General features: G+C 42.2%; 4 protein-coding genes across 4 annotated transcripts in view; 1 reads left to right on the top strand and 3 right to left on the bottom strand.

Moving 5' to 3' along the window:
- The window catches only part of LOC142960613 (solute carrier family 26 member 9-like), a 14,366-nt gene extending 8,897 nt beyond the window's left edge, over positions 1–5,469 (bottom strand). The window contains exons 1-18 of the mRNA XM_076102542.1: positions 5,345–5,469; positions 4,984–5,123; positions 4,712–4,822; positions 4,382–4,557; positions 4,114–4,278; positions 3,868–4,020; positions 3,634–3,716; positions 3,380–3,527; positions 3,182–3,295; positions 2,503–2,580; positions 2,304–2,399; positions 2,103–2,209; positions 1,931–2,000; positions 1,748–1,840; positions 1,499–1,639; positions 1,151–1,390; positions 616–670; positions 120–256 (exon numbers count right to left, since the gene is read on the bottom strand). Coding sequence (XP_075958657.1) covers positions 120–256; positions 616–670; positions 1,151–1,390; positions 1,499–1,639; positions 1,748–1,840; positions 1,931–2,000; positions 2,103–2,209; positions 2,304–2,399; positions 2,503–2,580; positions 3,182–3,295; positions 3,380–3,527; positions 3,634–3,716; positions 3,868–4,020; positions 4,114–4,278; positions 4,382–4,557; positions 4,712–4,822; positions 4,984–5,123; positions 5,345–5,469 — 2,232 coding nt within the window. The remainder of the gene's footprint in view (positions 1–119; positions 257–615; positions 671–1,150; positions 1,391–1,498; positions 1,640–1,747; positions 1,841–1,930; positions 2,001–2,102; positions 2,210–2,303; positions 2,400–2,502; positions 2,581–3,181; positions 3,296–3,379; positions 3,528–3,633; positions 3,717–3,867; positions 4,021–4,113; positions 4,279–4,381; positions 4,558–4,711; positions 4,823–4,983; positions 5,124–5,344) is intronic.
- A 1,096-nt stretch (positions 5,470–6,565) lies between these two features.
- On the bottom strand, positions 6,566–9,086 carry slc48a1a (solute carrier family 48 member 1a). Its single transcript, XM_076097655.1, has 3 exons — positions 8,643–9,086; positions 8,017–8,184; positions 6,566–7,903 (listed from the first exon to the last, which is right to left on the bottom strand). The coding sequence occupies exons 1-3, from the start codon at positions 8,770–8,772 to the stop codon at positions 7,767–7,769; spliced, it is 435 nt and encodes a 144-aa protein (XP_075953770.1). The 5' UTR covers positions 8,773–9,086; the 3' UTR covers positions 6,566–7,766.
- Positions 9,087–14,426: 5,340 nt separating this feature from the next.
- On the top strand, positions 14,427–32,387 carry rapgef3 (Rap guanine nucleotide exchange factor (GEF) 3). Its single transcript, XM_076097643.1, is given in 27 exon segments — positions 14,427–14,588; positions 18,153–18,197; positions 22,269–22,375; positions 22,463–22,584; positions 23,175–23,352; positions 23,516–23,600; positions 23,993–24,053; positions 24,397–24,473; positions 24,596–24,742; positions 24,875–24,978; positions 26,215–26,303; positions 26,870–26,948; positions 27,211–27,361; positions 27,469–27,551; positions 27,666–27,696; positions 27,845–27,920; positions 28,124–28,261; positions 28,444–28,541; positions 28,715–28,840; positions 29,092–29,273; positions 29,637–29,727; positions 29,816–29,866; positions 29,993–30,080; positions 30,174–30,238; positions 30,353–30,407; positions 30,563–30,634; positions 30,874–32,387. Coding segments are annotated over 27 exon segments (2,682 nt in total). The 3' UTR covers positions 30,993–32,387.
- Positions 32,272–67,919, bottom strand: itga5 (integrin, alpha 5 (fibronectin receptor, alpha polypeptide)). The gene is made up of 30 exons (XM_076097630.1): positions 67,402–67,919; positions 58,482–58,612; positions 54,362–54,462; positions 53,728–53,851; positions 53,520–53,581; positions 53,382–53,427; positions 53,153–53,278; positions 53,006–53,050; positions 52,711–52,754; positions 52,412–52,468; positions 51,775–51,827; positions 51,391–51,599; positions 50,484–50,675; positions 50,351–50,396; positions 49,797–49,910; positions 48,411–48,466; positions 47,622–47,779; positions 46,871–47,008; positions 44,089–44,156; positions 42,305–42,455; positions 42,071–42,163; positions 40,578–40,657; positions 40,378–40,458; positions 40,170–40,275; positions 39,633–39,791; positions 38,902–39,012; positions 36,378–36,491; positions 35,626–35,727; positions 35,393–35,515; positions 32,272–35,286 (listed from the first exon to the last, which is right to left on the bottom strand). The coding sequence occupies exons 1-30, from the start codon at positions 67,602–67,604 to the stop codon at positions 35,203–35,205; spliced, it is 3,177 nt and encodes a 1,058-aa protein (XP_075953745.1). The 5' UTR covers positions 67,605–67,919; the 3' UTR covers positions 32,272–35,202.
- Between the last annotated feature and the right edge of the window lie 3,434 nt (positions 67,920–71,353).

Raw genomic sequence — 71,353 nt, 5'->3', positions numbered from 1 at the left:
TACTCTTCTTAATCCCTCCCTATATCCCTAACCTTAAAACCTTTGACCAGCAGGTGTTTGTATGTGATGTTATGAAAAGGATTTGTATGATAAGGTTATTTTATACAGTGGGGGCCTACCTTTGGGGAGACTAGCCTCTCTCCAGAGGTCTGCTGAGCAAACACAACAGCATCGTGGACAGAGAGGAAGAGATTACTGCGGCCAATATTGCCGGCATCAAAAGCTCCTCCGACCTCCAGTTCTTCATACACCTGGGCTGCAGGCGGCAAGACAACAAACATCACTCAAGGACTTAAAGTAGAGCGAAACAAGTGATTTCAACACAACACTCAAGTTGTATTTAAAGAGAAAATTAAATGGCTGTTTTATTTGCCAAGAGAAGAGCATTGACTGATGCTTAAATGTGATAAATCACAACGAATAACTGCTGTATCTTTATCTAATGGAAGTCCCTTGCTTCCTATGACAAGTGTTTTAGACATTAAATCTCTGACTTACGATTGTACACTCATTTCGTCCTTCACAGACCTTATAGACGTAATGCTCAATGAATGGCTAGGGTTCTGTTTCCATGCCAGCGGGTGTGAAATGCACAGAAGTCATCAGAGATTTTACCTTGAACATTAGCCAGGTAGAGTTTAATGTCCAGCATCGCGTAGCTCGAGTTCATCTGTGTGGCAAATAGAGAAAAGAAGACCGTTAAGAGGCATAATGGAATATACTATTGTATACACCCATACCTAAACATTCTCTCATAAAAAGGTTCAGTAAGGGACGGCAGGGTTCAATCTCACAAATCAAAGAACCTTCTGTGACAAAAAGGTTCAATATTAGATTTGTAGAGAAAATATAAGCTTTCATGTTTCAGGGGTTCTTTGACTTGCAGAGAGACTTGGAGAGGAGAACAACAGCACTGTGTCAAGGTATACTGCAGTGGAAACTATTCTTTCATCTAAAAGAACCTTTTCATGGTTGTAAAGAACCATTAAAGGTATTTTAATTATTCTTTTATGAACCTTGTGAAAATGCTTTATATTGAACCCTTTAGCGGTGCCATACTGTACACTGAATGTACAAAAATATTACTCAAAAGGTTCAATATAGAACCAATTGTTTTAAGTGAATTTGGTATTGCAAACAAGCATATAACCTTTATCAATACGTTGATGCCCATTAGGTCTATGAAGCAGACCCCTGCCAAGTCGAGGATGAGGGTGTGGAAGGGCATGGGCTGGGACTCCAGTGTGGGACTGGGTGGCTCTTCAGGCGCCTGCTCGCCCGGCTCAATGTCACTACCGCGGAAGTTGACATAGCTGGTGGGAGGCTCAGGTATGTTGGCAGTGCCATCGTTCATATCAAAGTCATTTTGCAGTTCAAACTGAGATACGGTCTAGATTGAGAGGAAATACATAGAGAAAGGTGTACAGAAGAGGTCATGAAAATACGAGCTGCTAGGTCAAACACGTGTGTGTCATGTATCATATATACTTGATCCCACCTGAGCCTTCATGTCAACCAAAGAGCTGGGTTTCCTCCTTCGTGTCTCATTGTCCTTCTTCTCTTCTTTCGCTTTCTCCTTCTGCTCTTTCTCTAAGAACTTCCGCCTGGCCAGGATAAGTTTGCCAGGGTCCAGCCCGGTCTAGACACAAACATGCCTGTGTAAACACCTATTAAGCCACATTAACACATTCACTCAAGCCTGCCTAGCCTTGCGTGACAGCAAAAGAGGTCGTGTTTTCAACTGTACCTTTTTGATGACCCTCTGGCGAAATATTTCAGCATTTGCAAAATAGAGAGGTGAGCAATAGTTCACTATTTTCACACCGGTTATTGAAATGACCTGTGGAGTTATTACAAAAAAGATTAGACACCATTATTCATTTATTATGTGTAACAACAATAAATACACACAAATATTTAGTTTTCATACCTTACTGTACACCTTCGGGTTTTTGTAGATATCCGTATCCATAATCTGGACCATTGCCGAACCATTACGACTACGGGGAACACATGATTAAAATGAGCATTAATAAACACGCTCTGCTCCATTGTCTTTTTTTGTAATTCTGGTTAAAAAAAAAAACAGAGCATTTACTCACAACTGTGTCTTGAATATCACTACCAGGATGGAAAAGCCCACTCCGATAGCAACTCCATAAGGCAAGCTGAGAAAGAATGTGGCCAAGAATGACACAACCCACACACACTGGAAGAGAAAGAACAACATTAAGAGAAAATATGGAGGGGAAAAAAAAGACATCACATTGTGCTGCAATATTGCATCCAAGGCTTTGACTTACGCAGTCCAGTTTGCTCTTCTGCCATAAGTAGTAGGGATCAGAGAGCTGTAGCAGAGTGTTCTTCAGGTTCACTGCAATCAAGGCTCCAAGCACAGACTGGCGAAACCAAGGTTGCATAGGTCACTAATGGATTTTTTTCTTACTTCTACTTAAATGTTTTGTCTAATTGTTCAAGTATCATAATCCTATGTCCACCTACTTTTGGAAGCGGTTTCAGGAAGGCCCCCAATGCAAGCATGGTAACCATTACGACCAGCATCACACAAAGACTGGCGAACTATGAGAGGGCAGCAACAGGGGTGCAGAAGTTAGCAGTTTGAGATATTATTTTCTTGTAGTCCATACTATTATTACTTGACAATAATTACAGTAAAATCGTGGCGGAAAGTAACTAAGTACATTTACTCAAGAACTGTACTTAAGTACAATTTTGAAGTGCGTGTACTTTGATATGGTACTTTATACTTCCACTGCACTACATTTTGGAGGTGAATATTATTACATTTTTTTGACAACTTTAGACTAATAATACAAAATATGATTAACAAATACGTTGATTTATGATTATGGATAAAGATAAGACCTGGCTGGTACCCAGCTGAACACATAGTAAAAATAAGCCCCATATTTACCAGCTTCAACACTAAAGTAATGTACATATTAATGCATCAATAATTAAAATCCAATAATATAATATATAATATTCTGAAATGGACCGTTCTGTATGATGAGTACTTGATGCTCGTACTTTTGTAGTTTTATTTTGAATGCAAGACTGTAAAGAGTATTTCTCCACTGTGGTGTTACTGCTTTTACTTAAAAAGATCAGAGCACTTCTTCCACCTCTGCAGCTACAGAAGTGGTAACGCAACACTCACCTGTGATGTTCCACCAGCATTGTCCACAGCCAGGGTTACAGACAGGGCACAGCAGATCACATGGATCTTAAAGAAGGACCCCAGGAAATTGCTGCAGCCTAGAGCCAACATTTCCTGCACAAGAATATGTATGTTGTGTTAATACAAATCTAATAAAATGCACATTTTGATCTAGTAAAAAATATGCAGTTTTTGTACCTGGTTGGGATCCACGTCGTAGCCATGCTTGGCTGCCAATGTCCTGCCCATGGCCAGGTTGATTACATACCCCACGATTGCCAGAGAGAAAGCTGTGCTCAACATGTCTTCCCACTGACTCACTGTTGGCAGGATTGGTGCTGGGAAACTAGAACATAGAGACAAGATATAAATCTAAATTGAACAGTAAAAAAATGAGTAATTTTAATTAATGAAGCAACCATTGATTCTAGGTATGCTGATGTGTGCTTTACCCCAAAGGAATTTCTCCCACTATGTCCATGTGATAGATCTCAGGAAGGTGCAGAGGGCCTGAGATGGCTGTGGCTACCACAACCTGTGTAGCACAGGGATAGGGATCAATCACCACTATCGTCCTTACATAGTATATTTGTCAAACATCTAGAAATAGCAGCTTCATGAAATTAAACAAAAAATAAAGAAGTGCACTTTTGTGTCCTCAGAGAAATGACAAACTATAAACTTACAATTATGATCTCCATAGGGATGGGGAAGGGAAGCGTGTGGCGGTAGCGTGCACTCAGCTCCTTCACCACAATAAGAACTATGCTGCTGACCAGAGCAAATACTAGCGATGCGATGTTGGTATCTCGAAGGCCACGTACAATATCTACGAGAGTCTATGAGAAATGAATAAAATGACATATTTTAATTACAATCAAACTACTAAAGTCTTCTGATGTTCTTTGGCCAAAATATGGGGGCTCACTGACATATATAACAGCCAGCGGACCACTATAAGCTGGCACTTGGATGCCAAAGATGTACTTGAGGACTGAGATGAGGATCTGCAGACCAGCAGCAGTCATGAAGCCTCTGACGAAGGATTCGGACAGATAGATGGCTACAAATCCAAACTGCATGAAGCCAAGGCCAATCTGCACAGACACAAGTAGTTTCCAATGTGTAACTTTTAGATTAAACTGTACTTCACCTGTCTTTCAAGCTTCACTTTGAAAGACCGATTTTAGTGCCGAGTACCTGTATGACTGCAGTGAGACAGGCCAGGGTTCCAGATATTCCCAGGCGAACCTCATTCATCAGGTCTGTGTCCACTATTGTAGCATTAAGAGTGGCATTGAAATGACTGAAGTCCGACTCTGGGGCCAGCCTTAGACACACGATCCCCACCATAATGCTGAGGACAGCAAACGTACCTATGGAAAGTAGTGTGTCACATCTATTTTCTTTGCTATACTGCAAACTGGAAAGTCAGGCTGAGCACAGCTGATCTGCACAGTGCGGTGCAGCCCTTGGCAACTTATCACTGTCCTTATAGGAAATCACTGGAGATAAATCACTCTGGTTTACCTGGGACCATCTGGTGAGCAGTGCCCATGAAGAAATACGGGATGAGGGGAAAGAAAGAGGAATAGAGACCGTTGACAGGAGGGAGGTTGGCCAGGAGGGCAAATGCCATGCCTGGAAAGAACAGAAACAGTTTTATAACACATAAATCATGACAACGTATAAAAAAATACAAATGATATGTTATATACCGGAGCCAACGATGCTGGAACTAGCTTCAGTCGGTGGGTATTACAGAGTACAGAGGCATCAGAGTGAGGAGAGCATCGACTGACCTTGGGGAACCTGAATGGTGCCAGCGCTGACCCCGCTGATGACATCACACAGCAGGTTTTCTTTCACTTTGTACTTGGGAAGCCAGCTCAGTACAGGCAGATGTCTGAACAACAAGCCCTTCAGTCTCAGCACAGAGCATCTGACAGAAACAAACAAGGGAAACTCTTTGAAGAGCTCACGTTTTCAGGTAGTTACTTTGAAAAAGTCCATAACACATGTCTAAACTTTATATTGAATCATAGCTACACGGCTCTCCACTGTTTGATCACAGACACAAAGCTTCTCAGAGTTCGAGTTTGTGTGACGGGAAGACCTGCAGTTCATGTTGACTGTGTGTGCGGAGAGATTGCAGTTCTGTACCTGAAGAGTTTCCTCACTTTCTCTCCAACAGGGAATCGTCGACTCTTCTTGTCAAACTCTCCGTCAAAGTCTGGGAGGTTATATGCCGGCCGGTCAATCACGTAACGTGGGCGGTCCCGTTGCATGGCTATAGCATATCGAAATGTATTAAGACCTTGGAAAACTCTGTCTTATACTATGTTCTCAAGGTGCAATTTAAGGAATTACGTTAGGAATTATACTTCACTAAAATTAGTCATTAATCAATCAAAGTAGCAACATCATCAATATTGTCTTTAACAGCACATGCTTTACACAGTTGAATTTTCACACGTAAACAAAAACAAAGTATGAGGTTTATATTTATACAGTTGTGGACACAAGGGCATCTTTAGGATTGCACTTCTGCGGTTTTACATTTGGGAAGCACATTTCAAGTCCAAGGCCTTAATCTAACCTTGAAGGGTGAAGGACTAGGCCACAGACTGCTAAAATATTAGCTCAACACTAGGTCAATAATAGCACACGCACAAGATCGCTCTATGAGTCTTACAGTCTGCCTGCTGTAGAAAAAAAAATGGATAACTCTACTGCATTCCATAACTTGAGAAAAACTACAAATACAAAATGATATCTGCACTTTCAAGCATTTTGGTCAAAAACTATAACTTTGCCTAAAATGAATTATGCTTTCTGTTCAAACGTGCTTGTTACATTGTAAAAATAAGTTTAGGGATGAGGGTTAAAGCTCAAGAAGAAATAACTGACTAAAGACAAGAATTGCAATGAGATTCCTCACCATTTAACAAAAAAAAGACACCTGTTGAGCATCCATTGCACATGAGCTTCAACTACTCAATCATCAAATATATTTGGTAAAAGGTTGTTCTGCTGAATCTCTGAGGTCCTCTTTTAAAGATGTGCAGCCTCTTATGAGGTCACTGATAAAGGAATCAAAATGACAGTAGCACATAATGAGCTGATCGCTCTGTATTAAGTTAGAGGTCTGAAAAGAAGACTGCACTGTACCTTATTGTTGAAGCACTACGTCTGCAGGCATTTGGTTCAGATGTGTGTATTGCCCAGTTGTTTGATACCTTATCAAGCTACGCTTAAGACCCTGCATACCTCCTGGGTGGAGCTTAGAGAATGAAAAGCTTCAGGAAATGCAACACCTTAAATTGTTGATTCGTTAGGTGCTGCTGTATCGGTGTGGTATAAAGCAAGGAGACGACAATGTAATTAACAATAAATGCACCTTTAATGGGTTGAGATTCTATTTACATGTAACATCCTCACATTCATCAACAAAAATACGTTTAATATGGTTTTATGGTAGAAGGTAGACATGAGCAACACACTTACAAAGCCTAGTTGTACAAAACATGCCAACTGTAAAATAATTACACACTAATTGTGTATTTAAACATTTAAAATGGTGAGACAGAGATGACTGTGTAAAACATAATTACTTCCATTGCATCAGGATCTGTGTGCAAAACAATGGCATCGATATCAAAGACTAAAGTGCAATATTTATCAAACTAATTTGGGTTTTCTCTTAAGAGGAATGTCATCATTCTCCAGTGGACTCTTGATAAAAAAAAGAAAAGCAAGTCTCCCCATGGTGGAACAAAAGATGAAAAAAACTAATTCCACAGGAAAGCCTTTTCTTCAGTTCTTCTAAAAGTAAATGTGGAATAAGAAGGGAGAAATAAAGTACATCAACTACCCTCTTTAAAACGCTTTAAATAATAGTAACTATTCATATCAGTGATTGAATAAAAAAAAGGTTTCTCAAATTGGGACATTGACGATAAAGGGAGCTAAGAGACTGCCTTTGCAGACACCAAGACAGTGACTGATGGGAGTATTCTGTTGTTCAAAGATAACTATGAAAAAGCTCATTTGAGTACAAACATTCAAGCACTCCAGCAAACACGGTCAACCTAGCAATTAGTAGAGTGGCTTCAGGTAGGAGGTTTCAGTTTTGGTTCTGAGGATTTTAGCTTTAAGAGTATTTTCACTTTCATTTTCACAGTTATTCATTAGATTAAAAGCCTGTCACGGTGGGGATTTCCTTATATGTATTAGCGGTTTTAAGATTCAACAACACAAAGATAAAATCTTAAAAACACAGCATGTCTCTCCATACAAAGCCGCAAGCAATGAACTCAAAAGCAGCTCCAGTCTTCAGAAGGTCAGACTACTAACAGGAATATAATATTTGGATCATCAAAAGTAGGACAACAGATGAAGATACAAATACAGAGCTTGTTAAGCAAGTAAAACAAGTGCAACTCCTTATGGTAAAAGTCAGGTGACTTATTAAATCTAGCCATGTCTGCGCTTCCTCCTCTTTGTTACAAAAGCTCTTTGACCAGCTCCTGCTGGCTGCCTATAACCTCTCAAAGTCCATCGCGGTCCATAAAATCAGTACTGACTAGAAGTCGCTGAGGATGCTGATGTCTGCAAACTCCTGGCGATATCTGTAGGAGTATAAGGCCAAGAGGAAGGACCATTTGAGAGTCAGGAAGCTCCACACACAGGAGAGATAAAGGCTCCTCGGGTCAGTAGGAGCTGCGGGACAGAAAAAGCCATGTGATGAATACTTGCATAAGGAAATCAATCCTATAATCCTTATTGCATACAAGTTACTCATTATAAACTAGGAACAGTAGAGAGAGCATTACATTGCATCTGTGTGATGGCGAGCGTTAGGAAGGTGATGAAGGCGGCCACTGCCAAGGCTGAGAAGAGCACACCAACAGCGATGAAGAACTTGAGGCCTTTGAGCCAAGTGCGCCAGAAGTCCTGCAGGTACATGATGTGTGTGACAAGAGACCAGAGCGCCAACACTCCTGTTGAAAGACAAGTTGAAACACACACACACTTGTATTGAGTGTAGGCCTATTTTAAGACAGGCTTATGTCAGAAAATATTGACAAATCCCCATCACGTGGAAACAAAATTGAAATTGTCAATAAAAGTCTCAAAAAGTCAATATCGGTCAGAGTATTGATGCAGAGGATGAGCTACAAATCTGGTCATATGCACAAGTGTGACATATGAGCTAGCTAACACACACAAAAACATCCATTTAAACAAATACTGACAGCAAATAATGTGTTACCGTGTCAGGGACTAGAGTAAATACAGCCAACACTTTGTTATTATGATTATGGTGATGTGCGACCGTGCAGGCCTTGCAAAAAGGATTAGGCAGCCTGAGTTAAATGCTCCAATGGTATGTGAATAAGACGATCACGGAGACATGTACCTTTACAATTAAGGCTAAAAGTTAGGTGTGTAAACATACCTGACAGGCCTCCCATGGCCGCCGTCCATGGCTGTTTGTATGCTATATTCCAGACCAAGAAAGCCGAAAGTCCAACCAGGGTACCAAAGGTAGAATATCCGATGCTAATGTAAATTCTGCTGACTCCCATTGTAAAAATCCAACTACTGCCACCCAAATCTTTGTAACAGGTGTGCGAGTTAAAGGCGTATTTTATCTAAATAGACTGGTTTTAAGCTACATCAACAGCTTACTGCCACATTATGTAATAGCATTGATACTAACGACAACATCAGATTCCCCTGGGCTGAGCGACCAGCGAGAACGACGCCTATCAGTGTTAGCTAGCTAGCTTTAGAAAAAGCTAAATAATAGTCGGTTCGTGTGGCTAGCACGACACACAAACTCCCGATGAGACAAGCTTTCAAGCTAAGAGGCAGGAAAAAAAAAAAGTAGCAACAGAAGTGTTTATGTGAGGTACATAGCAAAGATGCAAAGCTGTGACTGAGAAAACACGCTCACCGTGGATCCTCGTCTTTAGCTGATGCCGCAATTATATCGATAAAGACTCAATTTCATCGGTTTAACTGGTCTGTACGTATACTTCACTGTTAAACAACACTTGAAATACAGAATAGTTGTTTCTATGCGGAAAAAACGAGTTTGTTTGGGTGCCTTTTCAACAATTTGCCGAGAAGTCATCTATCACTTCAACATTAAAATATCTTTGCACTGAGGAAACCCCCAGCTCTCTAACACACCGCCCCTAGTGGAGCAAAGAAGAACTGCAATTTTAGACCTCTGATGCCAAACTGTTATGATCATTTGGTGACATGGTCTTTTGAGATGTACAGTGGGCAACTGGCAGCTCACTGAGAAGGCAATTTTTGTTTGATGCATTACAAATCTATACACAAACATGTTGCATAAGTTTATACAGTCAGGAAAAGAAATGAAAGCACTGTGTTGATCCTTACTGTCAGCTAGAAAGACAATAGTTCACAAAGAGGGGTGGAAGATGTAGTCTGATCCTCTAAAAGTAACAACACCAGACTCTGAAAACACTCCTTCATGCTGAAGTCCTGCATTAGAAATTGTACTTAAGTGTCAAAAGTAAAAGTATATTTAAAATGCTGAAAAATGACCCCTGTGAGCGTGTTTCTATTGTATTATTATTACTGGTGCACTTATGTATAATTCATATTTTTCTGTGGAAGTTGGTCGAGGTGGAGCTGATTTGAACTATTTTATATACTGTTGGGTAGTTAAATATATTTTATGTACAAAACCCATGATGAACTTATTATCGTGTTATATAAAGTTCATATGTTTTATACATTAAACAATCTTGGTCTGCATAGTAACTAGTGACCAAAGCTGTCAGATAAATGTAGTAAAAGGTACAGTATTTGCATTTGAGTCGTACTGCAGTAGAAGTATAGTGTAGCATAAAATGAAAATATTTAAGCAACATACAAGTACGTCAAACAGAACTTCAGCAAATGTCCTGTTACATTTAACCACTAAATATTAAACAAGATACACAGTTTGAAAAGCAAAAACAGTAAATACATCTAAAATATGCAGTGTTCTTGATAGAATTTAAATATAGCTGTGAAAATGAATGCAAATTAGGCCAAAGACTGTCAGGTTGCTTATATACTGATTATGTCTTCACATTCACACACACAGACTGTATTCAGCCCAAGCCCTGGGGCACTCTCTTCACGGCCAATCAGAAAGATGCAGGAAGCTAAGTCCAGCAACAATCCCCGCAACTCACATAAACAGCAATGACAGAAAAATCATCCTCAGACATTTGAAAAGAGCAAAGGCTGCAAGAGAAAGCAGAAAACACAAAAAGTGTGGAAGCTGAAGAACCTTATAAGAGCGTGCCAGTGGTGAGTATCTGAACACTTATCCAAATTATTATTGGTTAGTTTATGACATTTTATTTCATCAGATGGAGAATGGACATTAGATGGTACTCCATGCAAATGTAAGCGTGTCTGACAAAGTATTACTAAATGTCTGACAAGATTTTATGAGCAAATTTGATATATAGAGATAATTTTACTACTAATTGCTTCAAATTTCCAGACAAAGCAAGTCATTCATGCTCTGAATAATATGTTGAAGTTATTTGTTGCTTGTTAGCGTCTATGACTGAATTAATTCGGTACGCATCAACATGTGACTGCGCAGCATGAGGTAGATCTTTTAGAACGATGCTGACTAAGTGTTTTTGTCTGTTTTAATGTTTTCGCTCATGTCTGATTCACTTTCTGCCTCAGTCCTTATTTGACCTTGGGGTCAAACAAATAAAATATTTCACTCCCTGTCACTGCTAATAATTGGACAAGGGAGAGGAAGGAAAAGGCGTGCGCGCGTGTGTGTGTGTGTGTGTGTGTGTGTGTGTGTGTGTGCCACCAGACAAGCACAACAAAGACAGTTGGCAAAGTGAACATTCCTTGGGCGTAGATGTTGCAGGAAATCCCACTCCCATTCCCAGAGGATCTAAATAGAAACACATAAATAAATACAAAAAAAAGAGAGAGACAGAACCACTGACTTGTGGTTTACTTGTGTTATAAAATATAAGGGCATAAACATCCATCATTAAAACATACACGTATGTAGTTTTTTTAAAACAGACTTTCATTTGGTGGTTCCTATAAAAAAAGTCGATTGACTTTAGTTTAATCTAATAATGTTGTGCGTGTAAATTGACCTGAGGTTTACATGAATTTCCTCTCCACTTAGTGGAGTGATGTAGATTGCAGAGCATCTGTGTTCTCAATAGAGGGCAGCATTTGTTTTTAAAATGCATGTGAGGTGAATCTTTGAGCAATGCAAAGTGACTTGGGACCAGAGTGGCAGAAGAGTTTAAGGTGTCAGTAGTTTACATTTAATCTCTCCTGTGAGATGGAGCTTTTTGATTACCAATATTCCCATCCAGCATAGATTAGCTCTCTATAAAAGAGGCAGTTTGCTCCCATAGTGACGCTGAAGCCTTTTATTTTTGGTTCAAAACTACCATGAATCCCAGTCACATTTGTCTCAGTGATGTCTAGCTGTAAACACAACGCAGTCACTTTGTCAGATACTATCAAACAGCAATGTGCTCGTCCTTATCACCTAAACCATCGTGTTAACATTCCCTCAGGAGGTCATAAGAAGGAAAACTGGATTCCTTCATTTTGAACTGTCATACAAGTTTAGCCGGAACACAGGAAACATATCAACCGCACTTGAAACAGTATGTTCCATTTGGTTTAATGGCTCGCTTATTTTCAACACTGGCTTTTGGGACATCAGTGACTGGAGCATCCCCATGATCCATCACAGAGGTCACGGGGGTCTAAACTTGGCAAGAAGTTACTGTTTTCTTTCTGAGGGATTGTAGTAAATGTGTCTCGCAGTAGCTTCAAAGCATAGAGCAGGCAATCAATCAAGCTTCTGTTATGAAACTGATATAAAGGGGGTTTGTGATTCAAAGTGAATTGATCTCTCAAGGCTTCTGGCATTCACTCAACACACATGTTAATCAAGTAGAAGTCCAAGAAAGGAACAGTAATGCCAAACAGAACTGACTGCAGGAGCAACAGGTGCTGGACTTTAAATAATATTGCGCAAAGAAGAGAGTTCCTAAAATTGCCCTCCTTTCCAGCTGGAGGAACAACCCAAACCAAAGCACGGGAAGCAGGACAGAATTAGTGTTCTTGTCTGTGTGTGTGTGTGTGTCTTGTGGAAAGCCATGGCAGACTGACTCATTGAGGTCAGTACAGGAAGGGCGGCCCTGCACTGGAACAATAGAAGGGATTTAAACAAGTCTTACGTAACATTGCCAGGCTGCAGGACACGGTTACAAATGGAGGTGCACGGGTAATCAAAAAATAGAGGGTCCCCTTGTCCTTGTTTGACGGTCTGCAAATATACAGACATTTGCTTTGCTTTGACCAATTATCGACAAATAGGCACGACAGATGCATTCCCATGTTTCTTTCTTGTTTCTTAAAGAAAATAATTACCACCCTGCTTCTTGTTGATTTCCTACAGAGATACTGTTCAAGCCATCTCCTCTATGGAGAACTTGGTCGAATCCATCTGTTCCGCACCAAGACGATGTACACCGGTGGAAGTAAGTCATCTGCTTACATACCACAACACAAATAAAGTCAATAAAATATGATGGAACCACATGTGTCAGGTCTGAGCCATAAACACAGAGAGAGGTGATGATATAGCAACATGGCAAGATGCATTCACAGCTGAACGATACACCTGTTGAGACAATATGCATTATGAGTTTTATGAATCTATAAAAACAGTAATGGGTATGTAACAGTTTAACACCTGTGCAAAGGGCAGACACCTGTCATCAAACTGACAACTAGAACTGAGTGAGAGACATCAAGTGCTGCTCCACAAACTAAACGGGTTTCTGCCCTTGAAACAGTTTATCTGCAAGTCCATGTGCCGACAGACCCGCTTGAGCCAGACAGCCAGATAAGTGTGTGTGCAGAGTTCTGCAGCTCAAGTGTGCAGCCCTGAACTACTGCACTGATCAAACTACAACATAGTGCCTGAACATTATCACTCCTTTAATAACCTTGACCCGGTCTTGTGAATTTACAGTGCAGGTGAACTGCTGAGTGGGTGGTTTCATTACATCACAGAGATGTATAGTGCTGTGTTACATAGTGATGAGGCATTTTAAAGAAAAGGAAAATTAGCTTTTTTTTTAGCTATTAGTGTCTTTATAGAGAGTTTGTTCATCACTTTATCGTTACTCCAGTTCTGAGGTCTCTACCCTGGCTTCCTGTCAGTCAGAGAATTGATTTAAAGATACTGCTGTTGGTTTATATAAAGGCACTGAATGATTTAGTTATGATCGTCTGCTACATTATGAACCATCCAGATCTCTCAGGTCGTCTGGGGCAGGTCTGCTCACTGTCCCCCAGAGTCAAAACATGGAGAGCAGCGTTCACTTTTTATGCACCACATATCTGAGACAAACTCCAGGAAAACTGCAGGTCAGCTGCAACTCTCACTTATTTGAAATCAAAGCAGAAGCCTTTTCTGTTTTTTTGACACTGCACTTTTATTCTTGTACTTTATACCCGTCTTATTCTACTTTAGCTTTTTGCTGACTTCTTTTAAATTGTATTTGAATGTCCTTTTATAATGCGTTTGTCTCAATGCTTTTAATGTTCTATACAAAGCACTTTGAATTGCCTTGTTGCTGAAACGAGCAGTATAAATAAACTTGCCGTACAGGTTTTTGTCACCTTTTAACAATGCACCTGTGCCATCAGGGAAATATGTATACTGCAGTATGAGCCTGGTGAAACAGACCTTACAATTCCTGGCACGTTTTAAAATACCGGACAAATTGTACAGTGCGCACCAGCCCACATGCACACGGAGTGCATCGATGTCAAGTTAAATAATAAATCAAACGCCATTAATTAAGCGGTAAGAAATACCAGAGGAGGCCGTCTCTCTGATGACTCCGTATTAGTTCCTTGCCAAAGCCAAAGAGCGCGCACACACGCAACTCAGCAGTGCGCCTGTGCTGCGTGGGATGGCTGAAGAAGACTTCACACTCCGTCCCCACTGAGGCAGACACGTCTATTGAAGTAGCCGGGTCTGGGGTTTTTTCGGATGCAGGGACGACGTCCAGAATCCTGCCCGGATTTGTGTAGGACGAAATGCGGAGTCCTGAGCCGACACTGTCGCTGCGTTGTGTTGTCGGTGTACAGTAATGAGCGGAAGACGGGTCGATCTACTTTGCTGTGAATAATGTCTGGAGGTGCCAAGTCCGTGTGCAGATCTTCTGACTGGGGAAGTTGTTTGTCGGTTGTTTGGATCTGAGACAAGATGCATCTGTTTCGGAGTCACATTTACCAAGTATTCCCGGACCGCTCCTCAGTGGACACGCCGACCATACGAGGCATCAGCTGGGTATGCTGCTTTCATGTTTACTTTAGAGAAATAACTGCGGAGTAGTTCATGGATGACAGACGAGCATTAGTTTACTGAAAAGTGGCACAGAAAGATGCCCAGGAGATTAGAGAGTGGTGATAATAGTCCACCACTATTTTGATCATCTTCCTCATCATGTCTGTTGATTACTCTGTAAATGTCTGGAAGTAGTCACTGCTGGAGAAGCAGATTCTAAAAAGCTCATCATTTGTGGTACAAATTGGCGTATATAGACTGTCTGACACATGGTTTTATAGACTTAAAAAGTTATTTTTGTTTAACTGACAGCCACCTTCCAGCATAGGAGGACATTGCATCCATACATTTTGTGCTGAGACTCAAAGTGAGAGTTGCATGAGATGTGGAGAAAGAGATTGTTAGAGAGCAGGGGAAAGTTGTTTGTGAAAATGGGGTTTATTCAACCTCACTTCCTCTCACCAGGGTCCCCAAAATAGCAGCTGGCAGATATTTCAAGAATGGTTAGTTAACTGAAGCAGATCTCTCTATTGTTTTAGCAGATTGGGTGGTGGAATTCAGCAAGGCAACAAAGCAGCACAAAGTCTTTCTTTTCTTTTCTTTTATTAAACTCAGGTTATAAATAGAGTATTGTTTATTGTTCACCTTCACCTCAACATCCCCGCTAAGTTTACAGAGTAAGAATGCACAAAGGGGAGGTTTTGTCTCCAGGTCACAGGAAGACACAGAACAGTGGTGAGGCTCTAAATTTACTTGACTTTTAACCAACAATACGTCAAAGGCGATTGTAAATCTCAAAAGACTGCACTCTGAACTTCCTGCTGACCAGCCAAATATCAATGTAACATTTTTTATAAAGCATCTCAAAAGGTTAAACTACAATTAGACTTTACAATTATATTATAAATAACTGACATATGTGTTTTGGATCTGGCATGCCAGTTTGACAACCTGATTTTAATAATCCCTCAATGTAAAAAGCTACACATATTCTCACATGTTCAACTTGCACCAAGTGAGTTTGTGTTTACTCAGGTTATCTTACACATAAGTACTTCCACAAAGATGTCGTCGCCAGGCCAATAACAAGATTCACACAAAAGTGCAACGTTTAAGTTGACAGCAAACTGACAAACACCCTAATTACAAAATAATTGAATGCACCGACTTGATATGATCTATTCTCTGGGAACAATGTTTGTACTATACTGGCACAAAAGTAGTGGCATCTACCTCAATAACAACATTCTTTTATAATTGCATGTTACATATTAGGCTTGATATTAATTAAAGCTGCAGGGAGTAATATTTTTCCCAAAATGGTGACTAGTTCCTCTATTCATTTAGGCATGATATCAATAACAAGCACTATTTAACTTGCACTGATGCATTTGCCAATTCTTTATCTGAGCTAATGCAGAAAAATTCCTTCAGAGGCATAACTGAGTTCTATTTGCTGTCATTAGGAGATGCCAGGGCATCGTCTCCCTGTCCTCATTACTCTTTCATACCAGGGCTAAGACATGGAGGCAAAGAAGAACAAAATACCTCACATTCATAAAAGCTGTTAATGGCGTATGCCTGCGGACCTGGAAGAACACAGTTTTTCACACGTTTTTGTCTAGTCAGGGGGGGGCACGTGTCCTTATTGTTGGGTCATAACTGTTACAAATATGCTACGGTTTATGGAGTCACATTCAGTCAAATATACTTTAATTGACTGCTATGTCAAGCGATTATACCTGGCAAATTTTAAAATTGTGTGATTTTCTAGTTTTGCAGTAGTTGTTGCCATGTGTGCGATGTGTTACTTCGGCCTAAGCTGTAAAGTTATTTCCTCTTTGTGGCTTGCTTTTTTTATTTTTTTTATGATCCTTTTCTAGCCAACTTCTACCTGTATTCCAAAGGCAATTGCTTTCAATGAATTTAAGTGAGAGTCTTATGAAGAACTTTTACAAACCATTAAGATTGAATATTCTTATCCAGATCTGGTAGCTCGTGGGTATTTAGTGTCATGTCTGGACCCTCACAAAATTAAGGGAAACTGATTTTATAGGTATATTTCACTTTTGTCTCATCATTGGGTTGCATCATGTTGCAAGGACAAATATTTAGTTAATAGGATGGGTACCTCTGTAATACGTGAATTTCTTTCTATGTGCTGTATTGATTGCATTGTATGTTCAGCTTGCAAAATGTAAAATGTGTCAGGTTTGTATGCGCTGTCAATTTGGGTAACTGACGTTAGTCCAAGTTTACCACGTTGTCCTGCCGCTTTCATTTTTGTTAATCCTCTGAGAAAGATGCGTTAGATCTTGAAAAAGGCGTTTTGTCTGACAAGCTAACAGTTCACGTTAGCAGTTAAATTAGCCATTTTTTCCTGGAGAACCACTCCACGTTATATGCGATTATGTTTAACAGCGGTTCGGTTTATAACAATATCCCGTGGCTAGTGGTCACCGAGGTGTTAAATCATAACTTTATCTTTAATAAGCAGACTTTTTAAATTGTGCTCTAGAAGATAATCCAAATTGTTCATGTTACTTCTGCAGACTACTAGCAGATGACGACAGCAGGACTTGGCAAACCGCCAATCAAATTGCAGCGGGGCAACAGGCAATCAGCTACCCCTGGGACCAAATTTCTGCCATCTGCTTTAGTTGCCAACGACTTTGGGCATGCACAGTGGTTTTCCCACACTGGGGGCACTTGACATTGCGGTCAAGGGGTTATCTGGGCTATCCACCCATAGTGGTCTGTTTTGGTCTTTTATAGTTTATATAGGATAAGCTTACATTTAGTTGCTACCGAGATGGGTTTGCTTTTTGAAGGCATACATAGCAAATGGCACCCTTTTTACATTATGGTGAGTTCTATTTTGAACGCAGGTGTATCTCCAAGTTGGCAATCTGAATCACTCGCAAGGGCTTGTTCCCTCTATGGACTTCCAAACCCTCAGGCCCTGTAGTGCAACCCCACTGCCTGCACTATATATTTCTGTCGCTAAAATTAGGGCTGACCTGGCTTTTGTGCAGAGAGTAAGGTCTCCAAAAATAAGAAATTATTACATTTGTTTATATGTTTCAGCCACTGCTGTGCATTATCTCTAATGGTTGGGATATTCAAAAGCCTTTTAGAAAAAAATAAAAATAAAAAGGACAGTCCATAGTTAAAAGCAACCTTTTCACTTTACAAAACGCGTGGCAACAGGCTTTGTACTTTCCTTTGCTGATGTCTATGTACTCTTACCTCCCACTTCATCGCACACACTTGACACCCACCCACACCTCGTTGGAGGCGATGGTAACAAAGCGCAGGTTTGTGGTAATGTATTTGTGTTGACCTTCATCCCAATGAAAAGAAAATAATTATTCTTTCTATCTGGCCAGTCCAGCTTGGTTAATCTGTTTATTTGGTGAAACCACAACAAGATTATCATCAACGGCCAGTCCAGCTAGTTCCTGTGGAATGCCGTTCCAAAGCACGTTATCTGCTTTATTTCAGAGGCTTTGGATATGAAGAAATAGCTAAGAGGTGATAACGTCTCTCTCTTCCTGTTTCTCTTAGACTCCGCTGCCGGAGGCCATGAATTCAAAGGACACTATGAAGCAGGTGTGTATGCCAGAGATGGAGAGCTTTGGTACACTACCTCCCCACAGCAGAAATAAATCAATGTTCTCACTGATGTTTTAAACTCATGCTGAAGATGTGAAGGTATGCATGAAGCGTGATTTTAAATTTCAGCACTTAAACAAGCATGTATTGCCTCCTGCAACATAGCTGAAAATAGACCATTTTATTGAATATGACTGTTGCAAAGTGGATTGTCCTTGAGCTTTGGTCATCAGGGTTAATTATTATCTCGCATTTTATTGTCATGTGATGTCCATTGCAAGTTTTTATTCAATCCATAACAATTTCATGATGAGGTTTGTAAGCACACATCAGGCTCTCCATCTGCCACTCTGAAAATTAGCTGATCACCATATGTGACACTGGCTGGCACAGCCCTTAAATGTGACTAATCACCAGCCTGGAAGTCCCTCTCTCCTCGTGGCTCTACTGACCTCGGCTATCATCCAGAGTTGCAGTGCTTGCATCCTCTCAAACTGCTGAACCTGTTCTTTTGTTATAATATCCTGCATTACTACTCAAGCGAGTCTTAAAAAAACACATTCCTAGCAGGGCAGGCAGTCACAAGGAGTCTAAAGGGCACTCCAGGGCCCACAGCTAACTGAGCCCTACCCAGCCCAGGGCCCTCACACTGCCTTATCTCGGGTTCTTCAACAACATGCCAAGGAGAGAACTTGTAAAAACACTCATACAGGGTTTGAAATGAAGTGAATCCTGTTTGGGTTCCACCAGACAGATGAAGTAAAAAAAAAAAAAAAAAAAGAAAGAAAGAGAGAGTGTGAATGTTCCAACCCCAAAATAATCAATCCCTGTGCATTTTGTTTTGTGCTAGAGAGAGACAATAGAGAAAATAGAGTCATCGTGTCTGCAGGAGGCAGGTTGTGCTAACCTTTTGTAACTTTGTTCGGTTGCTTAGCAAATGGCTCCAGATTCTAAGTCACTAATGAGAATCATACATTCTGATAACTCCATACAAGACGGATTGTTTTTAATAACCTGTGTTTGAACTCACTGAGGTGGAATCCACCAAATGTGATGATTAGCTTAATGGCAGACACACATTTTTCACATGTGTAACAAAAGTTCCAGTTGAATGTTTCTCAGCAAAAACTTTTCACATAGCTTTTACTTGCCTTTGACTGAGGTGGTACTGTTCTGAAGGTGCAGGACTTTGTAGCTTGGATTTCGCAAAGTTATATAATGTGTTTGACTTCTTCAGGCAACTTTCCCATACTCATCTAGTGTAGGTCAGAGGTGTAAGTTCACATAAGCTACAGCTACAACTTGAAAGATCTGATGCTGAACGACCTAAATTAAAGGTCAGGAAGAACCCATATATACATGTATTGCAAGATAGAAACGTTGCCTCTTGAAGTGTGGTTTTGTATTTTTCTCACTCAAAGAGAAAGGAAAAGTCAGGTACAGTCGACAAAGCTCTTTGTCAAATCACACAGTGTTCATCTGTAGCTGCTTCTCACACAACACAGCCCACCAAGGTCACTGAGAGTAAGAAACAGAGAAATGTCTCGCCTACAGAGGAGAGACAGTGGAGAACTGTACTCATCATTCCACCCCACAAGATGCATGCATGAAACCAAATCACGTACTACAGACTTCAAAAGACTATGACTAACACTGTCAGCCAGGACCAGAATGAAATTAAAGAAAATACACAGAATAGATCATGTGATTGTGCTGGGATACTACTACTTTCTTGCATCCAAATGATTGCGTTCACAAAATCTTGAACCCTTTTAGGTCACATACCCGGTGATATTGTGCACCTATTTTTATATGCAAAAAAAAAATCTATTTCTGCGTATTTTTATATCAAAATCCAATCATCTATTTTACCTGTGTAACAAAATATGACACATTGCAATCTAGTGCCAACCAATTTCAACCAATAATGTCATGACATCCAACTATCAATCAATCTGCAACTTCTAGTAACAAGTGAGGTGTTTGTGGAGCACAGTCTAGCTCTGTACGGTGAAAACTCTAAGCATGCCCACCTTTAACGATCCAATCAAATGCAAAGGATTTCATTTAAATCCCTATTATAACTAAAATATTCCGTTTCACTGGGAAATACTCGCTGTACAGATGCTAAAGACACTCTGCCTTAAAGTCCAAGTAAAACAGAAGTTACTTTTTAAATACAGGCTCCTGACTGTAAAATGGCCTCAACAGCACAATCAACCCGAGTCATAAAATGGGTAATAACTGCCTGTCCAAACCTTACAGATGGCCCATACATCAGTGTTGGTCACTGCACACTGCTACACACACACACAGTGTGTATTGTACCAGGGAAAGGTGTTTGCTCTGTAATTCGACTCACTTGGAACAGTTACCTACTGGCTATGGTTCCTAGATAACATGATTAGCTGGCCTACATTCAGACAATAAACAACACACTGTTCAACGCAGACAGCCAGAACTGGAATGAATCACAGTAATAGAAAATGTTTCTGCATGTTTTCATGATGGTCAGATCTAGCAGCGGGATCTAGGCTCCCCTTAGTGAAATATGGCTTTTGATATTGTTTTTATAGGGACTGGATTAGGTCATGGAAAATTGCCTCATCAAGAAAATGACTTTTGGAGCTGACATGCCTGAGAATGTGAGTCCCAGGGGAAAATGGGCCCCTGGGAAAAGTGGTGACCTCTAGACAACACAACTCCAGAGGGGCACAGCAGACGCTTTGGGGGCACATTTGGGCTACTCTGTTGATGTCAGGTCTGGGAACAGCCCAATGTGGGGTTGATAGGTTGCAGTTTGTGCTGTACAGTGTTACCCAGTCTGTTATAGTTGTACATTATAATAAGCAATCCTGCATGAACGACGATCTAACAAGCCCCCAAAGTGCAAAGACTGTGTTGGCGTCATCAATGCAAGGGGTCAGTAGACTGGTCAAAGGTCAGCAGGCATTTTTATATCCTGAAGGAGTTGCAGAACACTAGAAAAGGCAAAGGGTGCAGGTGACAATTGCTTCCTTACATCGCTACTCCACTTAAAAGAGAGTACACTAATTTAGGAAATGGTCATTGTGGGGTTCTGTGTGCATATCTAGACCACCACCCTGGACAAATAGCAGTGTCTTGAGGAAAATCCAAAGAACAAACAAGCAGCCATCTCAGTCACTCGTGGAGTCACAAGACTTCGTGCAGGGTATGTGAGAGAGTAAGTTTAATAGGGAGGAGCACAATAAAGATGTATACTCCAGTCATTCATAAAGACAGTACATATTGTTAAGGGGTTTGTTAGATCCAATTTGTTTTTGAAATGGAAGCAGAGTGCATCATGTAAAGCGTTAAAAGGCCTGAAATGGGACAGTTGCATTACAGGCAAAAACAAAGCCCATTCTTGTTACATAAGCCTTGCTTCTGCATCAGTGGCTGACAGGTTTTGCACCAATGTCTGCACCAATGTCTGCAGTTTTTTTGTGTGGGTGGGGGGTTTAGACCTGACCCAAGTGAGTTGTCTGTATGTGTGTCAGGGGGTGTGAGTAAGGGGAGCGGAAAGATTTGAGAAAGGTTCAAAGGAAATAGACTGAGGGTGGTCAGAAAGTGAAAGTTTGTTGTCGCTGTGTGCCGCCCAGAGAGTGAGTTGTCGAGGCAGGGAGGGAGCTCAGTGAGTGGGAGAGTTTAACATAGCCATTTTTAACACATTCTCGCCTCCCTGCAACCCACAAACGCACCACATTACGCTACAACGCCCACATAAATCTCCACATTGATGACGTGGTTCCCATCACAAAATCTTCACACTGAGGGGAAATGCAGAAACACTTGTCTCTTTCACTTATACATGCAAACGTAATTTTTTTTTTTTGCCAACTTCTGTCTGCTGCCAGCACTCCGGCCGACTGTTTCAGTAAACAAAACCGCTTGTGTTATTATCCTTCTTCTTTATGTACACGGCCCCCCCCCCCGCTCTTTCACACTCTGTTTCATCACATGATAAAAGGCAACACAACTCACATAAATATTTATGCCAGAAAGACACAAGAGTTTAACTGCTTTTTTTATGTCATGTTTGTTAAGTTTCTTTCAGATCGTGTGGTAAAGGCAGCGAGAGCGGTGTATAGTGTCATGATGGAGGGGAACCCAGGTCTGATCAGAGACAGAAAGTATCACCTCAAAACATACAGGTACCCACATTTTCTTCCATGTTAAAAAAAATATATATATATCTGCAAAATATATATGCTGATTCAAATATTAAATTTCTCTCACAGGCAATGTTGTTCTGGAAAGGAACTTGTTGATTGGCTGATGAAACAAAATGAATGCCTGCAATCAAGAAGTCAAGCAGTTGGAATGTGGCAGATCTTGGTGGATGAAGGAATCCTTGTTCATGGTAAGAACTAAAGAGCTGAAGTTTGCAGAATTGTGTCTCAAGAATAATTATAAATCCATCTTTGCTTGGATGTGCTTCACAACAGACAGAAATACGACCAACCAATGACCGGCAACCACAATTAGGAGAAATTACCATTTGTGTTGGGCGAGCTCATGCCTTTAGAAGTATGTATTTTTCAGACGGTCAAGTCTCAGGCTGCACTTAAGAATTCCCCAGAAGTGCTTGAGTAGCTTGAAATCTGTTCACTGAGCCTGCCACGTCATATGTTTTACAATGTGTTCCCACTCAGTCAAACGCTTTTGCTCTTTGGACGAGGCACTGTCTTCCTGGAAGAGACCACTCCAATCAGGATGTAAAGGCTTCATCATCAAATGAAGGGGATCACTCTGAATAAATGAATCTTATTTCCATGTATCTTGTCATTCAGGACTTTTGTAAAGTCACTGCACCACAACTTTTTCTCCTGAAGTTCAAAATGTATTAATTATTTCCTTTTCTAAATCTCATTTTCATGTGATCACCATTTTTCTAAAAGGTCTCGTTACATTATTGATGTTTTCCCTCCTCTGTGATCTGCCTCAATCAAGTGAAACACGAGTTGAACTTCCATGACAAGGACACCCAGTTCTACCGCTTCCAGGACTCGGAGTTTGGCCTGAACCACATAACAAATGAGAAGGACTCAGAGGACGAGCTGCAGGAGAGTCTGTCGCTGTTGTCTCAGCTGGGTCCCGATGCTCTGCTCACTATGATTCTACGCAAATGGTCAGCATGTTGAGGCTTTACACAACTAATAATGATAATGATTAGATAATGAACTAATGATGAAGTCCCTTTCATAGTGATCATATACAACAGTCCATCTTGCATCTTTCAACAAAGTTTGTAAGTGCATCTGTGGTTGATTACACCTGACGTCTGTGTTTAGCCCCAGTCAGAGGAGTGCTGAGGACCTGGAGGTCATCTATGAGGAGCTGCTCCATGTCAAGGCTGCAGCTCATCTCTCCACCTCTGTGAGTCACTTTTACTGCCACCCCCTGTCATAACTGTCGGACCCTGGTTGGAGCTGGCCGATGCTACGCTATGATCGGCCAGTCTGTGTTTGAGGGCCATAACTTAACAAAGGGCCAATTACACTGGAGGCTTTACTTTGATGGTCATTTAAATTTCATACAAGCTTAAGGCTAGAATTCTTGCATGAACAAAATCAACCATCACTTGCCATTGTAAGAAAATGCAAAAGAAACAGTTTGCCCCATAATGTTTCTACCTTGTTTGTTCATTTACGATAATAGAAGTTGCCACACATCCAGTGGTCTCCTGAGCCCTAAACTGCTTTGACCAAGGAACCATTAGGAGTAATCCACACAGTTCAGTCTAATCTCTTAGCCTGTTGTGCTTGTAGGTGCGTAAGGAGCTGGCAACGGTGCTGGTCTTTGAATCACATGCCAAGGCCGGAACAGTCTGTGAGTGCTCCGGCTACAGCCTTGCTACATGCACACGCAGACACAATTTCACCATGTATTGAATCACACTACAGTGCACTTATGTTCACATGTGCACAAATGGCCTCTTAGCAGTCACTTCTGTACAACATACCTTTCAGATATGTTATCTGTATAATATTTAAACAACCTCCTGTCACAATTGATTCATTACTTCAGTGGAGACAATCAGGTCATCATGAGTCTTTTTTTGCTCTTCTCGTCTCTCACTATGGCCTTCTAGTCATGCGTACATAATAAAGCCCATCGTAAACAACGTGTGTAAAGGACCAACGTTAGTACTGACTGTCTTTTTGTGATGTAGTGTTCAGTCAGGGGGACAAAGGCACTTCTTGGTACATCATCTGGAAAGGCTCTGTAAATGTGATCACACATGGGAAGGTAAATCCATTTACACTTACTGCCATAATAAGAAATATCTGAATTGGCATTCATGAAATGACGGTTTGCCTTGGAATTGTCTGTTAGTGTAATGTAATGTTGAAAGTGCTGTGTGCATGCAGGGCCTGGTAACTACGCTACACGAGGGTGAGGACTTTGGGCAGCTAGCGTTGCTGAATGATGCCCCTCGTGCTGCCACCATCATCTTGAGAGAAGACAACTGCCATTTCCTCCGTGTTGATAAACAGGACTTCATACGCATCCTTAAGGTGTGTCCGAGTAACTAATTACTATGCTTAAACAACGTCAAAAAGTTGTTCCGTGTCCACCACAAATTCAGATCCACAGATATATAAAATGAGTATTTGATGGTGCTTTCATCCATGTCTCTTGTTCGTCAGGATGTGGAAGCTAATACAGTGAGACTTGAAGAGCATGGGAAAACTGTACTGGTGTTGGAGAAGAGAACCGACTGGGCTGAGCAGGGAGGGGCAGGACACAGCAAGTGAGAAACTCTCATACACTCTACAGGTTTACGATCATTAAGACAGTCTACCTGGGCGTGGGCAGATACTGTATCACGTCAATAACACAATTGCTGCCATTTGTCATCATAACAAGCATACAGATCTTTTTGTCAAACGCAGTTAAGGTCTCATTAAACGGCTGTTATCTGAAAAGCCCGGGGGGGGGAAATGGACTTCAACCCTGCAATGTGTAATGACTTGTTATCAGTCTTGAAAGTGTTTTAGCAAACATAAAAAAGTGAATTAGCATGATGTTGACCTCCCCTACTTGCACACCTTCAACTATCTTCTTGTAGCCTGTGGTATGGCAACACAACTTGACAATGATTAAAGCTTAATCTAGTTCTGAAAGAAAGACAGCAGTCAAAATAACCATTTCAAGCACGGTTTCAAACAGTTTCATTTGAATTGCTAAAACTACTATCTGCTGGTCCTACTAAAGGAAAGCCTGAACAGACCGTGAGAGAGGGCAGCACAGGGTGGCACCAAAGACAGATGGTAAAAGAATAATCACTGCAACCAAATACATCACTCATCCAACCTAAGGAGACCACACCCAAACTACCACCACACACCACTCTAATGCAAGTCCAGATCAGAGCAGATTAGCATTTTAAAACAACACCCAATATTATAGTCAATAAGACATGTTGGCAGACTGACATTAGTATAAAGCCATGACTTACCTACGGCACTTGGAATTACCACAACTGTATATTTGAGTGGGGAGGGGGGACTAAATCAGCTTTCCTACAGAAATATAAATTTACTATCAAACTTATATGGCACTTTAAAATCGCTGTGTCTCTAACCCTAGATTTCAGTATGTGCTTCAAACAAGAGGTGAAAGACAAAGAGGCCTACCACACTTTTTACTTGAGCACCTCCCACTGACACACCTGTTCCTACTTCCCCATCTGTAGGAGCCCTACATTTTTTGGACCTGATGCCATTAGGCAAGAAGTCCTCAAACTTAATTATGATGTAGATAAAGTATGTGCTGGAAGGCAATGCCTTTTCAGTTCAACAACAAAACATATGCAATCATATGCGTTTTTCTGGTTCTTCTTTTTTTTTTTGGGGGGGGGGTTATTAACATTATCAGGCACTAATTACACAACAAACACAACTAAGAAGTAGAATGCAGAGCAATGCAAAGAAAATATTAACATAAAAAAAAATACTCTTTCTCCCTTCTGTCATGCTTTGTGCAGGTACACAGTTATGTCAGGAACACCTGAGAAAATCCTCGAACACTTATTGGAAACAGTAAGGTTGGACTCCAATGGAAACGACTCAATCGGTGGGACCCTGCAAGCACCTTCTTGCCTTTTTCCCTGTTTTCTTGAGTGACGTGGTCAGCTACTTAGTTAAAGCAAAAACATTGTTTTCCAAGCACTGGTCAGTTTGGAGATTTGGGGTAATTTAGCTTCCATAACTTGTCTTCTTTCAGACAAGTGGAAAGAAAACATCCAAAATACACATTTAGGTGTTCATTGTATTACTTTGTATATTTGTTTCTGTTGGAAAGTTGGCATTAGATTTCATTTTAGAAAACTGTCTTAATTTAAGTAATCCACTGGGGAGATTTTTATTATTATGGTCTGTTGACAGTATTTTCTGATTTCCAATTTCCAAGAGATATCCAAAATTCCCTCTTTAAAATCCTTTGACTCTAATATGTCAACGAAATTATACAATCATTTTTAACCTGGCTTCATCCTATGCAAATTAGCACATATTTGTTAAAATAATATGTGTGTGTGCAAATTTAATCACACAATTTTTGCATGATGGAATCTTTTCACCCTATTCAACCGTGGTGTCTCCCCTTAAACTTGTGTTGTTGTGATATTTGTCTCCCTCCAGATCCCTGTGTGAGCGACTTTCTGGTCACTCACAAAGTCTTCATGCCCACCAGCCAGCTGTGTACCGCACTACAGCACCAATATCCTGTGATTGTCAATACTAATACGCAGTGATGGTGATGCTGATGATGATAAGAATATAATGTGTACTGCCACTGCTGCTGCAGCTTATTATGATGATGATTATGATGCCAGCAGATTAAACAAACAGAGTATTTAGATACCATAAGTAAATATCAAGTATACATTTAATATGTTCTGCTTAAATACAGTCTCTCGTAATTGTTTCCGATTTTTTGTCTGCAAAGCTTTTCATGATATGCCCCTTAACCGTCGTTGCACCTATCAGGCCGAGCTCTCTGATGGTTCAGATCAGGAGAAGGCGTCCTACATTCTCACCACCAAGCAGAAGGTAGTGAAGCTGATTGGCCAGTGGGTGGCGCTGTATGGCCTTCTGCTGAAAGAAGACCCTATTGCTTTGGACTCTCTGGAGGTTGGGATTGCATTTATCCTTTTGTTTAATAATTGCATCACATTTTAAGAATATAGATTATGTATATTATAATGATGTTTCTGTTTGTTTTGTTTGGGCTTAAACAGGTGTTGAAGAAGGAGGTGGCAGGAGATTTCCGTCTGTTCAGCATGCTGAAAGAACAATTCAGGGAAAGGAGGAGAACAAAAGTGTAAATTGTCTATATTCTCTCATAACTCTCATAACATCTATTTCTGAGACATTTCCCGAATCCTAAATATTGCAGCATGAGATCCAAAACTGTTTTTCATCTTTTATTTTACAGCTTGGAGAATGGATATCAGTCACTGAGCAGGGTAAGCGTCTAGTCTTTTTGCACATGACAGCTGGCTGCAGGATGTTAACACCAGGGATACATTTTAATGAGGAAACTGAATGTCATGCTGCTGTCATTTGCCAGTTTAATGTCACTGAATTGCTGAGTCACTCTGATGCTCTCGACAGAATCAGCAATTTGATTGGTTTTCAAACTGCGAGGAGCCAGTGGGGAGGTTACAACCAATCAGAGCTCAAGATAAAGGCGAGTAAGACTCTAAAACAAATCAAATCAGTGACGTGATCCATTAACTTAACTTGTTTTTATCTATGTATCGCGACAACATGTTGCAATACATGTAGAGTTACCTCACATTGTATCTGTTGTTCATGATAACACATCATTACTCACGTCATCAATGGTCAAATCAGCATATTTTGACATTTTGGCTCTCTCTCTTGCTGCAGTGCTGTATGAGATCTACGGGCCAGACAACAAACATCTCACTCTGATGCTCCCAGTGAACACATCTGTAAAGGATGTGATGTCAGCTATAGTCAAACCTGGCGGAGATCACATCCTGGTCAAAATGAACTCCACGGGAGGTGGGACTAGATTAATGACATCTTTCTCTTTTTTTCAAATGTGCATAGATGTTTTTTATTTAAATTGTCAGTTTCTGCAAAATTTAAAAAAGCACTCAGAGCTGATATTAATGTGATTTTCTACTGTTCTTTGTCAGTTCAGTATGCTGAAAATGAGTATTTGATTCATTAAATGCACACAGAAAGAGCTCAGTTGAAGCTGGATGCGACTGCAGTCTACACCGCTCTGGGACTCAACGAGAGACTGTTCGTCTGCACAAGCAGCCAAGTGGAGCAACTGGTGAGGAATAGATGCCCGCCATACTATTTATTTTTTTTAAATATGTGATGGTTGGCACGTACAGTTAAGTTTGACATGGTGGTTTAATTCAAAGCAGTTTACCATCAAAGGTGCACACCCACCACGATCTGTTATCCTCTCATTTCCTGTCCCTCTCGGTCTATTTCTCCCAGATGCCCCTGAAGGAGCAGCAAGGTCCAGAGCGAGGAACAACTGACATCCTCGAACAGATGGGCTCTAAAGATATCGCCAATGAACTCACCAACTATGACTGGGAACTGTTCACTGCCATGCATGAGGTAACTCCAGCAGATATCTCACGACAGCATATAAAGTACTTCCTTATGTATCGAATAACTTCCTCATTACAACAAAGGAGTGGGTATCTCTTTGATGAATGTATCTGAGTCACACCCGTTGGCACTTTGCCATGAGATCATCTGGTACTCCAGTACAACACGTCCTGCATGCTTCACATGTTTCTGAAATAAATCATATTCATTAAGTCACCTATAAAAACTAATGTGAATAATTGTTTTTATCTTTGCAGGTGGAGCTCGTCTACTACATATTCGGCCGTCATAAATTCCCTGGTGCCATCACAGCTAACCTGGAGCGGTTTGTGCGTCGCTTCAATGAGGTGCAGTACTGGGTGGTGACCGAGCTGTGCCTCTGTGAAGATCTGATGAAACGAGCCATCCTGCTCAAGAAGTTCATAAAGATTGCCGCAGTGTAAGTTAGGGTTAGTTGCATTAAAACCGTTGCCATGTTTTGATGGAAATGTAGGTCAGTCCACCATTGTGGTCCACACTGAAATGTATGTATTATTTTGTACAAATATTCATGGTCCTCAGAGGATTAGGCATACTGACTTTAGTGGGCCCCTTGATTTTTCTTCTGGCGCCACCACGAGGTTGACATGTGTGTGTTTTTTGAGAGGAATGTCACAACATGGATTGCCCCTAAATTTGGTTCAAACATCCATGCTGACTACGGCAGTGTGTCTATTTACAAATGAACGATCCAATTTACAATAGGCCTACAATAAGTTTGGTAAAAACGCTGGTTTGTAGCTATGTGTCCTCTCTGTCACAGATTAAAGGAGCAGAAGAATCTCAATTCATTCTTCGCTGTGATGTTCGGTTTGAGCAACAGTGCAGTACACAGGCTTTACAAGACCTGGGAGGTGAGAAACCCCTGAATGAAACCGTCATGATGATACAACAAAGTATCATCATACACTAAATAACAAAAAGTGTTATTGTCTGTTCCAGAGAATACCAAGCAAGACAAAAAGAATTTACTGTGCTTATGAGAGGTTGATGGTAAGTTACACCAGATGCTCCCATTCAGTAGATTTTATAAATACTCCAAAATGTACTGTTTAGTACATTCATTCTGTGCACTAACATAATAATAAAGGTGCTCTGTTTATTCTCTGTTCCTTATAGGATCCCTCACGCAACCACAGGGCCTACAGACTGGCTGTGGCCAAACTCAGTCCTCCTTACATCCCCTTCATGCCTCTGCTGCTCAAAGGTGATACATACCAGCAGTGTCGCCTACACAGCATTAGAATGTCATGTAAATGACTTCACTAACCGCTGACATGTTTTCTGTTCCTATGTCCAGACATGACATTCATCAATGAGGGAAATCCCAGCTATGTAGACAAATTGGTCAATTTTGAGAAAGTGGTAAGACAGAAAAAATGTTTTTATTTTAACATTTCACAGCTCTATTATATTCTCCTCACAAATCATGGCATTGCATGCAACTTGAAATGTTTCCTCATCCTTCCACTCTGACAGCGCATGATTGCCAAGACAGTGAAAATTGTACGAGGATGCAGAAGCCAGCCTTATGGTAAGGCATCCAGTTGAGCTTGTCAACTAGCAGAGTTATAGCACTGGCATGGGTTTAGGTCAAAAGGTTAAACAGTTGCACATGCAGGTTGAAGTAAATGGATGATTTGGCTGAATGATGCATGAAGTAGGTAAACTTCTCTTTCTCTACTGCAGTGCCATCGTCTCCACAGAGGGGCCTGGCAGATCGGATGTTTCTGGAAGGGCCTACGACTCGCATATCTACATGTAAGCAACATCTACCATATCATTAACACAGTTATAGTTTGGTTTTGCCTTACTTTTTTTAAACACAGTGCCTGTAGCTTATGGTGTGGCTCCACAACCTTGTTACTGTTTTACTTTTTCCCTTGTTCTCGCATTAGTGCTTTTAAATTTTACTGGCTAAAAGAATTAAAAGGAAGATTTGCTACTACAAACACTTTAAATGTGTGCTGAGTCAAAAGCGATGTCTCCTTCTCCTCCAGACTCCGACCTCGGCCTTCCTCTGCGGAGTCCCAGCAACATCCGACACTACATTCAGAACCTGAAAGTGATTGACAACCAGCGCAAGCTAACACAGCTATCAAGAACAATAGAATGCTAGGGCATCAACCCGCAAATGTACAAAGACTGTAAAGCTGTAGCGCAAAATGTGAACCAGAGAACGGACTACAGCTGGATGAACAAAAACATCCACACTCGCCTAAATAAGATGGATGTCTGGAAGTGTCCAGTGCGGTGGATTCACTTTAATTCAAGGAGCTTAGACAGCATCAAGAGCAAAAAAAGTGCTGTCTGCACAGTTATAACCTCTAATGATGAACCAGAGAATCCAATTCTGTGTCAAAAAGGACTTGTGGGACGCTTTTTTTTTTATCCAAAAAGCCTTACAGCAGAGCGTGTGCCACAGTGGAAACTGACCCCCTCACAAAGGCAGTGTTAAAACATGCACAGTTAAGCAAAGTATGCCTGTCTTTGGTGTAAAAAAAATCATTGATGTGACATTTTGTATAGACCTTTTCAAACTTGACGTTAACATTCTCAATGTTCTTTGTATATTCTGTTGTAATGTTTTGTTAATGCAGTAGCTGACGGGAAGTAAACTTGGAGCAGAGCTGTTGCCCTAGCAACAGAGTGGCAATGAAAAGGTCCATACTGCCGTCTGTGGAAGGATCCCTTGTGAGGATCTACAAAAAGGCCATAAGAACACACACACAACAGATCTTTGCCATAGTTTATCACTTTAGGTCAGTTTTTTTGTGCACGAGTATTTTCACATTAAAACTAATATATTGTATCAGATCGTTCTTTTTTTTTTTTTTTTGGGCAATGATGCCACTAACTGACATGCATATACTTTCATACAATGTTGTTTTCTAAATAAATTATTTTCTCAATTACACGTGTCAATGAAAGCACAAGAGTTTGTAAAAGGGGAAATATTTTATTAAAAAGTACAAACCATAACAGGTAAAAAGTGACCTCCAAAGACTCCCGTCCCCCATTCTTCCCGCTGACAAGTGTTCTCCCCAATATGGGGTGAGAGAAGTTCACAACAAATCAGTTAACTGTTGATTTAAAAAATACTCTCCTTGTCATAAATATGTACAACTTCTTTTTGGAAGTCCTGGAGAGTGAAAATGGGCTGAGACACGTAAAAGAAAAAGAAAGGAAAACCCAGTGCCTTCCCCTGATGTAGCCATAGACAAAGTAGTACAACGATCCCCTGTCATAAATAATGGGTCGACATCTTCAGTGGAGAACAGACAAAGGTATAGATGTTTTAAAGATGTTTTACTACCATATGGGGATTTTGTGGACCATTTGACAAATTGTAAATCACTAGCTAATAAGAGGAGGCATGAAAAGAGTGCGATGACGAGTCAAACACATGTTCGTATAATGTCTGTTTGGTCAGGTGCAACAGCAGAGCACATAAATTATGAAACTGTCAAGTTCAGCTCAGATATGTTCCGGTTGTTGCATTTTTGTGTCAGTCTGCGGTATTAAAAAAACAGTACCTTCAGAAAAAGTGGTCCAGCGTAGAAGTGGTGAGTATACGTCAGAAGTGGAAAAAAGAGTTTCACACTTTGAAGTATGATTAGTGAGAAAACAAGTGAAAGTGAAAAGCCAGAACCTTACAAAGGATTTAGCGTATGTGTTCATTACATACTTTGAAACAAAAAGTCCTGGTTTATCACAACTCGGTCACAAATAAAACAAAAGAAAGCACTGTAATATCTTTTTTTTTTTTTTTAAAGAGTGAATGTAAATATTGCACTTCTAAACATTTAGTTCCCAGTGCCTAGTTGTTATCCCTGTGTTAGAGGTACAAGACATCCTGCAGGTTTGGGGTGGCCAAACCACAGCCCACAGTCCAACTACTGTCAACAACCGTTTCTAATACATTTCACTATGTACATTGCACATCCTAGTTTTACACTAGATGTCAACTAAATTTAGTAAGATTATCTCTGTCTTAACCTCTTGGCTGAGAAATTAATTTAAATTAAAGAACAGCAGATAAAGAAATACTTTTTGTAATATATGGGGACACCAATAAACTATATCATGTCAACTGTTAAATTATTTAGTAGTGTTGCACAGTTATTTTGATAGAGAATACATTTTTAATGACCCATGGGGTTTGAATTCCAGACACACTGATTTTTGAAAACTACACATTTGACCCACAATCAGAAAAGTTTTGGGATTTACACCGAGGTTGTCAGTGTTTTGACTGCTGCCATGCAGTTAAACAAGTTACCTAGACTGTAGTTATGCTATCACGACTAATAGTATTGCAGAATCGATTAACCTCAACAATCTCAAGCTACAGATTGGGATGAACAGGCCTAAGCAATGGGAAAGGTAATAACCAATTCATACACAAAACAAACATTCATAAATATACCATTCACACAAATGCATGTATGCATGAAATCACACGTGCACATGCAAGCACACACAACCCTAACTCTTACCCACGGACATGAAGTATTTACATTTAAGGCACGTGAAATCTATGTACATGACAAATAAAAGAAAACCAACACGAAGCATTATAATGTTTAGTCCCTGTAGCCTTTTGGTAGTGGGATGACTTCCGCCACTTTTCTTTCTAAACGTTGGCAGCTTTTACTCTAAAAGCAGTCACAAATACAGTATAATACATTATAACACAGTAACACACGCTCTGAGCTGGAAATGGATCCTTCACACTCAAACAGGGCTGGGCAGTATATCAATATTATATTGATATAGTGATATGAGACTAGATATCGTCTTAGATGTTAGATATCGTAATATGGCTTAATTGTTGTCTTTTCCTGGTTTTAAAGGCCGCATTACAGTAAAGTGATGTAATTGTCTTAACTTATCAGACTGTTAGTCATTATATCTACATCAATGATGATTATTTATCAAAAATCTCATTGTGTAAAATGTTTGTAAAAGCTCCAATAGTCAACCTTACAATACTGATACCAAGGTAAGCGTTAAAAAATATCTTGATATGTGATTTTCTCCGTATTGCCCAGCCCTCCACTAAAAGGGCGATGATCCCGCCTGCTCTCAGACTAAAACTTTCTGCCAAAGCTACAACATTAATGATTGTCACGTCTTTGGTTCAAGACATCATCACGCCATCGGCCATCAACTCTGCAGTTTCCCCCTGAGCTTCATTTGCTTGCATGTGGCTTTGATTCAAGCCAAGCGGGAGCAAAATATTCTTCAGGAGAACGCCACTTTGTTTTGTTTGACAGAAGCACCACACTGGTTCAAGCCTAATGTGAGGTTTCTCAGGTCTGTGGTGGTTCCAGTCCCATCCCAGTCGACTACACGACGACGATGATGCTAGCATTGGTAACTCTGAACATCAACGGACAGGATTTAAACAAAGTGATCAGTAGGAGTCAAAATCAGAACTCAAAGGAAGGTCAGTCAGTCAGTCTTTGGTGGAATTATATCAGTAGATTTCCTTTGAGTGCAAAAACAACTCAACCAAGCGCTGTCCACCAACCTGAGGCAGAGAGAGATCAGTTAAGAAACATCCATCTATGCGTTTTCTACGCCCGTTTATCCGGTTCAGGGTTGCGAGGTGCTGGAGCATATCCCAGCATGCATTAGGCAAGAATCAGGGGAACACCTCGAACAGGTCAAACCTTATGTAAAACTTTAAATGTTGTCTTAAAAGCAGAGCTATTAAACAGATGGATTCTTGACATTTAGGCCTGTAATATTGACGTTGCTATAGCCAGGTTCTTGTTCTCACCTGAAATCTGTTAACCGATAATAAGGAGATACCAGAAGAATACTTTCAGGCCTTAAACAGGCAGCGTAATTCACAGCTCCTGGCTACCATAAGCTACATGTGGCCATATCCTGTGAGGTCATTAGCACCAAAATAAGGCAGTTAAAGGGATATTACAGAACTCTCCACCACACGAATCAGCACAAGGAAACCCAACAGGCATCAAACTGCATCCGCAGGCCTGCGCGTATTTTGCAGTCACTTTCTCATTGTTCAGACTGATGTTAGCCTTGAGGCATTGAGAAAAAGTTCTATTTAGTAAAAATCCCAACCTGCCAACAAACAAGACATAAGTTAAAAAAGAACCAAAAACAAGAAACATTCATTTGGCTCGGAGATCTTTGGATTGTTGTCTTCCTCTAGTGCAGCACAGTGGAGTTCCAGTGGTCTCTCTTTTACTTTTCTCTTCAACTGCTTTCTCATTCAGTCTGCATGTTCCATCGTGTTTCTCCGTTGCAATCATATGGCCAGGTGCTGTGGTTCTGGTAGCTATGGTTGTTGTTTAGGCCTCAGAGGCAGCCTGTGGTTTGAGTTGAGCTTTCTCCATGGCGGTACCATAAGGTAGAGATCTCTTGAAGAAGCCGAGCTACAATAAAACATTTTTTTAAGAAAATCCGAAATTAGAAATGAGCACATATCTAATCAGTTTACAAGATTTTTTTTTTCAAATCCTTGTTTACAGCAGCACTGACCTTGTATAGCACGTAGATGAGTAGAGCCAGAAGCAGTAAACCAGCCAGAATGGCCAAGATGATTATCCATAAAGGAACTGCGTTCTCTATATCTGGCTTATTCCACACCACTGGGGTCACCACCTGAAGACAACAACACACTTTGTCAGTTTCGTCTTTCAACAAAGAAAATTAAGACAATACAACTGTTAGAAGTAGAGCCACCGGAAAGAATGGAAAAAAATCTAAAATACCTCTTTTTGTCCACTGGGAGCATGTTTGGGTAAGATGGCGTAAGGCATCTTTTCCACGCGGTAGCTGGCCAGGCACTCCAGCACATATTGCTTGTAAACTCTCTGAAGGAAGAAGCGTAAGTTGAAACATTTGATTCAAAATTAACGCAATCCACCACTTATACACGAGAGGGCGACAGAGACCGTAGGCTTTTTTACAAAGAAAATCCCTTCAGCATTCCTATCCTAGGAGAAGCTGTGATACCAGATAATGAATTTTCAATACATTCATGCAGATGCCTAGTGTTACAGCAAGCAGGGGGTGATTAATAATCGGTGTGTAACTCCAATATGGCATACAGACAGAAAAAAAATGAAAAATGTAGAAATTGTAATCTTGATTGTGTTAGAAACTGTTGTCCCATTTGTTGAGGCAAATATGTGGGACTGTGCATACTGACAGCCTTAAAATCTGATCCAGAATCAACACAAAAAGATATGTGAGACTGACTACTGCAGCTATGTACCTTTGCCAGCTTCACTTTTGAGGTTTCAACTTTTTAAAATTTTTTTGTTGATGCTTTGAGGAAAAATAGATTCTAACTTCCTGCCAAAGCCTGACATGAGAAAATACACAGGCACCGGTGGGAAAAGACTAATCTATAGTGCACAGCCATTTCCTTTGCTATGCCTCCTGTCATCTGGTAGGAACACGTGTTTGTGTACAGTACATGTCTGGTGAGTTTTTAAGGCAAGGGTCATCTCTGACAAACCTCGGTGAAGGTCTCGGCCCAGATGCGGGAGCGCACTTTGAGGATAGCAGTAGTCCCCTTCTCCAGCAAACCCACGGTGCACTGCAGTGCCCAGCACTCCGTATTAGAGCAGGACTACGGAAACAGACACAAAGGAGTAAAGATAATGTTAATGAAATGCTAAATGCGTTTTGTTTAAGTCATCATTGTGCTTAAGTAGACTCTAAATGAAGATATTCCCACAAATCTTAACCAACAGGAATTAAATACAGGTGGAAGTCACACAGGCAAAAGTGAAAACTAGTAGAACAAATTTCGAAGGACAAATAACAGCCATTTTAATGCTGCAGGTCAAATAAATATAACAAAGAGCCCAATGTTATGATCACTATTCCACGCCTGCTTCAAATTAGACTGAAGGAATGTCATGAGACTGTAAAAATGCAGCATGCACCACTCTCCACATTATTGCCCAACCGCTAAAACCGGCCCATTTTTCTCAAGACTGTAGAATATAGAATCTTAATTAGATCCCCATAACCCAGCTTGGCACTTTTAACATTTCACAACATGGACATAGTGCGTTTTGGAGGTGGTGCTGCAACTAGACCACCCCCAGATAGAGAGGTTTCGGCGGGTTTCCAGCGGGAGCGCATTAGTTTACTTATTATATCAAGTAGGCAAACTCAGGAGGAGAACAGAGGGCCTGCCTGCTTCCCTTAGGCTCAGTCTTAGACAGACTTAATGAGGGTATTCAGACAGACAGGGAGCGTTTCAGTCCACTTCCTCCTGGTAGACCGCCTCACAGCTCCAGGGCACCGGGGCCACAAAGGGCTGTGGAAATGACCCGAACATGGACCATTGCCAAAGATGCCTCAGACCCAAGACCCACATATCCTCCCTGGTGGGGATATGTGGTCAAGATCTGGAGCTTGGGAGCTTGGAGGCTGTTCCCACAGCTTCGTGAAATAACTACACAGCTGACGTACACTGTTGGTACTGTATTTGGCAATAATAGAGAAATAAATGTTAGTAATCATTAATAAATAAAGCAGGTTGCACACTTACTAATAAACCATCAAGTCTACAGTTACAAATATTAATAAATTGTTAATACATTTATTTTGGTCCAGATCCTCGGCAGGTTTTTCCAGAAGCAGTTCATCAGAGGACTTTACTGAATAATTTAAAAAGTCCTGCCGCAGGGTGAACACCTGTCAGAGAAATGTATCACAACCTGGCAACCCCAATGTAGTTTTATTTTTTATAACTAATCAATTACCATTTGTTAATTACTTTTTACCTTTATTACCATTTATTTACCATCAATAAAGACATTAGTTACCACATAAACCTTTGGCACAGCGTATTAGAAAGTGGTGCCAAACATACTGTAACAGTTATGTTTGCACAACAGCCAATACAACATATGAAAGTACTACAACAGAATAAAAAAATCCAAGTGATCATGAAATGCCTTTCAATTATTAGTGCATGTGAAGACAGTCGTTCGTTCTTTATGCATAGCTCAGCTCTTCAAAGACCAAGCAGGTCATTTTTAATGATCACACAATGACCTGGGCTGACAGCTTTAACCAAGCATTGCTAAACACTAACACACTTTGATTAAGAGACACTTTGAACAAAGATGTCTCCTCTTGAGAGCTAAAAGAAAATAAAAGTGCAGACATGCGGGAAACAGGAGAATGGGGTCCTTCATACGGAGGTGTCATTGGACATGCTTGATAAACGAGCACAGTTAGAAGCGATAGGCCGCAGACAAAGACCTCTTTGGTGGAGGCAGGTATCCACAGACTGGGGGCAGAGAGAAAAGCTACCTGCAGCTGGTTGGATCAATAGGGCCAGTGTGTGGGGGCTCGGGGCCTCACAACACCCAGAGCCCAGAATTAGAGAGCAGTCTGTGTAGTAACCAGTGCATCACTGACAAAAAGCCTCCCACGTCCCTTCGGCCTCTCTGCCCCTCCACCACCACTACTAAAGACTCTTTAATGTTAATCACCACAACGGGACAAGCCTGTGCCCTCTGACCCCTCCCTTTTAACGACATCATAACCCAATTACTCAATCCCAGGAGCCTCGTGTAAGAGCATGGCCAGTGTCGCCAAACTAGATCCAGACCTGCACGCTAAACTTAAAGCTAGGGTTAGTGATCTTAAGAAACCAGCACGAGCAAGCTAGATTTAAAAAATGATCCAACTGTAAAAATCCCAGCCCAGTGTTGCCAACTCCAATGAAAGTAGCTAGCATCACAAGCTCTAAGAAACGCTAAATCTAGCGAGAAAGTCACCAAGTCTGCAACAGTGACAGCCCGTTCCTTCAGGCTTCCCTTCAAAGCCACTCCCACAAAATTCGTCGTCAAGTGTCACAAAAATAACTTTAACCACATAAACACATTAAACCCTTAACTGTAAACTCAAGCTCCTCATTTCCTCACTTTCATGTCACCTATTACATTAGACTTAACCTTTTGGCTTGACTATGTTCATCCATGAGAACGTGGCGATTCACACTTTAAGCATCTTACCAGATTAGTCAAATGAGCGAGCTGTGGATGTCTGTGGACGTCCCTCCTCTCGACGCGGTGCTCATGGGCCTTCAGTGCTAGGATAGGTGGTTCTGTGGACGTGTGCTGGAGCTAAAGGAGGAGAGAGAACAAACACACATACACACACCACCGATTAGGACAACACAGACTCTGACCTCACTATAGGCAGAAGAGCACACCACCCTTTCTGTCAATATAAGACCTAATGTTAGCATGACCCTAAGGCTTTTTGTCATTAATCAGAAGCATGTGAGCTCTACTCCATATGGATTCCCAGGGAAATACACCGTACTTAGCAATTCACCAGGGGTGGAAAAACATTAGATCACACAGCTAAGACAGATGACCACTCACAACCCTGCTCAACATGTGTCAAGCTTTGAATGTAAACACAAACAGCAGCGCTGAAATGCTTTGCCCACCGAATCCCAAAGCTACAACTTGGTATAAGGGGGCGCGCCGCTGGATGTCGAAGATGAGTGAGTTGCTGGGTGAGGTGGCTCATCAAGCTGTTCTAAGCACAGGGAAGAGCTGGGACTTCAAAGCGGTGGTGGGGTTAGTGTCCTGGGTGGAGCTAAAAAGCTGGGAGGAGGAAGTGGGTGTGGGCCAACCAGCGGGACGGCGCAACTGTTAATCATACATCTGAGTGGGAACCAGTGGGAGATGTTTACTGTCTGATTTGGCCCTATTTGACTCTGAGAGACACTCACTTTGAGGCCTAGGTGGTTCATGTTCTTGTCAGAGGTGCAGTTGATGGGGCCTTCTAAGGAGAACTCAAGAGGGTAAAGGAGAGTTTGACCCCGGACACTGAGGGGGCAGTGCAGCTCAAGCAGGGTGTGGCTGATCCGGCTGGGCCCGTTGTTCACCAGCTGGAAAAAGGAAATGAAAAAAAGAAACTTTAGTATGTAACATATTAGAAAACTTCAAAAGCAGCTTGATAGTTTCATATTTTAGTTGCAGCTGGGAGGTTGCATCCGATTTTTTTTTTCCCCCATGCTGAAGCTTTCATATTTGACATATTTTCCTAATCTACAAATAGGTCACCTAAAGTAGAGCACTGTTAAATCTCACGAAGGTGGATAAGCAGCGCCTGAGAATAAATCACACTGCTTTAATCTGGAGTACGTTTTCTTTGGTTTTCCTTCATTGCTGCCCTGGGAAGTTGCTTTGTGAACAGTATTATCTGCTTTCGGACCCAATCTGCTCAACCCCGATGAGTCTGCAGAGCTAACAACATGGCTGATTACCTCATAGATGTGTTCCACTGCAGGCCCAACGTCCTGCTCCACCTCATAGTTTTTAGTCAGCTTCCAGTTGGCCGGCGGGAAGTAGACCTTATCTGGTCGAGACACACTTAAAAAGAGAAGTAGGGATGTGAGAGAATGCGTAGGAAGGCCCCAGAGACTTAATGAAATTCCCAAAGTTCAAATGAGGGAATACTGACACTGAACTCACCCTTGTAGAATGACTTCAGCCTGAACAACCACCTCCAGCTTGTAAGGCACAACCTCACTGTGGGAATTATTCTCATTTTTACTGTGGAAACAGAGAGAGGAAAAAGATTCTGATTAGCTGATGTCATTCGAGAGCTGTGGAGATCAGTACTGCTGAACCACACGTTAGTCTCTCTGATGTAGGTTGACAGCAAGTTGTACCTGCGAATCTGCAGCTCAAACTGAACAGTTTTGTGCGTGTCCTTCAGCCGTGGCACTGTGAAGCGCAGACCTGCCCACAGCTGCAAAGACGAAGATCCAACATATCAATTATCATTAAAAACAAAAGTCGATCACAAAATGTAATATTTCCCTAAACCTGGAGCAGATTTCTCATGTTTTTGTGTCAAAGTAACTTATCGGTACGTTTTTTTTTTTTTAAATGGAGAACACGAGAACGCTGCAGCCACTTTACGTGCTAAACAGGTTGAATCAAGCGAAAGGTACAGAAAAACATTTTATTTCTAATGTCAGACATAAAGATGTTTAATAACAATCTGAGCCTGTCAGTGGCAAAAAAGCACCTTAGTGGACATACATTAACAGTGAGAAAATGCCCCTTTGCTAAGTCCAACTCCAACACAGACTGGCTTATCATAGCGCACGCAGCATTGGCCAGCTCCGACCAGCAGCAGGAGCGTTCAATAAACAAACAGCCCGTTGAGAGGCTGCCGTCTGCGGCGCTGTCGCTCAATACTGGACCAATTTCAAAAATCGTTGTCTTCACTTAAAGACAAAAAACCTGGGGTCCAGGTTGAAAAATACTGAAGTTACCCTTCAAGGACTCTCTTGCAGCCATTCCTCCCCTCTCTACTGAACTCATCTCATCCATCTGATAGATTTGTGTGATGTTCTTGGGTGTTTCAGTCTGTGAACTGCTGGTCTATCCAGCATACAGATGCATTACACATGGGAAGTTTCAAAATGTGCCCTTTCTTTATCAATAACTTCAGATCCATTTGTTTTCCACACAAACTGGTACATTAAGTCTCTCTGCAGCTACTTTTTTTATGTTCTTTTTATCTATCAGATCAATAACGCTACAACCCGGAGACCTTTACCATAAGAACAAGTGAGCATATTTTACGACAGTAAATTGTTTTTAAAATGGAGACGTCTGTCTCGCTCTTCCAGTTAACATTTCGTTGACAGTCTTCCTCGACAGACCTATTAAAAGCATGCCAGCTTGTGACTATCATTAAAAAGGGGAACTCTACCCAGCAGGGAGCTGAGGGCACAGGTGGGAGTCCGTGCTTCCTGTCACAACATTTCTGAACACATTCTGACTTTTCCTGTGCTGTTCACACCCAACCTGGGGGTGGCATACAACTTTTTCCTACCAAGAGCAGGAAATGATGATGTTTTGTCAACTAGGGCTGTCACAATATCAGATATTCACTACATGATTATTCTGCCAAAATAATTCACGATAACAATACTAGCGCAATATCAAAGTGTAGGGATTTAAGAGGTGCTGGATCATTCACACAATATTATCATATGTGCTTTCTTGACATGACGTCAATGACGTCAATACCAGTAAATCGCGACACCCCCAGTGTCAACTGTTTACCACAATCCTTCAACGCTTAAACTTATCAGTTCATGGAACAAACAAGAGAAAAAATACTCTCAGAAGACAGTGATGTACATACACTGGTAGCAGACTTCATCGGGTTGCCCAAATCACAGCTGAGGTATCGGGTTTGGTTCTCCGTTTCATAGCTACAGGTAAGCTGGGTCAGGCTCTGAGAAACAAGAGGACACAGGATTGGTCAGACCACGAGGACAATCATCAAGAAAAAGACCAGCTGCCGTAATCACGTCCCAAGAAGTACATTAGTTGCTGGAAGTTGTGGGTTTTATTTGTGTTTTGCATTCCTACTCACCTCATTGTTGCGGGCAATACCGCTGTAGTCAGCCTCAGGGGGCAGCACCACATAGAGTTCTGCCTCGTACGCCCCTCCCTCACCCTCATTCTTGGCGTTGAAAGTCAAGGTCAGCGAGTTGTCATCACCTAGGTAGACTTCCTTCCTGTTCCTGAGGACCCAGACAGAGAAAACGTGGATCACTAATAGGGTTGATGTTTAGGTTAAATAGTGTCAGGACTCCTTAGACAAATATATATATGTAGGGCTGGTAATTGTAACAGTAAAATTATTAAATTTTCTGACCTCACCAGACTATTCTAGCGTTTCCATTATTTGCCTTTATCCATTTAGTAATTCTGATCAAAAATCTCATTGTGTGAATATTTTGTAAGAGAACTTAAGAATTAAGTTATTTAGTGAAAAATATTGCGATATTTGATCTATTCCATATTACCCAAGCCTAAATATATGTTAAGCTGTGTTACGCTGATGAGAATACAATGAGTCTTTGTTTGCGTTTGCTGGCAGTAGAGTAGCCAATAAATTTGCTTTAATGAAACTAATGCACTGGCTTTTTTTTTTTTAAGAGGCATGCTACAAAAAAAAAAAGAAAAAAAAAAAAACATACATTCGATTTAACTCACCAAGCCCGATCATTAAGTGAAAACTTTTCCGATGTGGTAATAAAGTCATACATGCCTAATAACACGGCGAAGGACTATAAAATCACCTCCCCCTTCCTTGTTTTCTCTCTCTCCCTCTACTTCTCTCCACAGCTAAGAACAATGAGAGATTCCATTTGGAGGGCCACACAGACGCTTTTAATTACAGCCCGCTCTCGTAAAGCAGAGCAGGAGAGCCAGAGAGAGAAGATTTCTAGAACTGATCCTCTGCCAGCCTACGAGTCAACTTCAGTCTTACTCAAACTTGCATTACCCTTTTTAAACCAAACAAAGGCTCAAAATTAGAAAACAGGACAAAACTTTAAAGCTTTCCCTGAGAGGCTGAAAGTGGTATGTGCTTTGGCAGTGGAAAATAAGAAACAACATTGCAGGAACGATGGATACTTTATCTGAAATTCCACTAAATCACAGCCATCCTGTCAACCCCTCTTACTACTATTAGGCGTTCTTAATTTACAACAGAGCAGACAAAAACATTGAGCTATTATTTTAAATCGCACCAATCACACTTTCTGCGGCTCAGTTTCTGGAGTTGCACTTGAACGGAGTGCAGCACTCGCAGCAGGTTGTTCCACATGTGATGGATCAGCCATACATTGAAAGAAATGGAGGCAGATGGTATATAAATATAGGAATGTAAAATCAAAATGACAGAGCAGAGAAGGGAGTATCGGGGAGGTTATTATTTTTGAGAAAAATGCTAACAGATTTCTTGAATCATAGTGTGGAAGGCAGGGTGCTCCTGACGGCTTCAGAGAGCAAGGCGAGGTTGGGACTCTGCCACACAGCTCCCATACTTTCCTTTTTATCTCTTCTGTCTTTTCCCCTGAACTGTCCGCATAGCACCTGTAGAGCAGAGCTGCTTCCTGTTTTCAGAGCACTATGTACTCCTACTCTACTGCAACTCCAGGGCTGTTAACAGTCCCTCTCTGGTATGCTAAACTAAACAAAGCAGCGGAACAACAAAAACAGCTGTATTTACACTTTAGCACTCAAATTCGAGCACCGTGTGGAGGTGAAGAGTTCAGTGACACTGTTCACAGTTTACTGTGTATTATCCATCACATTCTAATATATTTCCCGAAATCCAAACGCTATGGGATTGGTAGACAGACTCACCCGTTAACTGCCAGCTTCAAGTCAGGAACACAGATGTTGTCCTCTCCACAGTCCAACAGAATCTGAGCCTATAAGATGCACATTGTTGGAGTGAAAAAAGGTTAGGGGCCGCAGACCATGATAATCACACAGTGGGTTATCACTAAAACACACTTTTACATGTGAACAGAATTAGGCGCACATGATAAATCAAGCGTCTGTTTATGGGAGACAACAGGATGTGTGAAGCAAGATGCGACATGTGGTATGACTAATGCATTCCACCTCCCAGCCTCCCCGACCACCTCCCAACGCACACCTGCACTGCAGTTACCCTTGTCTACATGACATCATCACTGCATCATCAGACAGTTAAAAAAAGTGTCTCGGAGGGACACTGTCTGACTCCGTGAGGTCACGACAGGCACAGACGCACTCCCCTGAACCAGCTGTCCCGGCACACACATGCTTTCTGTTTGCGGCGCAAGAGAAGGAAATGATGAGCGGAGGAAGAGTCCAGCCCAAAGAGGCCGTGCCTGAGGAGATACTCCTGTGGAGCTTGAGCACAAAGCTGCCAGCTTCCACCAGAGTCCCACATCACAGCGCTATGTGGCAAACCGCGCTTTCACCACACGCTACGCCACCCAGCGAACCACAGCCCTATAGTATGATCATATGGAGAGGGAGGAGCCTTCATCCTAGAGAAACTTACTGAGACATTGGATATCTCTGTTGACATGAAAAGCAGACATGGGGGGGTTCAGAGATTACAGTGGAGGGGAAACACAAGAAAGGAACAGAAACACTGCTGGATAAGTGGATGACCGCTGAACGTGTGGCAGGGAAAGCCCTGAGGATAACCAAATTGCATCCCGCTGCGCCTGTGACAGTGTGATGATGCTCATGACGATGAGGATAATAAATAGAAATAGAGGAGGAGATTAGAGAGAGCCAAACGCCCCCCTTGTCATTACACCATCCAGGGGCTCTAATTATGGACACCATGGTATCCACCAAGCTAACTTGGCCACATGTGCACCCCGGGTCTGTATGTCAGTGTAAAGAAGGAAAACGACATCCGTAGGCCTGTTGCTGTAGTTAAAGAACAACAACAGTGACCTCAATGGAACTCATGCAAGAACATTTTCGTATTCTTATCTTAGCTGTATAATAATAATTTAACAAACTGCTTTTCCATTGCTGAGTGCCTGGCATTTTTCTGTTCTATGCGCCTCGCGTATTTGCGGGAGTGCCCTGAATGCCTCAAGTAGGAAAAAAAATCAACTCAGAGCTGAAAAGTGCTCAACGGCATAAGCATTGTGTTGACATTTGCTGCATACCCGGTGCTATATGGCTTCACCAACCGCAATTACCATGACCTGAACAGAAAACAGCAGGAGGCAAATTAGTGTGGTACATAAGATTTTGTGTAAGTTGTTTTTATCAATCTAAACTGTACTATTAACTAATAGGTAGCTTACAGATCATGGGCTGGTTAATGAGCCCATTGATGCACAATTTCAATCGTTTCCAAGTTCTAAAAAGGCAACACTTTTCTGGTGTTGCAGAAACGTATGCCCGTGAACAAGATCTGAGAACGATCGCAATTAATAGATCCATCATAATGTCTTAACTCCTAATGGAAACATGTGGAATATGTTAAGAGGACAGAGATTGAGACTGTGCCCAACACGTCAACCATCTCTCATTCTCACTCCAGCTCAAAGGGAGTAAGAACTTGGCAGAGTCAATGAAATGTGACATGGGCTTGCCATATATTCTCAAAGCATGTGTGGAAATCAATAGGGCATCATGTGTCTGATCAAGGCCAAGGCTGCGGTATAAAAGTCACCCGACTGTTACATTAACACAGCCTAAAGCAAGATTAATGAAATATGTTGGAAGTCTGAAGCTAACCTCACTCCCCTTTTACACACATAAACACAGATCAGGTTTTTCCTCTGGGTGAAAAAGGGGCTTTTTCAGGTTTACGGATGATATTTAGCTCAGGCTTGTCTCAAGGTCTCAGTTCAGCAATAGACCACCTCTGCTGCAGGCCCAACAGCTTTGATATCTAGGAAGGACATCAATGACAGGGTTCAGTCCTGATCCAAAAAAGATAGAAACAAACTCCAACAGAGAGAGATGAACGGAGAAAGAGGGAGAGATAAAACTACTCTGATTGCCATTCCCCAAAAACTGATGGCTGTTGCTGAACTCACATATGGTGCATGCTGTGCCACAGCTGAAAGGGTGCCTACGTGTTGTTTAGCCAACTCTACTCACTGCCAGAGGAAAACTGGCAAAATGCCGACAGAATTCAACCAGATGGGCAGAGGGCTGTGCCCCTCCCTGAAATATCTACCAACCGTCTGTGTCGAGCCACCTATGTACTGTTACGCAGCCAAGCCAGCTGAAAGCAATTCCTGCTGGGAAAGGGAAACACTCGACTGTGCATGTGCCTCACATTTTCATTTTGAAGACCGCTTTCCAGACACTCTGGAAATCTTCCCAGCGGAGTAGTTTTTAATTTACATTAAAAAGAACAGACTCACTCTTTCATCTGGGCCAGGAGAGAGTCAGTGAGTAGCTGGCCGGTGATACAGGGAATGATTACTCAACGTGGCGGATATTCTTATCATTAGCTCAGAGTGAATGAAGCTAAGCAAACGAAGACCAACATGTACACTATTAGGGAACACTGCTCGACCATATATTGATGCTAGAAGGCCCGTAGATCACTCCAGGGTTAGTTAACTGTGCTGGATAGAAGATTGGAGAAGTGTAGTGCACGTCAAAATACCTTCTGCTCAATTACGTTGGTGGTCTGATAGTTGAGGATGGGCCGCAGGCCGTGGGAGTCGGCGGCAGCGTTTGGATCCAAGCTGAAGTTCAAGGCCACATAAATGGAGGAGAGTTTATCCCTGAAGTCTTTCTCATCCTGCAATCAAAGAAACACATACCAGAGTTTTTGTCAGATGCAGTTGAGAATGTGTTGTAGAGATATCAGATCGGCCAAAACCGAGTGGCGCTCCAATACCAGTGCATTATATATCTATACCGCTAAATATTTTTAAGAGTATGCAACTGTTAAAAATATTTTTTAACAGCTGCATACTACTTACAACGTATATGACTGCTATCGTTGTTGTAATGTCTGGTGACCATGATCAAATACATACAGAGAATGAGTCCATAAAACTCTCTTTTATTTTCTAGTTTGACAGGTTTTGCTGGCATTTTGCCAGTTCCGGCTAAAGTTACACTTTTCACGAGCACATGTGCAACTCTCAACAGCTGATTATGGAGGCAGATGACAAGTGAGACATCTCGCTACTTTCTCATTTCTGTTGAGAGTGCACATGGGCAGTAGCGATCGGGCAGAACGTACAGATTGGGAAGTGAGTGACAGGTGTTGTTTGTTCCCGTGTAGCATAAATTAGCTTATAAATGAGTTATAAATGGTTTTTTTTGAAAATATGCTTAGACACAGGAGTCACTGGACAAATAATCACAGTCATAGATGTCTTCTATTAGTGTGAAAAAGAGCATACTCTTAGGTAGATCTTTGTGTTGTGGCAGACACGCTCGCCATGGCGCACGCTCACACTCCTCTGGAGCAAAGGCTGCTGGGAATCCAAGAACAGAGCCCTCCTCACTGCACTTTTCTGCTTGTGCTTATGACTATCCAGCTGCACCTCCACCTGGAAATCTGGAACACACAAACAAATGAGCATACTTCTTCATTCATTTATCCATTCATGTGCAATGTAAACCCAATACATCCGCTGTGCAATATAAACAACCATTCTGTCCGACTATATCATTGTTTTTACCAATTTATTATACCTTAACTGTGTGATTACGTATGTATTATACTTGTTTTTCTACTTATGTCTCTTGTTTGTTCTTTGCACTATCCACTATATGCTGCTGTAATTCTGTAAATGTCCCCACTGTGAGACTAATAAAGGATTATCTTATCTTATTCATGGCATGACGAATGTTCTTGAGTCACATAAAGACAAGTTTTAAAAAAGAGCTCCATTAATACTCTGAAGGACACAACAGTCAACGCTTGTATATAAAGGAAGGATCAATTAGAGACAATAACTATGGGTTAATAGGGAAGAGGAGCGAGCACAGAAGAGGTTTGATCATTAAGAGGTGGATCACAGAGGATATTTTGCACACTGCACTCCCTTTTTTTGTCATAACAAAATTCACATCTCCTGCCAAAACACAAACCTACAGACTGTTATGGATTCAAAACATTACTACTGGTGGCTATTTGACAGTTTCCTTACTTGTAATAAAGTGCATGTGTGGAAAAAGTGGCTCACCTAGGACATCTGGTAGGTGCTTCCCATCAGCAGATATGCAGAAACTCAGGTTAACACTGTTTTGGACAGATGGGACAAAGACATGATGAGGGCTGCATATTAATCCATGGCAGAGATTCAGTATAAATACACTGTACACACAAGACCCCTCTCTTGCTCTCACTTGTTCTCTCACTTTCTCCCATGGCCCACTTTTCTCGTGTCAGCTCCTTACATGGTTCACATTACAAGGCACGAGATGTAACAGGAATACAATGCATAATATGAAAAAATGCCAAATGTCTGACATACTGGCATCTGACCGCTTTCGCCAGCCAAGCTGATAGATTGGTCTGTCTCCGTTTCCACACACATGCAACCACACACAAGGAATAGCAGAGTTAAGATGGGTGAAATTGGGCGACTCAGGTTTCAGTGCTGACCAGTCAATGGCAGTCTATATAAGCCTGTAGCTCTCTCCCATGACATCAGCCGCACAACACTCTGCTGCTGTCCAAAAGTCTGCAAACCGAAACCCCCAATCCTTTAACTAGTAAAGCCACACAAGAGAGGCAGAGCAAACTCTGGAAGAAGTGAGAAAGAAAAAAAGGGAGAGCGTTGAAAAAAAAAAAACACAGGAAAGGGAAGAGAGGTGAAAAATGAGACATAAAGACACAGAGTGTACTATGACTTCTTCCGAGGAGTAATAACTTCATGTATAAGCTCCTGTGTCTGCCTGTTTCTGCATGACTGTGTGCTCACGCTCACGGGAGGCTACGTGTCCTGATGTTTCCCAGCTGTGTTCCACCACCAAACAATATCTCATTCAAAAGCAACAGCAAAAGCCTTCCAGCCCCTCCCCATCCCATTATCCCTTGTGCTCTCCTTTCACCCCCACCAAAAACTCCTCATCACCAGGCAACGTAGTGTAATCAAGACACATGTGTATACAAGAGTTTCCTTTATGGATCAGGATCTGGAAAGGGGGGTAAAGCAGACACGTGAGCGCGGTGTCAACCATGTCAGGCAGCGAGCAACCGTCATCTGTTTCCTCTCCCCCTTTTCTGGAGCTGAATGCTGTGCACATTTGGTTGAGGCCAAAAAACGGCTAACAATGCTGCTATTCAGCAAGTTATTTCTCTGCTCCTCAACAGAAACAGTGTGATATAAAGATTTTCGGAAAATAGGTCAGATAAGAGCAGATAAGGGTACAAGTAAATACCGTGACTGCTTATGGGTAGTCCTTATCAGAACTTCCTGTCAGGATAGGAGTGTTTAAGCATGTAGGGGAAATGAGGAAGCGCCCATCTTTTTTGCAGTTGGATCAAACTAATACCAACAGAGCAGTACTGAAGCAGAGTCACAGGAAGCCGAGTGTCGGTACTGGACAAGCTGCTGAACACTCACCAGGAAACAGGAATGCTGGTGTTTCCACTGGTGACCATGCAGTTCTTCTCTTCAGGGTTGATCATGGTGGGGTTAACTGTCAGAAAGGCACTGGTGTTAACTATTGGGCGGGATCTGTGGGTAACAAAAAGAAAGTAGATTGAAGACCCGGACTTTGTGAAGAAGACCCGCTCATTTAGACATTTTGGGAAATATGGTTATTGAGAGTTAAATGAGAAGATCAATACCACACATACCCGTCCGCAAACGAGACGGTTAGCTTAGCTTAGCACAAGGACTAGAAACTAGGGGAAACAGTTAGCTAGCCCTGTCCAAAGGTAAAAAAAAAAAAAAACTAGCACCTCTAAAACCTGCGCTTTTTACACAGATTTTGTAAAGATTAAACAAGACAGATGTGTAAGTTAAAGTGAGCTTTGGATGTCCTGGTAGGTGGATTTGGACAGACTAGCAGTTTCCCTCTCTTCCCAGTCATTATGCTCGGCTAGACTAAGTATTGGATTTTTAAACACACAGACTTCATGACTACATACAGTGTGTGATTCAAAACAACGTACCTATAGAGAACTGCCTTATTAACACCAAAGGCACCAACAATGAGATCTGAGAAAATAAAGGATCAGAATTAGAAAACATACTGAATATATAAAAAGCTATTGATGACCATTGCATACTTGCAACCTCACTCACCTGGGTATCCATTCATGTCCAGGTCCTTGGCACCTCTGAGGGCAAATCCAAAGCTGGCAGGAACCGCACCAGCAGCCCACTGGCCAGTTATCACCTGAGATGGCTTTTCCCTGAGTCCTTCTGAGTATCCATTGTAGATGTATACCAGTCCCTGCCGATCCTCCCCTCCAAACGGACAGCTGATAGCCACATCTGCCAAAGGTCAAAAGGGAGGAAAGATATCAGCCTGTAGCCACAGTAGTCCTGTGCAGAAGTTAACAGAGAAAGCTGCTAATATCATACGGCCACAGATACCTTTAATTAACAAGACTTAAAGTGTAAAGCCAGCGGCTCTGTGGGGCTATACTTAGGCTTAACTTGTAAATGCTGTGTTTGGTAATTAGCAGTAAACACAAAGTACATCTGAGGCTAATTATGTCATTAGTTTTGCTGGTATTTGGTCATAAACTGAACTTTTGGCAAATTCAGGAAGACATTTTAATTTGCTCTTCCCATAAGTAAAGGCCTGTTATAGAAAAAGGCCTATTATGAATTGGATAGCGGTGGTTTGTCCTTGTTGATTCAAAGTTGGTCTCCAAAAGAAAAAGTTTGGGAAACACTGAGTTAGACAGTTAACCTACCAAACCTTCCTTTGTCAAATGAATCACACATGTAAATAGTTCAGCTTTTCAATAGAATGTAATAGAAAAAATCTTTTATCTTTTTATTTTTTTATTTACATGTACAGATTTCATTCTTTTCCTTTGTTTACTACTTTATTACTAATCACTGATCCCTTTAAAAAGCTGCTACTACTTACAACTCCTCTGCATACTATTTAAGATGTACAAACAAAAATAAATCATGATGCTAACTCATTTGACTTCCAATATTCCATCAATCCCCCTGCTACAATCACCATTCTTACCATTAAAACCATCCTGGTTGAGATCTCCCAAAGGTGCAATGGTGCTGCCAAATCTCCCGTACACCTGGGTACCTGTCAGGTAAGGTAGGCGGAGCTCCAGTTTCACGGGGCCCCGCTGTAGGTAAACATAGACCCGGCCCATCTCTTCCAGACGGCCATCGGAGCCCCGAACCATGAACATGGGAGCTCCCACCAGCAGGTCAGCCATCCTGGAGACAAGAAAGGAAAATCACAAACTCATTTAAGCTCAGACACATTGACGCCTCTAATGGGTTGTTGGTGGCATCCAATCTAGACTCTTGTCAGCAAATTATCTAGCAAGGAAAATACGGAGAAAGGCAGGGAGCAAGAGAAAAACAGACAACGGACAAGGAAACTACCCACCCATCACTGTTGATGTCAGTCGTTGCCACTGCATACCCGAAATATGATCCCATCTGTAAAGAAAGGGGTTTCCATGACTAAAAATCTCATCGTAAAAAGATATTAACAACATCAAGATTTGGTTTGTTTTTAGCTAATACAAAACAGTCATACTGCACTCTGCTTCACTAGAAAAAAAGGGCAGCTTGAAGGAAACATGAAGGCCTGATGGGTTTAACAGGCGAGGCCCAGTTTGATGCTGTTTCTGTTCCAGATCAGTTTAATTTCCTGCATTTTCTGTCATGAACTTTGAGTCGGAAAAGCACATTATATGAGCAGTCTAAATTACCAGACTGTAAGCAAATTCACTTGTGATTTTATTTATTCAGCTGAGTCAATCATCACTGTTTAAACGAGCTCAGTGCTTTTCTATTCCCACAACCATTGGCACAAATTGCCACTGCACTTTCCCCTCAATAACTGAGCTTTACAGCAAACCACGAAAGAGACCAAAATCTAGTTAAGAGAATGTTGTAAAGGAAATTATTTTTGCTTACACTGTCTCAACAAATTAAGAGCTCTCGTGAAGAGCCGGGCAATGAAAACACAGAGGAAGTGGAGCATGAAGGAGCTTTTGCTCTGCTGAGGTTGGACTCACCTGCTCACCAGTGTAGTTAATCAAGGTCTTCAGATCTGTACCGTTCAGAATAGACACCTGCAACACAGCAGCCACATATGGTGAACATTTTTTTTTATACAGTCTAATATAAGCATAGTGTCTGTTATGGAATTCACTGCAAAAATAATTCCCACTGTGACAACATTACTACGGTTGTTTTCTTTCTTTTGCTTTCCTGTATCGATCCCAAATCTAAAGCCCAGGCCTTTTATCCTAAAAGCACCAAAATGGCAGCCAAAATGAGAGCCAAAAGGAGAGTGATGATTAAGCTTTCTTACCGAACCATAAAGCATGAGTCCTTTTGGAACGCCGGCCACAAAATCTGAGGTGCACAGAGACATGAAGCAAAGATTAAGGGGGGGGGGGAAACCTACAGGTTGAGCCCAGCAGTAGGGTAAGAGAATTCCAGTATTGATGATGTTTCCAGCTCAATAATCAAGTAAAATAGTGTAGCTTATGTTCACTCCAGCTGTAATATTTACATTGCTAGGTGACTGCTGTTATGCGTTTTACATCCTGCACGCCTCACCTACCATTGGCCATGTGCGTGCATACCCTATTTTATTGACTTACCTTCCACCTGATCACCACTGAATTCCCCGACAGCAACAGAGTAGCCTGTAGACAAGAGGACAGACGTCAACTTCAGCTTGCATTGGCAAACAAACGAAGATATGTGTAAATATGCATTCATCATAAAAGCACCTTAGCTGCCCTTACCTTGGTAACTGTCATCATGCTCAGACTTCACCTGTCTGGTTTGGATCTGTCCCTCCACAGACTGCATAAAGAAGCCTGGGTAGTACGCTTTGATGATGTCCTCCTTAGCTGCAGTGATCACCTGACCTGAAGTAAGACCAAAGTAAAATGAAAATAAACTTTTTAAGAAGAACATTTCCAGGCTTGGTTGTTCCGATTTTCACGTGTCTGATCGGTATGCCCTACATACCTTGCCAGAAGTAGCTGCCTGGCCCTCCTAATACCACTCTGCCATCCTGAAAGATAAAACTCAGAATTATTACAATGGAAAAGGAAATGATTATCCCAGAAACCTCTGGTGGTTCACCAACAGATACTTAGTTATTACCGTTGTGAAGTCAGCACTGAATCCTCCCTGACAGTAGCCTTGTCCCACCGCTTCACTGATCTCTGAAACATGCAGGAATGGGGTGGTGCATCATGAATTATTTGACGTAACAATTATTTAATATTCCCGAATTTCTAGTTTCAAGGCATTACTGCCTCAACAAAACATTCCCACTTATATGACTCCCACATAGAGAGGTGACAGTTACCTGTGCGACAGGGAGCGTACTCCACAAATTTGGTGAAATTATGGACTGAGAGGTAGCAAGTTCCTGTAGCGTCAGAGTGGGGGACATCCTGTTTAGTCCGCCAGGAGTAGAGAGGGGCACAAGCCTGGGTCAGAGAGGAGGTGGAGAGAGATGGGGATTGTCGGGGAGGAAAAGGGGAGGGAGGAGATGTGGTGATGAATGGGGTGAGTTTTTAGGTGGGAGATGTTTTTCCAGTTGCAACATCACACTGGTGAACTCAGGAGGAGACTCAGGCTTAGGTCAGCGGTACATCTGGAGCAGGGTAACCACCGTAACTCAACCCAGGTCACAACCCATACTGTCAGACCAAACAAGAGGCTGCTCAACTTTGATGTCACAGGGGGGGCACAAAACATTTCTTTGTGGGGTGTCGAGACTGGAGGTGAAAACTGGACCCCAGTGACAACAACTTAATGTGAGACAAATTTCTAACAAAGAACACGATGTCAGAGTGAGACATCACTCAAAGTAGACTGTTTCTCACAGCCATGTGGCCAGAGCAGGCTTCACTGAGAGCCATAATCATAACAGCAGAGAGCACCAGTGTTGTGGTGCGGCCCAACCCCCAAAGTCATCTGTGAGAGGGTCATCTTACCAGAATTGTGTCACCGTGAGAACGCACAGTGGCGCCAAACCATTGGTGGGACTTGAAATCAGCCTGATGTTCTGTGTCGTTGAGCAAGACGGTGCGATCCCCTGGGAACAACATGAGAAAATGACACTGAGTTATGGCACTATGAAATAACATGCATTCCTTCATGTGGGTCTTGAGTTTCTTAATTCTTCCTTCCCCTCCCAGGCCCTTGGAAACATCTGGCCAATTGGCAGAAAGAAAGCTTAACACCAGTTGTTACACTATTTTTCATGCAAAGATAATCGGGGTGAGAATTTAAAAAGTATGGCATTTGCTACTCGGCCACTGTTCAGGAGATGGTAGTTCTCTTAGCGTAGCCGGTTTTGGACTGGACTAGCTTAACCTCGCTGACCCTTCGCTCTGTTTGACCACCTGGCCACTGACGCCGATCTCCCACTTCAACGCTTTGACAGCAGCAGGTGACATGACAGATGGTCCGGGGAGTCAGATTTAAAAACACAACTTTATTGGCAGACAGATGTTACATCTGTGCAGCAATGGAGAATGAAATGCAAACAAATTGATTAGGCAAGGAAGTCACATCATTTCCACATAAACCCACACACTGAGGGCTTCAGAGTATGAGCTGACATCTTTAAGGAAAGTTCAAATGTGAGGTCAAAAGCAACCGAACCACTCCCGCTTAACCCTTTGCAGTACTCGGACTCATTGCCCCTGAAGACTTTGTCAAACCACAGGCGTATTGCAAAAGAACAGAACAGGGTCTGACGCTAGATACTGCAAGAGATCATGACCTATGTTGATGTGAAGGAAGCAGGCTGTCGGCCCCCGGTCTTTCTCCCAGCCAACTCGGCAGCCTGGAGCTGCTCTGTGTCTTTGTGGAAACAGCGAAGGGGCTGGCGTCCAAGGATAACATACACATTCTGGCCCAGCTTCCTCATAGCAACCTCCCAGTCATCTCTGTTTAGGCACACACCTCTCCCTCTTTCTTTGTTTTCATTTTCAATATTATCCCCATCTTCCTATTCATTTTTCGTACACTATCTCACCCTAGTCTCCATGTCTGTACGGCCTTTTCTCTCCTCTGCTTTCAGGGAGTGATGCGCCCCCTCACCCACGACAGTAAGCAGAGAGATTACAGTTTTTTAATAATCCAACTGTATTTCTGCAATCTCCAACACCAGGGTTTCCTGCAAACATCACTCATCATGAGCCTACAGCAGCGAGCCCTGCCCCCATAGAAGTCTATGTGGGAAAAGAAGAAGTGCTTTAGGCATACAGTTAATAACATGACCAGCACTTCAAACGGCTCCTTATAAGCGTGTTGCTTTAACTAATCTGCCTTAGCTGCATGGTACTTTTTCTCAAAGCAAACACTTTCTTAATATTTTCATAACTACGGGTTTTTTGTTTGGACAAGGCCAATGCAAAGCCACCGGGGAACGGTAAGCTGTGGTTGCCTCCAAAATCAAATCAATTAAAAAGATACCAACTTCACACAAAAGTAGGTTGAAAGACAGTACACATGTTGAGTATGTAGTGCATAGTAGGCACTCTGTTGGTTTGACTCATGTTACCAAGGTAACCAGCAGTAGCAACTGTGATCAGTGATCTATCCATGTAAAAGAGAGGGAAGCACATACTGCCTTAAGAAGCTAAAGCTCTCACATGGCAGCATTAGTTGCAGCATTAGTTCTCTGTCAGCATAATGGGTGATGGAAAGTTCTGTTTGTTGTCTGCGAGAGTCGGAGGAGATTTAGAGTGTAGATAAGGGGGAAAGCCAGAGACGGGCCCAAACAACATGCCATCTGACCGAAGTCCCCCTGGGAGGCCGGTTAGAGCGGTGCGCTGATGGGACATGGTGCCGGGCCCGGTCTCTCCCGGGACCAGCAGAGGAGTGTGGGGGTCTGGAGTGCGTCCATAGACTCACTCTCGCCTTTGAACCGTGTGTGAGACGACAGCCATTAGTGGAGTTAGAGCCTCTGTGTGAGCGTGTGTATTTTTGTGTGTGTCAGTGGGGTTAAAGACAAATGGCCAAATTCACTCATCACATCAGCTGCCCCTGTGGGAGTACCGACAGCAGGAGAGCAGAGGGGGACAGAGCGGAGGAACAAGGCTCTGGTTTCTCCCTCTTTCCTCCTTCCCCTCTGGCTTTCTTACCCTCCCTCCCGTCCTGTATGTGCCCTTCTCACACCCTCCCTACTGCCCTCGCTCCCCTTTCCTCCTCCCAGATCCATAGACGGGCTCTTATCTCAATGGAGGAGGAAGTGGATGGGAGGGGGCCTCTGGCCACTTTGACCCAATTAGTTAGGCTAATTAAGAGGGTCTATGGCCTGTGGGTCGGAGCTCAAACACACCAAGAGACAGTGAGACCTATGACACCAAATACTCTAGTGGAAGATAGCACTCCTTCACACTAGCATTCATAGTGGAGAAAATCGAGATGAAATGAAAAATAGTTTGTTTAACTCTTTTAGATCACATCCGGGTTAATATCGTGCACCTATTTAACAATATATGCAAAATATATGAAGTGTGCTTATGTACCCTAGCACCAGGAAATGCCCACCAATAATATCATGACATCCATCAATCAATCTCTATCTTTTAGCGACAAGGTTTTTGTCCTCTGTAGCTTCTTTAGGTGCTACATTCTAAGCCCGCGCACCCGAAGAATTTGATTTTAATGTATCTTGTGATTGTATCATGTGAACTAAAATATTCTGTAGCACAGAAGCTTAAGATGCTATAACTTCCATTTCACTGGGACTTTAAAAAAAAGATTTTGGACTGTATTTTTCCATTGCTCTAGTATTTAGTATCAGAATTGTCACAGCTACAGTAAATTAATTGCTGTAGTAAATGTCATCCAACAGCTGCCATTTGCATGCAGATGGCTGTGTTTTGATTGCTCCTCCACTGTGTGGTGGTTCTGCTGTGATCCAGATGTCGGAACCGGCTCTGGCACTCGGATCATCTCCTTCAAAGGCCCTTAGAAAATATGAAGGACACTCTCTGACAGCCCAGGGGACTAACCTTCACTGTGAGGCCTTGCTGCTTGCACATGACATCACTCACTGTGGCCTCCAGCCAACGTCACATTTTATGTTGCAAGAAAGACTGTGCAAAAATAGTGGAGCAAAGGGTACCCAGTGGTGTGTCCAATAAAAAATATTGTTAAACCAGGCTTGTGAAACACTCAGTGGAATATTTCTCCCTATTGTGCATTATGGACAGTAAATTTAAGCTGGCCCACAATGCTAAGCTTTGATTTCTCAGGAAAGAAGCCATAAGCACCACGGTAACACACTATCTGTGTGTGTGTGTGTGTGTGTGTGTGTGTGTGTGTGTGTGTATGAGTGAGAGAGTGTGTTTTAAGGTATGTTCATTCTAAAAGCTAGCAGTCATTTTACTTTGATTGTCCATTTCCTCACCTTGCCATGGCTCTATAGTGCAAAACAGGCTGATGGGTACTCAACATACTGAAACATGAATCCATTCATTAAACAACCTCCTGAAAGTCCTTGTGTTCTCTCAAACCACTTTACCTAATCCTGACTCAACTGGAGCCTTTTTGTGAGGACCGGCGGTGTCTGCTTCACCTGTCATACAAGCAGGACATTTCTTTGTGAGACCTATTTGTTTATTGGTTGCTTATCTCCCTTATAGCTCCTGGGGCAAGGCAACACAAACACGACCTGGGTGAAGGAAAGAGTATCCTTCAAAAACCTCTTCAACACCCCATTATCCTTTTCATCCCCAAAGAGGGGACAGGAACAGGAAAAAAAGGTTCACCCTGCGTCCAGGAACCAAAGTAGCCGACAATAGCTCAGTGGAGTGGAACGCTGACGCCTGATCCTGCCCTGTTTGCTGACTACAGGAGCAGAGAGGAAAGGCTTTGATGGCTTCAAAAGTGTATAGAGAAGCAGCAGACCTCCGCTGTTTTAAGAGAATTTATAAACCATATCCAGTTTCTCAAACAACCAGGTAGTCGCATGCAATCTGTGTACAATTTTTAAAAAATCATAAAATTCGAACAGCATTTGTTAGTACAGCATTTGTTAGTACAACTGATAGTACAGCTGTCAGACCTTCCCAACAGCTCTATCCTAATGCTTACCTTCAATATCAAACTCGATGGTGTGACAGTCTGTTTGGCTGAGGCTCCATGGGCAGTAGAAGACAGATCCTCCCTCTGTAACCTTAACCTGCTTGGTGGTGGCCTTTGGAGCTCCTATCACCACACTCACACTGCAAAAGAATGACAGAAAGAGAGACAATTTGCTGTAAATCCAATGTTACAATTTGACCAAACCACAGGATCCATAAAAACCCACATTTCTTTACCAAACCATTGCTACGGTTTGTAGCTCTTAGCCTGGCCTTAATTAAAAGTTGCATTCCAGACCTCCAGCTCAACAGCTTCAAACATGATGCATGAACGCATTTAACCGCTTAGCAAGCTGTATTCTGACTCACAAGCAAAACATTTTAACAGGTTGCAGCACTGTTTTACATAATCCCCATACAACCAGGGGAAACTGCTGCTATGTCATGTGCACATGTGATGCTCACGGACACATTCACTCCACTTGTGCAGTGAGGAGAAACACTCACACGGTCACACAAGCGTCCCTGTGGGACAGCTTCAATAGGAAAACAGAAAAGCAGACAGGCTAAGTGGAGTCATGCTCTTGTTTCTTCAGCTGTGCCACAACACTTCAATGTCCTGGGAGCTACACTGTACAACTACAAGGAGGGCCGCCGACCACTTCAACTGGCGACAGGTGAGTCGTCAGAGATGAAAGAGAAGAAGAAACGTGAGGGATGGTACGTTAATGGGTTTGAGCATAGTCAAGTTGGACACAATATCTCCCAGTAATGTAGATAATGTGTCTTAAGTGGATGATTTAGCCATTACCGCACTCTGGACCCGACAAGCATCACCGACACAGATGCAGTCGCCGGCACTGATGTGGGTAAAGGCGGCAAGGGACCACTGAGACCAGACGGTGTCTAGGGGGCTCCAAAACAGGAAGAGCACACCCTTTCCTGCCCCAGATCTTCCAACAGTGCATGAACGTTTACATTTTGGTTAAACTTAGCGTTCTTCCCCCGAAGGGTACTCGGCAGGCTTCAGAGAAAGCCGGGGGAGCCAGCATGAGCCGTGCAATATTCCAAGGCCTTGTAATCCACAATAATTAATCCCACTGAACCTATTTATTACCTCAGATGACAAAACGAATGAAAATGATGGGATGGCTTACGGAACAAATTCTTGCAGAAGGGAGCCAGAGTAAGTTGGTGATCAGGATAAAGCTTTCAAATCATTTCATCATCTGTGGTTTTGGAAGCACACTACTGTGTGTAGAACAAAGGGAAGGTCACAGAGCAGAGTTTATGGGTTTAATATCGCATCGATACTGTGGTCCGAATACCTCGGAAGAGAAGAGATACAGTGCAATGCCAATTCCAAATGTGGAGCAGAAATTCCTGTTTTGTGTTGGAAGAGAGAAATAGAAACAAACCAGTCCGACTTAGAGAGCAAGAAGCATTTTCTGACCACATAAGCAGACGCAGGAATATCCAGAGTTTCACCTGTGACAGCTGAGGATCTCTCTCTCACACACAGATATGCAAGCAGTCAGTACATATTTAACACAAGCAGACCACACTGACAAAAAACTAACTTTACTGTATAAAGGATTACCTGTGCTAAACAACACGGCCGTAACCGTTTCGGAGCAGACAGAAGAACAGAAATCAACTGATGTTTCTACGACAAAAAACTTTTCTGAATAATCTGAACCCAAGCACATGCATGCAATAAGCAACACAACTCATGTATAAACTAACGATGCCAAGGAAACTGGAAGCCACAGCATCTTTTTTGTTGAATCAGATCTGGACACAGTCCAGCATAGTTGGCTGTGGCAGCTTTTCAAAGGGGGGGGGGGGGGGGGGGGGGGTACAGGAAATAACATAACAAGCAGATCATGCTTTAATCAGCAAGTTGGCAGGTTGAAGTGAGTTTTCACAACCTTACACAGATGCACGCAGATGTGCAGACACACAATGATAACGATCTAAAAGCACTAAATGAGGAGGAATTAGCATTTAATTGGTCTTTATCTGTTGAGGATCAGAACTAAACTAGTGTTTCTCCACCCTACAACCTTATCTGCTATCTGAGTGCTCAAAAGGTATAGAGCTTAGTATCATTAGCATTTAATGAAGCTGTAAATGCAGTCGGCTGAGTGCTGCATTACAAATTCCTTTGTGAAAGGAGGCGGAGTGTATGACCGACTCTTGGGATGGGTATGCAAATATATGCATGTGGTAGGGGGGCAAGCAATCTTCAGCTGTTCTGCTGAAGGACAGACTCATCGGTTTGTGTCCAAGCCACTGAGTGAAAAGTGAGTCTAGACCGAGGTGTTCTCAATCTTTTGTAACTTGAGGCCTACTTCTGATTGTTAAAAAAAAATTCTAAAAGGACACCCTTCCCAGATAAATTAAAAATAAACATGACGAAAAAAAGAAAACGGGGCTGTAAATTTGTGTTATGCCGCTGTCAGCTGTACTGACCAAAATCAATATTCTGCTTACCGTCACCCATCACTGCCGGCCATTATGTATCCATGTTTAATGTATTCAGGGTCATACTTCAACATGCTTTGGAGTTTTTACTGGGCCAGGGTTGTCTCCCACATCACTTTTTCGTTCCAAAAACCGATACATTTCACTGCATCCCAGGGAATTTGGCTGGCTAACAGTAAAAATGTTGTAATTTCTCTGATGACGTGTCATGAATATTGTGGTGATATTCAAACATAACTGGTCATTAAAATTATGCATTTTAATCAGACGTTATTCATTTACATAAATTCTTGAGCACATTAAGATATAAAAATGACTTGCTTTGAAATTTTCCAAAAAAACATTTTCTTAATTAAATCTAACCATTTGGCAGTAGCTACGTGGACCACTAGATGGCGCTCTACGGGCCACCAGTGGGAGACAAAAGGCTGTTCACTTCTCGGAGGGATTAAGAGCTGCACTATCACAGGTTTGATGGGGATCACAGCTGGCAAAGCTCAGGATGCATCTGAAAATCCATGACCAATCTTTAGTGCACTGAAATGTTTTGTCTACTGGAGAATTAAACCACTCTTCACTTGCTCATTTGTCATTTTCATGTTGCTGTGGGTGAATATCGAATCTATTTCACCAGAGAGGGACTTGAGCAATGCCCTAGTGGGGGAGTGGGAGGATGTAAAGCATTGGCAGCTTCATCATGTCTAGCAAAGTCTACCCCACCAGCTGCCATAGCAGCCACTAATGAAGCATTAATTAAACTATACTGTAAGCAATTTGGGTCGCAAATAAGGAATGCGTAAACAACAGCTTCACTGCGACTGAGAACTGGGTTTGTCTCAGTTGAAGCTCAAGCAATCAGACGACATTCTACAAATAAATCACACCACAATTGCCAGACTGTAACCACTATTTTATGTGGGGTTGCGAGATTAAGGGTGATGCAGAGTGCTGGAACTTGCTGATGTGACACTATCGTGCATGGCCATGGCTAATACAGTTTATGATGAGGTTACAGAAGGAGGTTGTCAGAGGGCAAATTCCTGTTCCCCCCCCCCGCCCCTTTAGTCTCATTCCACATTTAATTGTCTTCCACCCAGCTGCAAAAGCTGATGTCACTTGAACACTATTATAATTGCTTTAAGCTAGAAAGAAGGGGGAGGAAAAAAATCGCATATGTTGAGCCTGCCAGTGCCGGCTGCAGTCACCACCTGCAGTCGTAAACAAGGCTCAACGAATGCCGTGGCACAGACAAAGGAGTTGTTGCCTTCGAACCGCAGAGCTATCAACAAGTGCTTAAACAGTGGAGTGGCTCCATATCAGTAGAGAAACTCTGATGCAGCTCTTGACCTTCACTGCTCTCACTCCCTCAGCGCAGAAATGGAAGCAAAATAAAACAAACGTCTCTAAAGAATCACTTCACCAACATCATTTAATGATACCTGGATCAATGGGAGTAGACAGTTAGGTGACACGCTGAACAAATTAACGAATTGCATGATGTCATCTTGCAGCAGTATTGACTTTTCAAAGCACGCGTGGGCACTTAGAGTGAGATCAGCTGAATGACAGAAATGATAAGGACAAGCAGTGTGTGATGACTTATTCTAGATCACATGGAGCCACACGAATATCCTCACGTCCTCTCAGAACCAAGGCCAGACAGAAGCTGTTTGAGTCCTTACGTCTGCCATATGGATGAGCGTCTACTCTCTTACACACACACACACACACACACACACACATCACATGTTCTCAGTGCTGCTGTCCAGGAGCCTGAAGATGATGAGAGTAGCAGTGCCTGCTGGGATGGCGTGTGCTGACTACAGAGAGTCTACTGTGCTGTGTTGTGTTGAAGCCACATTTCTTGTCATAACGGTCAGATGGTAGAGTAAGAACCAGATAAAGGATCTGTATGTTGCTTACAGGCCTGGAGCAAGTCTTTTATTACGTCCTATAGACATTTCCACATTCCAGGATGAACTTGAAAAGGAGCCATTGAGATCTGAACCCGCACCGACTGCTGTGGATCAGATGAACTGTCCGGTCTGTCGAGGAGCTGATTCCGCTATCACCACAAAACCATTTCCCCTGGTATCCTCAAAAGCATAAAAGTGCTGCAGGCCAAGGTAGCCAAATAATGTTTTTTTTTTATAGTCACACAGGAAAAAGGTCAATTTTATAGTTTAGCCCTTAATGATTTTATGCTACTCTGCAGCTGGGAAGAAGTCACTAGCCTGGTAAGTGAATCTGCAAAGTCCCCACCAAGCTGATTTAGCGACTGCTGTTTTTACTTCCGAGTTTTCAGCAGGCAGCAATCGTTCTGTGGCTGTATTATACCATCCTTATGGATGCTTGTAGTTAATGTGTGAAAACCAGCAGCTGCTCTGTCTGAACCGCAACACATGCAAAAAAAAAAAAAAGCATTTCACAAGTGGCAAGCGAGAAATTTGAAACATACTGACACTCTTAAAAAACATCAAAATGACTTGTGGTCGAGCCAACGCATTTTCTCATACCAAACTGTTTTCCCACCGTCACTCCCAAATGCAACCCCTCCCTCTCCTTTCACAGTCCAGCCGCTCTAAAATCCTCCTGCGGGGAGTTTAACTGCTGGTGGTTCACACCTCTTCACAATACCCACGTCAGGGGGTCCAGTCCTCTCACCTCAGGATAGAGAGGCTGTTGTATTAAACGTGATGATGGGGGAGGGGGGGTGAGGGGGTAAAGCAGCTGTTGAAACACTTTGTCTGTGCACCCCCACAATCCCAGCCGCACCCACACATGCATACATACAAAATGCACATCCAGAGACAGTAATGGCCAGAGGTTACGTCACGTTTCCATTACAAAAATGACATGCTAATTTGAATTCCAGCCAGTGGAATTTTATATCGGCACAAGCGGACGATGGCGTCATTTGCTTATTGCTATATAAAAGTTTTTATCAAGTTGCCATAGATGTGTCATTTAGTGACCTGGGGTTAAAACAAACCAGGCCCCCTGGCAGTCAGAGATTAAATCTAGCAAAGTATGAGTCAGGAGGACCCTGACCAATGACTAACTCCATTCCAAAGCAGACATGACGTCCTCTGGGCATTCCCGACTCAATGTAGCAGACGTGACAGCGTATGTCCCAACTGACCTTTGCCGACACTAATGCTCTCAACCTACTGGCCTGATTATCATAGGTGTGTACAAAGTTTGACAACAGAAAAATAACTCAGCTTTTTTAGAAGACCAATAAATTAAGACAGAAATGAGTCATAGTGAAAATTACTGTGGAAAATGGAAAACAGAAAACAATTCCTGCCGTCAGACAAAGGGCCCTATTGTCTGCATGCAGCGACGAGAACCTGGATGAAGAAACGCTTGGCAACACAAATATACAAGCTGTGCTCCTGCCGCTCTAACACTTACTGGTTTCATTTCAAAACATGTCCATAGAAAAGGACACCAATGAAAACAATCACACAAATGAGAGAGATCATATATGGAGAGGGACCTCTGTGAGAGAAAACATTGCAGCTTTAGTGGCCAAAAGAGACCTCAGTCCAATGTCAACATTAGTTCAACTCTAACCCTGTTTGAGAGGGTAAACTCCAGGAGAGTAACCTAAATGAACAGGCTAACCCCGGCATGTGTTGGTCATGGCCAAACAATTCGTGAGCTAACGCACACATCTCCGACACGTCACTGAAACGCATGCAGGGACTGGAACATATTACTAACTCCATCAGAGGGTCCATCATTGATTGTCCATTATTTTTTTGATGGCACTATAATCTCACTTAGAGCAGTTCAAGACCAAAAACAAGTAGTTATAAATGTATGTTTCCTCAAAAGTCCAACATTCAACAGGCACCAGAAGCTGTCTCGTCCTGCCATACACTCCAGGCCAGGTCTGTTATTATTTATAGCGCCTGACCCTTTGACTCCTTCTATCTGCAGTGTGATCCACTCCCTCATCCCTGCCTGGCACCGGCGAAAGTAAAAGAGGAGGCAGTTACTGTTGTTTGATTATTAAGTTATTTGAGGAGAGAGTCAGCCCTCAGAAGTTCTTCCAATGATGACGAGGAGGAGGGTGTGCGTGGGACTGACATACAAACATGCAAATTGTCCATATATCCCCTTGCCCTTCCTGTGTGTATCTGACAAGAGCCTCCATACACAGTTCACAGACACTATCCTTAGGCGTTCTTCCATGGTGGGCTGTCTGCCAGTGTCCAAACTTAATTTTATTACACCAGGCCGAAGGGCATGACAGACCCCGCCGCGTATATAAACTTGTTGTCAAGGATGAGCGTCAAACTAGGAGAAAGTAAGCCTTTGTGTTCGCAGGCCTGTCAGGGGCATTTATGGATGGGCGAAGTATCCTCCTTCCTCGTCTCTGCATCTGCCATCGATCTCATTTTGCTAATCCAACCGGTGATGAACACAAGTTATAAAAAAAAATCGGAGCCGGGCTAACAGCAGCTCATCCTGACAAGAAGAAACTCCCTGTGCAACCCTCAACTGACCTCACCCCTGGATTCCAGCTACTCCCCCGTTTCCCCCACGTCTCCCAAGTGTGGGCGATGATGATGTGACGGCAATAACAAGAGATAACAGAAACTCCTTTCATGACTCTCCTGATATGCGTCCACTTCTAAGAAACTGTGAATGAAAAATGGCAGATACATGTGGTTTGCAGATAAAGCGATGAGTCATGATCTTAATTCTGCTCTCGCGTACTTTGTTTTGCTTGACATTGGACTCCTGAATACATATCATCCACAGGAAAATTACAGGGCACTGGGTTGTAGGAGGCTACAGTTTAAACATTGTTCCTGTTCTGCAGGAGCATTGTCTCATCTCCTCCTCCATGAGCATGGCATCCCAACTGTAGAAAAGTTCAGATTAAGTCATCATTAGGATGACTTCTACTCTGTCTCACACTTAATGAGTGGAGGAGAGATGATGGGGAGAGCGGCTAGACAGTGGGGGGATGGATGAATTAAAAAGCCATGCTGCAGAATGACATCAGCATAGGAGGAAGTGAGGAGGGGGAGGCTGGAGAGAGAAGAGGGGTTCATGCGTTCAGGCTTCACGTCCTAAATCATACCGCTCTCCTGAAGTCGCTGCTTCCCAGGCAGAGAGACCAAGAGCTTGAAGACCAAGAGCAGAAGGCTTTTAAAGAGACAGCGCATGGTGGGTGGGGGGTGGGGAGGGGGGATGTCCCCATGTCTGAGTGTCTGACCGTCCAGGGAAGTGGGGAGGAGAAACAGGGAAACTAGAGCTGCTGCTGGCGGCCCACTCGGCACAAAGCCCTTCCTCAAATCCCAGCAGTCTGGCTGGTTGAACAGTGGGCCGGGACACCGCTGGTGCTGCTCAGCAGACACAGACTCAGCCAGGAAGTCTGATTTTGTCTGAGGGAAACCTTGACTGTGGGCGCACAACCTTTTGTTAATGATTATGACAATTACAGGTTTGGGTCCAAGGCTCACCAAAGTGTACCGAATGTAAAGCAACACAAATGCAGATCTGTCAAGCATGTCTAGTTTGTTTGTTTTTGGCTGCAGCCCTGTTGATATGAACACTACATGCTCCTATAGGACAGCCAGAATGTCCCACACCATTATTTTCTCCTCATACTACTATTAGACTTGACCACAGGCATGTATGCATGAGTCCCTCAAAAGGGCCGATGCCGACAAGGAAGAATCCCAGACGATCACAGCATGCTGGGTGTCACAGGGATCACATCCCCACTGAGCCAGAAAGCATCACAATCAGCAGCAGCATTTCAGACCAATGAGACTTGATGGCTAAAGGTAGCAGTTAACAGGCTTTTTTCCCCCTGGCGTTTAAAGGCGAGGGCAGGTTAAAAGGCCAGAACTAAATGTCATTTTGTAGGGCAATAAGATTAGGATTTCAAGAGAGATTTTTTTTTTTAAAGGTTTTGGTTCATACTTTTATGATGAATACAGATAGCACTATCTGGGCTATAATGTAGTTACTTTAAAACTAATGTAATTTCCTGAGTATATTAAATTGCAGTAAATTGTGTGCACACTGAGACGTGTGCGCTGTGCGTAGGGCACGTGTCCTTCCAGAGAACACAGTACACAAAACTCTGATATACAGTCTCTGGATTTAATGCCAGAGCCGCCACAACAACATCCCACGTACGAGATCCGCGTTTCCTTTTGGAAACTTCTTCAATAGCTTTAACAGGGGAATTGTACATTTAGATTTCTTGGCAAACATCCAAGTCCCCCCATGGAAAGTTTGCATGCTGCGCGCAACATATTTGTATACAACTGGGTATCTTGAGGCGCCCAGAAAGAGTCATAAACAACTTCCAGACTGCACTGGAGCTTGTTGCTGAGAAGCCCCTTGTCACTTTTTTATGATAATAAAAAAAATTGAGAAATAGTCGTACTTGTGTTTTTAAAAAAACTCACCTGGAAGAATCGGCCAGATAAAAGTCAACAGAATATCCGAAGTAGCTCCCGTTAGGTCCGCTGTAAACAGCTGGGTTCTCCACGTCCAAGTTAAACGCCTCGCAGACAGAAAAAGTGAGTAATAGCCCGCTGATACAAAGGAGAGATCGGACGAGGAGGGCTTCGATCCCCGGCGTCTTTACGCGAAACCGTTCCAAGCCCATTATTGAGACTAAATGAATCCTCTGAAATTGCTTTTAAATGTCGAAATTGTCCCAGTTTTTGGGCGCTTTCGAGTCCGCAGATCAAGCCTGAAAATTGTTGTGGATTACGGCTAAAACTGCATCCCTGTAGCTCTAACCGGCCAGTGTCTCAATAATGCTCCGTCAGCTCCTCTCAGCGTCTCCTCTCTCTGCTTCTCCTCTCTCCAGGCCCACGCCTCCTCTGCTCACCTACTCACGACACACGGAGGAGCAGGGAGTTCCCACACCCGTGACAAAGTTTGGAAGAGGAGGAGCCTGTGATTCCCTAAAAAGAAAAAAAAGACACTTCTCGTCGGCTAATCTATCATGTTTACCAATGCGGTGTAAATGTGGTCACTTTTGAGTTCAGAGACTCTTTTTTTTTATCGGTGACACAAGATTATTAACCAAAAGGAACAATGGATCAAAAAACTCCTCCTTTTGATTTTATCTCACGGTTATCTTGAGCTTTTGTGACTGTTTGCTGCTGACAGGTGATGAGGAGGTCAATGAAACTTCACAACCAACAGTTCTGCTATTTAGATGCCGGGCTGTGAGTTACATGGTACTCTTTCTGGATCTTTATCTTTTGAGGTTTTCACTGATAAGTCAGAAAAAACACTTTTTTTCAGATCCTTCATTAATTCCATTAACGTGACAAAACTAGGAATATGAACTGCCACATCTCCACAGGTCAAATAAACCTCCCAAATATACAATTCGTAAAGACTTATTTGCACAACTTCACACTAATTACACCTTTCTCACACACCCTTGCATCTCAATGTGTGATCCACATGTATTTCTATCTAATTACAGGCAGCGTTCATCTGATTTGTGCATGTGATGGATTTCGTATTCCTGCCTCTGAGTCACACGAGATCGAGGAAAGTGGTTAGGCTGCGAAAGAGCAACTACTCACTGAAATGAGACCTTTAATAAACCTATCCTGGCCGGCTGGAATTAGTGACTGTTGGTTTAGCTGATTCACTTGAAGCCTCTGGGATTGAATACAGGGGCCAAATTTGGCTGTGTGGCAGTAAAGCAACATGAACTCTCTGTCAAGTGCTGCTCGTATTTATAACCTGTCTGAAGCTGCCCGACACAGGGAGCGAAGCCTGACCGTAGACTGATGGAAGAGATCCAGAGTGTCTGGGGGGGGGGGAGTTCACAGCTGTTGGGGGCACTTGATGGTTCAAAGCCTTAATCCCTGAGGGGTCTCTCACTCTGTTTTTAGGTCCTCGAGATGAGTTGTAGATGATGCAGTATTCAAGGCGTGGTTGACAGAAAGCAAGATTATATAGCCATCAACATTATTTGGAGTCGAAACTTTCCCTCTGAAGTCACGGTTTGGTTTTCAGACTCCCCATCATATGCTAACTCTGAGATGAGAGGATGTTTGTGCAATCTGCCACAAACACACTTCTGAAATTCTGAAGCCATTGGAGGTCATCACAGCAGTAGTAGTAGTATGTATAGACAGTGCAGACCAGCCCGTTCTTATTCCCAGGGCGCCAAATACCAACAATTTGTCACGCCCCTTCACGTCTGATACCGATGCATAAGGCTCCCTTTAGCGTCTGTATGAGACGCACCAGGTTTTCAAGTAACTTGAATTTAAAAACCCGACTACGTCATTAGTAGACGCTCAAAGAAAAACTCACCGGGAGTGTGATGACGTACTTTAGAAAAAACCCACACAGGGCAGGCTGATCAAACAAACAGGACACCGGTGTTTGTGTCCAAGTGGTATTGAGTTATTTTGCAGTTACGTTAGTGATGTTTGTGTGGTGTTTACTTATGTTAAGATAATTCAGCTTTTTTAAAAACTTATTTTAAGCCCAAACATGATGTTTTTCCTAAACCTAGCTAACTGTTTTTGCTTAAATTCACAATGTTAAAGGCATGTTTACAACCGTACTGGAAAGTCAGAGTTTGATGCCTTGGATGGGAATGTCTTGTGCAGGCAGCGTAGTAGCACCGGGGCCCGTATTTGTTATATGCTCAAAAAGGCAAACCTATAGTATTAATTTGTTTGTAAAGTCTGTAGCAGTCTATAACTATATTGTATGCTTAATCTACATAAACTATTAAAACTATGAATAAAATATACAATTATAGAATAAAATGAATCATTTCTTATTGTCTTTGGTATTGTTGCCATACACAGATGTGCAATGATGATTTCTGGGTAAAATGTTTGTAGATGTTGTCCATTGTTAAGTCTCTGTTTGGTCATGTATACGATACGATAAATGGTAGCTAGTCCTTAATGCGCTCTCTTTCCTGAGTAAGTTATTCAAATGTAAAATCCAACACATTTTTGGATGTACATGTGTACGCCTAATGGTGTGTGTGTGTTTGTGCGTTTCATAACTAGTAACTAGCGTGCACTGTGGAACGTGGTACCTATACCTTAAGCCACAGCTGCAAAGTCATTTACATACAGACCTCATGTATGAGGTTAGTTGAAGCGGGCGAGCAAACACTGGACATAGATAATATTGGTATCAGCTCTCAGTCATTGTCTTCTTTAGTGCCTGATTGAACAGCACCGCTCGAATGTTATCTAGCCACCCACATTTATCTATTTGACATCGTAAAGGATCAGGATTTAGCTGGAGATAGGAGAGCTATTCCTTTCAAGTGTTTTGCCCCCTCTCTCTCTCTTCCCTCTCTGTATGTGTGTCATCCAGTAGCAGCTTAACCTACAAGCCAGTGTACACAAGTGTGTTCCGTTAAGCATGTTTTTGTATGCGAAGAAGCCAGAAAGCCTGTTCTGCTTTTTGGTGCAGCGGAATTGGGTCTGGCTAACTGAACAGTATTTTCCATCTCCCGCCGACTGATTTCCGTTGAAAAAGGGGGTGTGGTTTTATCCCAATGCCTCTGCTTTGACATCATCATTTGGCCGCTATGGCAACAGATCTGAAGTGCAGCAAAACACTTAGAGAACATTTTACAGGACTCTACACAGCTGGCCAACTGTTTTAAATATAGACCTGACACACTGGCACTTCTGCACAGCCAGGCATATACATGTACAGGCACACGCACACATACAGCATGTGCCTTTTACGACAAATTATTAATAGCACTACCAGAAGGCCACTTAGTGCCATTATCTTCACTGTTATATCACGATATGAAGGTGTGAGTTTAGTGTGCTCATGCAACTGCTTTTCATCCAGGCTTCAGTTGTTTCACACTGCTTTCAGTCTTTATGCTAAGCTACGCTAACCACCTCCTGGCTGCAGTTTAATATTCAAAACACGTTGGGGTATTGATCTTCTCATCTCACCTCACCCTCTTCAAGAAAGCCAACATTTCTATGAGTTAAACATTTTACCCTGCATTCATCTGTAGACATTTTACAATCCATATCTTGTTTTCTCAAAATTGAAATTTTGAAAGTGAAATTTTTGTTTGTACTTTGTTTGTAGCAATCTTCCCTTCATTAGCACGGACATACACCAAACTTTCCAGGTTCATTCCTATCTATATTCTGAATGGTTTTGCTGAGGGGTTCGTTCATATTTCATTCATAACATGATTTATAGAACATTGTATCTCTAAAAACATGGTGAAAATAATAATGTTTTTATAGATGTTGACAGTATTTTCTGATTTATGGAGTGATAAAAAGAGATATCCAAAATTCCCTCTGTAAAAAAACTTTGACTCTTATGTCAACAAAATGAAACAAGAATTTTGAACCCGTCTTGTTCAATGTT

This window comes from Anarhichas minor, unplaced genomic scaffold, assembly GCF_050575085.1.
Source record: "Anarhichas minor isolate MPS153535 unplaced genomic scaffold, ASM5057508v1 ptg000003l, whole genome shotgun sequence".
In the NCBI taxonomy this organism is placed as follows: domain Eukaryota; kingdom Metazoa; phylum Chordata; class Actinopteri; order Perciformes; family Anarhichadidae; genus Anarhichas; species Anarhichas minor.
This window is presented reverse-complemented; position numbering and strand designations above follow the sequence as displayed.

Bases quoted from the DNA above. Each gene is read 5' to 3' on its own strand.
- slc48a1a (XM_076097655.1), bottom strand. From the start codon at position 8,772: ATGGGAGTCAGCAGAATTTACATTAGCATCGGATATTCTACCTTTGGT. The intron at 8,185-8,642 runs GTATGTTTACAC...GTCTTTCAACAG, and splicing joins GGCCATGGGAGGCCTGTCAG to GAGTGTTGGCGCTCTGGTCT. The intron at 7,904-8,016 runs GTAATGCTCTCT...TCTGTCCCGCAG, and splicing joins CGCCATCACACAGATGCAAT to CTCCTACTGACCCGAGGAGC.
- itga5 (XM_076097630.1), bottom strand. From the start codon at position 67,604: ATGGGCTTGGAACGGTTTCGCGTAAAGACGCCGGGGATCGAAGCCCTC. The intron at 48,467-49,796 runs GTGAGTGTTCAG...TGTCCAAAACAG, and splicing joins ACCAGCATTCCTGTTTCCTG to TGTTAACCTGAGTTTCTGCA. The intron at 42,164-42,304 runs GTGAGTAGGAAT...CTTGTTTCTCAG, and splicing joins GTATTGCCCGCAACAATGAG to AGCCTGACCCAGCTTACCTG.